Source organism: Nicotiana tabacum, chromosome 20 (assembly GCF_000715075.1).
Source record: "Nicotiana tabacum cultivar K326 chromosome 20, ASM71507v2, whole genome shotgun sequence".
Lineage (NCBI taxonomy): Eukaryota > Viridiplantae > Streptophyta > Magnoliopsida > Solanales > Solanaceae > Nicotiana > Nicotiana tabacum.
In genome coordinates, this window is record NC_134099.1 from 7,588,167 (window position 1) to 7,660,255 (window position 72,089).

Sequence of the window (72,089 nt, forward strand, 5' to 3'; positions counted from 1 at the left end):
TTTTAAGGTGAGTTTGCTCTCTTTCCTTTACTTGTTTTGGTCCGTGTGATTTGTTTTAAAAGTCTGTTCATATTTGTTTTAATTTTATCAACTTTTGTTTGTCCACTTTACCTGAACCTCTGTGTTTGTCTGAATCCCCCCTCCTATTCTGATAAGGCATATGTATTTGTTGTGTAATTAGTTTGAATTTCAAATTTGTACTGATTAACTGATTCCTCGAAGTACAGTTCTGTTTAATCAGTATAAGTCGAGTCATGTGTCCTATACTTTTGAATGTCTGATTTTTGGCTACGATTGTATGTGTTATGATTAATATAGTCGAGTCGACATGTGTCGTCAAATAGTTTCAACTGTTTGAACAAAATGAATCGATTTGCTTCTGTTGAACATTGCCTGAATCAATTAAGAACTAAGTTCATTTACTTATAGTTGTTAATGTGATTTCAGAAACCTAATGTTTAGGCTGTAATGGTAATCTGAACTGGAGGGCATGTGCACAACATGGGCATAAAGGCCCTTTTGAATTAAATAGTTTGACAGCATGTGCTGTCAGACTACATCCTGCTGCCCATGCTTGCTTTTAGTTAATAAAATGGGAAAGATAAGTCTGCCAGGGAATGTTGATGGGGTTTAATACTTAATTAGCTAAAGTGGAACTGAAAATGGAAGGCACATGGGAGGGGTATGGTGACATTCTAAACAGGCTGTTAAAAGGGGTAGTGTTAAGGTTTATAAAAGACAGAGAAGATTTGAGAAGAAAAAGACACACTGTGAGGAATTTTTGAAGGAGAGAGTTGAAATACATACAAATATATATACACACAGACAGAGCATACAGAGAGGGAGATAGACATTGAGAGGGAACATCTGAGAGTTCAAATTCTGAAAACAGGAACTGGAAAAGATTTCTTTTAATAACTTCAGTATAATTTCAAAACTGAAGATTGGTTTTAGATTTTGGAAAGAAAGGAGATAGAGGGTGGATATACAGAAAGCAGAAACTGTCTTTTCTCCCTGCTAATTGTTCAATTCCCAGTTTGTTTGACTGTTTCAAACAAGTGTTGGTTTCCTCTCAAATATCAGTCAGGTTTCTGCTGTTTGGTTCTTACTGGTCTATTTTCTTTTGGAGTTAGACCGTTTGAGTTCTGAGCCACTCCCCTGCTTGTTGCTGTCATTTTGTTACCTTTTCCCATTGGCTATAACTGCACCTTGCATTGGGATTTTGTTACCTGTTATTACTGCTGCTGCACTTTTTGTCATTGTTACTCTGCTGATTGCCCTCTTCTTCAATTGTCAAATATTTCCAGGTACACAACCTCTGAACCATGTATTGTTGAAAGTTTGAAGTTGAAGCAAAAATAAAGAAATGAACATCTGTTTATGTTATAACATTGGTGTTAAAAATAGGTTGAATGTTAGTTGGGCCTGTATTTGTTTAACTGCAAACTGCAAACATTCTGTATAGACTAACATACATTCTATTTGAGATGAACTATTAGATAGCATTGTTCAATAGTAATGACAGCATGATATAGACAGTATGTTTGATTTAGTATACATTCAGTTCAGTATAACATTCTGTTTGACTTAGTTATGACTGTATAACATAGAGTCATGGCAAGCACTTGTATGTATTTTGCCTAGACCACTGAATTGACAAATCTGTGGTACTAAGTCTGGGATAAATGTATCCCAAACAAACTCTCATGCAGTCACATTAAGAGTCTGGCTATGAATGCCAGCTCTCCTGTCAGATTATTTGTTTCGATATAGGTTCGATATCGGGTCTCGGTATAGATTCCTTGTTTCGAAATAATGCGATGACTGTTGAGGAAAACTAATAGTCGTTTTGAGTTCAATTAGTAGTAATTTTCCTAATAAACAACCAATTTCGTTTATCAATTTCAAATAGGTTAGAGTTTAAAAATAAAACTTGGAGGTCGTTAAATATAACTCAGTGTATGTTGTTAGTTTGCTTGCAATCTCACTTAGCAAATCGATAAGCGTATTCACTCGATGAAGACAAAGCATGAGGTAACTCTCACCTCATAAACAATCAATCAGGTAATCAAACAAATTTAGGTTCGGCAAACATAATAAAGATTCAGTCTGTATTTGTTCAAACAAGTAAAGTTCGGTATCATTTTTTTTTTAAAGGCAAACGTAGTAGGAATGTAGTCACTGTAGGATACCCTTCTAAAATAATGAGACGAGCCTCGCCAAATAAAAATGCAAATTGCGGGGCCCTCAATAATTGATCATGATAAATACCTAGAATTTGGGATGGACTGTTTAGTGAATTCCACTGCCTTCCCCAAAGATAATAACTCGTTAGATTCTTTAGGCGCGACTTAATTAAATTACATTCTTAAATTCGGGTGCGCATTTATGTGACCCAAATTCAAATCTCAACGGAGTCGAAATGTGTTAACTACTACGGGTGCATTGATTGTGACGTGGTTCGAGATGCATTTTCACGACGTTGCAATTCTATAAAAATAAATGATAATAATAAAAGCGGTTTAAACTTAATAAAAGCACATAAGTCACAACATGTATTTAGATCAGATATTTAGCCATTATAACAATTTAAGCGACCGTGCTAGAACCACGGGATTCGAGGGTGCCTAACACCTTCCCTCGGGTCAACAGAATTCCTTACTTAGAATTTCTGGTTCGCAGACTTCATTTGGAAAAGTCGAAAATTTCCTCGATTTGGGATTCAAGATAAACCGGTGACTTGGGACACCAAAAGCCAAACCTTTCCCAAGTGGCGACTCTGAATTAAATAAATAATCCCATTTCGAATATTGTCACTTAAATTGGAAAAACTCCACCCGCGCATTTAACCCTTCGGGGCTGGGCACGCAAAAAGGAGGTGTGACAGCTCTGGCGACTCTGCTGGGGAGTTAAAACCCAGAACCACTGGTTCAGGGTTCAAGAATTCGAGCTTAGAATAATTGTTATATTTGGCTTTATTATCTGATCTTTATTACATGTTTTTGCATAATGTGCTAAATGTTGTTTTTACCGCTTTGATATTATCTGAACTGTATATAAACTGTGCCGAAACCCTTCTCTTCTTACCTCCGGGGAGAAGCTCGCTGGTCGAGACTCCCTATTCTGTTAGTGTCAATACCTGAAATAAGAAAGAGGTCGGACAAGTTACAAAGCCGGACGATCTCGCGGGTCCCCGGTACGTAGCCCCCTCCTCGACTCGAGTTGTCCGCTCGGGTACACAGTCTAGAACAAATGCCCAGGTTATAAACCTAGTATAACGAAACTTCATGCCGGATCCCTAGTAGGAACGTTTATCTGCATCATGTTGCATCTGACTTAGGGGGCTCAACACAGGGGTTGGGCCCGTCTAGGACAGGCAACCTGAAATGAAAAAGACCACCCTGCTGCATCCTATTTGTTTTGTGCATTTATTTGCTTCGGTTCCGCGTGCTGACCGGTTTCTAAAAAAGGAAAATAGCAGCGTAGGGAGATGATTACTTATTTTGGAAAAATAAAACCAATGTTCAAGTATTGTCAAAACCTCGCCGGAATTTTTCTAAAAAAAAGAATAAAAACAAAATTTGTCTTCTTAGTTTGAATTATTAAAAAAAATATACAATTTTTTTTTTCTTTCATGTCCAAAATAAAAAGAGAAAAGGGTATTTATTTAAAAGTAAAAAAAAATGGAAAATTCATAATTCAAAAAAATGTGTTGTTTCTTTTGTAGTACCCCTTTTATAAATTCAGACTAATAGTCCAAATATTGCCTAAAAAAAATATTTTTCTTTAGTCTTTATCTTTTTTTCAAAAATAATAAAAATACTTATTCTTGATTTCTAGGTTTATTTGATTTTCTCTATTCATGATATGCCCGAACTACGCCGGTTTGATTCTCACCGGATGTGAGATACGTAGGCAACCCTCGTCGGGTTCAACCCCATTTTTCTAAATAGCCAAAAATCAATAAATAAATAAAAAAAATGTGTGTCAAATTTTTAAAAGAGTCGTAAATAAATCGGGTGACGCTGTTTTGTCATAAATAGCCGAATGTTCCCGAAAGGGACGCCGGAAGGCTGACTTTGCATAAATAGCCACCTTTGGGTCTTGTTTAGCATTTTTATCCAGTAGACCCACACAGCCTTAAAATCTTCGCCCCCGAAATGTTTAAAGGCCGTGTTTAAAACTCGATCCCCTCTGTAAAAAAAAAAATTTTGAGTCAGTTCGTTTTGTTAAAATCACCTTAATAAATGTGCAGGATGAGCACGATGCGAAATGAACATTTTTCAATAATGACCAAAATCCCTGTCAAGTTACGGCTATGGTGGAATGATCTAGGTGTTGAAGGACAAAATGAGGTTAAGAAATATCTGAAAGGTCTTGTGGGTTTATTGGAAATCCAGCCTCGGGGAGATATCATAAGAGCTTTGGTTACCTATTGGGACCCGGCGCACAATGTTTTCCATTTCTCTGATTTTGAACTCACTCCGACTTTGGAAGAAATGGCCGGATACATCGGGAATACTGAACTTCCGTTGAAGGAAAAATACTTGGTCGCCCCGAGAGTCGTCACGGTACATCGGTTCCTGGATTCATTGAAAATACCTAGAACAGTCCACAACCCGGATCTAGCAGCCGGATTCTATACTCCATGCTTCATATATGATAGGTACGGTCACGAGGGGGGATTCAATAATCCAATCAACAAACTGTGCAGCAAAGGAGTTCGTCAGAAGTGGGACGAGCACAGACGGGTAGCGTTCATGATAATATTCCTGGGCCTTCTGGTATTTCCAAGGAAAGATGGAAACATTGATTTGAAGATATTCCTGGACGAGTGACAGTACTCTCGCGCCTATGGTGGTATCCGACATCTTTCGAGCTCTCACAGCTTGTAAAGCTGGGGAAAATTTCTTCGAAGGTTGTAACTTGCTCCTACAGATATGGATGACCGAGCACCTCTGCCATCATTCCGAGATTTTGAGCCATGGTTCCCCGGAAAAGACCCGCATAGAAGAATCTTACACGAGAACCAAAGAGATCATTTTGCCCAAAGGAGTCCTGGCATGGACCTCGTTCTTTCAAGCTCTTACTGCCAGCCAAATACAATGGACGTTGGGATGGTTGCCTGTTGATGAGATCTTATATATGTCGGCGGCTAAAACTCATTTCTTGCTGATGGGGCTTAAGAGCATTCAACCTTACGCACCCGGCCGAGTTTTGAGACAGTTCGGAAGATGCCAGACAGTACCTCATGAGGAAGATCTTAGCGCTCAAACAGTTGAGATAAGTCCTAACGGACAGTTCCCAGAAGCGAAGATTCGCCAAATCTGGAATGAGGGTCAATATTTGAAATCAGATACTTGCGTGCGGGATCGAGCCAAAGGAGAGACGGCGCCAGGATACCTTGCATGGTATAGAAGGGAACTTGAGCATGAAAGGCCAGCTAAGAGACCCCACATCCGGAATTTCAACGAGTCATCGCAAAGACAGTGGGATTGGTTAGCAAAGGAAAAAGGCTATTGTGCCGAAATCAGCAGGTTAAAGCAACAAGTAGAAGGCATGAAATATGAACACAACGTGCAAGTTGCTGCCGATCTGGGAGAGCGGAACAGGTTAATTCAAGAAAATGAAATGCTCAGAGCCCAGATCAAACAGATAAGGGTGGATGCGAATAAACAGCCAAGGCGTCGATCAGACGAACACCTGATAAAAAGGCTAAAAAATGAAATCAGGGAATGGCGAGATGGTTTGGAGAAATCTGAAAACATCATAGCAGAACTCAGGGCACAGTGGGATACAAGAGCAGATAAGCATCGTCAATACCTGAATCAATTGGAAGGCGACCACGAGAAGACTGTTGTTGAAATGAAGAGAGAGCTGGCTACACTCAAGATCAAAGCAGCTAATCAGGCTAAGGATTTCCAAATTGAGAGCAGATACTGGTACGACTCAATAGCCCAGATAAAGTTGGAAGTACAGCGACTGAAGCATCAGCATATACAGGATGCTCAAGTATTCAAGATATGTAGCGATCAGATAAAACGCCTACTCATAGAGAAAAAGCAAACCAGAGATAGGATCAAGGCCATTGCCCATGCCATCACCAGACGATGTCTACGATGTGAGAACATGTCCAGCGTTACCGTCCTCTCGGCAGTAATGGGTTATGTCAAGCAGACTATGCATGAGCTGGAGCAACTTGAGAGGGATCTCACGCCTAGGACCGCGGTGAGGCCGAACGATGCCCCGCGGACACCAATTTTCAAAACCATAATGCGTTCATAGGTCAAATCTGTATCTTAGCATCTTCTGCTCGTTTTTCCCATCAGGGTGATTTTTAGTCTATTTTGAATCTAGGTTTATTTTCAAAGTTCGCTTTTTCTTTTGCAAAATGTAGTTTGTAATAGAACATTTCAACAATAAAGAGTTTGTTTCTTTTACGATCATCTGTGTTTTTCGAACTACGTAATGATCTGATTCACGTAGGCATCGTGATACGTAGGCAATCCTCATCGGATCCGGTCGCATTTCTTTTACTGCAAAATAAAAAAAACATAAAAGAAAAAAAAAAGAAAAGAAAAGAAAAAAAGGGGAAAAACTAATAAGAGGAAAAATGCCGGAATGACGCATGCTCTCGTAGCAAACATATAGTAATCCACTTAACTGTATAGGTGCATCATGCCCAACGTGAGATTAACTATCTGTTATTTGCTACAAATTAACCGTGCGTTTGTCATTGAGTATTTCCAGGGTTTTTGAAAGGACGGTTGGTTTGGTGAAAGTCTGGCCTCGCACTCATATTTCACGAGGTCAAGGAGAAGTGTTCAACTACCTGTTGTTAGGGCCAGAAGCAGTACTCACACTTACTTCACCAGGTCAAAAGGAAGTGTGGAAATGTCTTCAGAAATTCCATTGCAAACGATCCCTGTTTCTGAGGAGAGCTCAATCTCAGCCGTCCTCACACCTGAATCCGCAACTGCGGAGGAAAATAGAATCCTACGGCTCCGCATGTTGGAAATGCTGGACGACTGGAATAATGGGAAAGAGCCGCCAAGTGTCGTCCCCGGATTCCCTGAATTATTCTCCAGGTCAAGTGGGACTTCTAATGTCCCCATAAATTATCCTGCTACCCCATTCGGGTACCCAGCCACCTCAGCCTTCTCCGCTGGATCGCCTTCTGAACCTCATCCCCGAATGTCGGCCACTGATGCAAGCATGAACATCTTTACTGCATCGCCTTGCCCGGTTACGGCACAGCCCACCACGTACAAGCCAAGCTTTGACTCATCCTCTTTTACATTCCAAGCACCATCGTTCTCAATGGAACCAACCAGGTTCGCTACCAACACTAATCCTCTACCGCCTCAGTGCGAGCTTGCACCCGGGCAGGATCAGAACCCCAGAATTGCAGAACAAAATGAGATTGCCAAGAGAATGAGAAGCCTTGAACAAAGTTTGAAGAACATGCAAGGATTGAGCGGACAAAAGAGCGTCTCTTATGCCGACCTGTGCATGTTCCCTCACGTGCACCTGCCAACAGGTTTCAAGACCCCCAAGTTCGAGAAATACGATGGGCACGGTGACCCCATTGCACATCTTAAGAAATACTGCAACCAATTGCGGGGAGCCGGTGGAAAAGAAGAACTGCTAATAGCATATTTTGGGGAAAGTCTAGTAGGGATAGCTTCGGAATGGTATATGGATCAGGAAATGTCCCGATGGCATATATGGGATGATCTCGCCAGAGATTTTGTAAAACAATTCCAGTATAACATCGACATTGCGCCAGACCGAAACTCTCTGTCGAATTTAAAGAAGAAACCTTCTGAAAGCTTTAGAGAGTATGCTATTAAGTGGCGTGAGCAGGCGTCGAGAGTGAAGCCTCCCATGGATGAAGTGGAAATGGTCACTACCTTTCTCCAGGCTCAAGAGTCTGACTATTTCCAAAACATGATGTCAGCCATGGGTAAGCCATTCGCGGAAGCGATCAAGATTGGAGAGATGGTGGAAAATGGCTTGAAAACAGGTAGGATTCTGAGTCAAGCGGCCATAAGGGCAACCTCCCAGGCCGTCCAAAGCAGGTCTGGAGGAACGACAAGGGGGAAGAAGAAGGAAGAAACGACTATGGCAGCCTCGGAAGCAAGGGAGTATCGTCATCCCAGGCCCCATTTTCCGGAAAGAGCCCCACAACACTACTACCCCCACTCAAATTTGGCATATGCTCATCAACCTTATATGGTCATGAATGCCCAACCTTATAACCATCCACCACAACAAGCCAACCGAGGCCCAGCTCCAGCTCCCAGAAATCAGCCTCCTTACCGCAACCACTATAACCCACAACCCCCGCAGAATAACTACCGCCCCCAGGAGCCACCTCGACGGCGGATGTTCACACCCATCGGTGAACAATACTCTACTTTGTTCCCTAAGCTAGTCCAGTTGGGTTTCTTGCAACCAATTACCCAAACGAGGCAAAACCCAACATCGCCTTCTTACAAAGCCGGAGTCAGATGCGCCTATCATTCAGGGGCCGAGGGACATGATACAAATGACTGCTGGTCATTGAAAAGAGTGGTCGAAAATCTGATAGAGCAAGGGAAGATAGTGCTAAGGGACGAGGAGATCCCGAATGTAACTAACAATCCACTACCTGCTCACAATAATGGGCCGCTGATCGGAATGATTTGTGAAGACAAAGAGTTCGACCCTGCTCTGAAAGCCATAATTGCCATTGTCGACACGGGGAAGAGGCCCGAAATGGACCAGAAACCAGAAAAGGGGGAAGAGGTCAAAGCTATAAAGAAAGTGCCTGAAAAGAAGGTGGAGAAGAAAGTGGTACCTGTAAAAAATGAAGTTCTTTACATACCACGAGGTCGAGCTGAGAAGACGCAGAACTTCGGGATCAAAAAGACAAAACCTATGTACGTGCCGAAAGGGGCCTATGTGGTCCGGGGGACGATTCAACCACCTCGGCTGAATGAGCCAGTGGTTATCGGACGCGTGCCACAAAAGCCAATGACCAACCCGTCCACAGTGCCGTGGAATTATCAAAAGACGTTGGTGATGTACAAAGGTAAAGAGGTCGTGGGAGAACTTCCAGAAAATACTTTCATTGGAAGGTATTCAAATACCCAAGAACTGAACAACGCCACACAAAGGCGCTTCCCTCCAAAGAAGCCCGTGAGTGTTGAAGAAGCGGAAGTGTTCTTCCAACAAATGAAAATGCCGGATTACGAAGTGATAGATCAGCTGCGCAAGTACCCTGAGCAAGTATCCATGCTGTCATTATTGATGAGGTCAACCGAGCATCAAAAGATCCTGCTGAAAACCCTGAATGAAGCATATGTACCAGTTGAAACCTCGGTGGAGCAACTAGAGCGGATGACAGAAAGATTCTTCGCCGTCAACCAAATCTCTTTCAGCAAGAATGATTTACTCCCGGAAGGAGCAGCACACAACAAGGCTTTGCATCTAACAGTTAAATGCGAAGACTATTATGTCAAGCGGGTAATGTTGGATGGAGGCTCAGACATTGACATTTGCCCGCTCTCCACGCTACAAAGAATGGAAATTGGGACAGGAAGAATCCGACCCAACAATGTCTGCGTAAGAGCTTTCGACGGCATCAAGAGAGATACCATGGGAGAAATAGACCTGTTGTTGGTCATAGGACCAGTCGAATTTCGAGTAACCTTCCAGGTAATCGACATGGACACATCCTACAATTTTCTCCTTGGCAGACCTTGGATCCATGCGGCAGGAGCCGTTCCTTCCACTCTTCACCAGATGGTGAAGTTCGAGTACGAAGACCGAGAGATCGTGGTCCATGGGGAAGATGAACATGCCATTTATCGGGACCCATCCATCCCGTACCTTGAACTGAGAGAAGGAAGCGAACATACGGTCTATCAAGCTTTCGATATTGTACTGGCAGAGCAGCACGAAGAGGGAATACCCTGCCCCCAGCCTTTCTTGTCTAACGCCTCGTTTATGGTGGCCAAAGAGATGATCCGGCATGGATTTAGGCCAGGGAAGGGGCTTGGGCGAACCCTTCAGGGAATAACAGAACCCATTACTTTGCCAATCATCAAGAAACCTTTTGGACTAGGTTTCAAACCTACTCCAGCAGACGAAGAGTGGGCAAAGAAAAGGAAAAATGAGGGTTGGAAGTTACCACAACCACTGCCGGATTTATATGCAACTTTCATCAGGCCGAGGTACATTGAAGAAGAAGATGATGAGGTCTTCACGGCTGAGGAAATCGAGGAGATATGTGGGGCAATGAGAGAGATGCTCTACGAGGTCCACATGGTTCAACCGGGTGAAGGCACAAGCACTGCTGAGATGTTGTACATGGGGCCGAGCGCCCAACTTCAAAACTGGGAGGCTACGCCATTCCCAACTAGACGGAAGTCCGGGTAGACCTGTCCTGCCACCTTTCCTGTGTCACAAGTTATCTCTAGGACATAACTTGAACGTTTTCTTCTTTTCAATTGTTGCTTTGAATTCCTAGTTGTAAACATTGTTGTCTTTCAACTTTCCAAAGAAAATAAAAAAAAAATCATCATTGCTTTCCTATTCTTTCTTTTGTTCTGATTTTTATCATTTTTCTTTTATCTTCCTTTTCAGTCCTAATAATGCGGCTTTAAATATGACATGCTTGCGGACTTCACGCCCAGATCACAATGAGTTATTTAACTGCGAATTAATGAACCCAGAACCAGAATATGATGCGGAAGAGGCTTTTAGGGAGATAAACCGAGAGTTGGAATATTTCGAGAATAAACCTAAGCCAAATCTGAATGACACTGAACCGGTAAATTTAGGAACCCCGGAAGAAATCCGGGAGACCAAGATAAGCATTCACACGGACAAGAAAACGCGAGAGGCGATAATTCAACTTCTTTTTGAATTCAAAGATGTGTTTGCTTGGTCATATGATGACATGCCGGGACTAGGTGTTGATCTAGTGGTTCATAAATTGCCGATTCATCCTGATTGTCCTCCAGTTCAACAAAAGCAACGAAAGTTCAAAACTGAGGTCAGTGACAAGATTAAGGAGGAGATCACCAAGCAACTGAAAACAGGAGTGATCCGGGTAGTCCAATATACAACATGGTTGGCGAATGTGGTTCCAGTACCAAAAAAGGACGGGAAAACTCGGGTATGTGTAGATTACCGAGATCTGAACAGAGCGAGTCCTAAAGATAACTTCCCGCTGCCCAACATCCACATCCTCGTTGACAATTGTGCCAAACACGAGATACAGTCTTTTGTAGATTGTTATGCTGGGTATCACCAGGTATTGATGGATGAAGAAGACGCCGAGAAAACTGCCTTCACCACGCCTTGGGGCACCTACTGCTACCGGTTCATGCCATTTGGTCTGAAGAATGCGGGGGCTACTTACATGAGGGCCATGACTGCCATTTTCCATGACATGATGCATCAGGAAATAGAGGTGTACGTGGACGATGTGATAGTCAAGTCCAGGACGCAGGATAATCACATCCAAGACTTGAGGAAATTCTTCGAGAGGCTAAGAAAGTATGACTTGAAGCTAAACCCAGCCAAATGCGTTTTCGGAGTTCCGTCGGGCAAACTTTTGGGCTTCATCGTAAGCAGGAGAGGAATCGAGCTAGATCCAACTAAGATAAAATCCATCAGAGATCTACCTCTCCCGAGAACAAAGAAAGACGTGATGAGTCTGTTGGGCAGGTTGAATTACATCAGTCGGTTCATTGCCCAGCTGACAAGCACATGCGAGCCCATATTCAAGCTGTTAAGGAAAGACGCAGCGATCAAATGGACAGTTGAGTGTCAAGAAGCCTTTGATAAAGTCAAAGAATACCTTTCGAATCCCCCGGTCTTGGTCCCTCCAGAACCGGGAAGGCCACTTTTCTTGTATCTAACAGTCTTGGAGAACTCTTTCGGTTGCGTCCTCGGGCAACACGACATAACCGGAAAGAAGTAGCAAGCAATTTACTACTTGAGCAAGAAATTCACCGGCTACGAGGCCAAATACACTCTGCTGGAAAGGACATGATGCGCTCTCACATGGGTTGCTCAAAAGCTGAGACATTATCTCCAAGCCCACACTACATTCCTCATAAGCAGGTTGGATCCTTTGAAGTATATATTCCAGAAACCAATGCCTACTGGGAGACTGGCTAAATGGCAAATCTTGCTTACGGAATTCGACATAGTTTATGTCACTCTCACGGCAATGAAAGCCCAGGCGTTAGCAGATCATTTGGCCGAAAATCCGGTCGATGAGGAATACCAGCCATTGGATACCTACTTTCCAGATGAAGAGGTAAACACCGTAGAAGTGATCTCGGAGGAAGCTCATGTTTGGAAGATGTTCTTTGACGGAGCCGTGAACGCCAAGGGTGTAGGGATTGGGGCAATTTTGATCTCGCCTTCCGGCCAGCATTATCCCGCCACAGCTAGACTGCGTTTCTTTTGCACAAAAAATACAGCTGAGTATGAAGCCTGCATTATGGGCATGCATATGGCAATCGATCAGGATGTCGAAAACTTACTGATTATGGGAGATTCTGACCTGATCATCCGGCAAGCTCAAGGCGAGTGGGAAACTCGGGATGTCAAACTTATCCCATACCGACAACATGTGGAGGACCTCAGCAAGCGCTTTACCTCAATAGAGTTCAGGTATATTCCGAGGTGTCACAATGAACTGGCAGATGCACTTGCTACTTTGGCTTCAATGCTACCCTACCCGGGCAACGCCCATGTCGATCCTTTGGAAATCCAAATCAAGGAAAGACACGGTTACTGCAGTGTAATCGAGGCGGGATCAAATACGCAGCCTTGGTACCATGACATCAAGAAATTCCTGAATACACAAGAATACCCCGAGCACGCTACTGGAGATCAAAAAAGGACCATTAGGCGACATGCAAGTGGTTTCTTTCTGAGCGGCGAATTGTTGTATAAGAGGACCCCGGACCTCAATCTCCTAAGATGTGTCGATATCGAGGAAGCGAGAAAGATCATGCACGAAGTACACGCAGGTGTGTGCGGACCTCACATGAACGGGTATGTCTTAGCGAAGAAAATCCTTAGAGCAGGTTATTACTGGATGACCATGGAAAAGGATTGCTTCACCTTCGTTCGGAAATGTCATCAGTGTCAGGTGCACGGTGATTTGATTCATGCACCTCCCACGGAACTGCATCCCATGTCCGCACCTTGGCCATTTGTCGCCTGGGGCATGGACGTCATTGGACCAATTGAACCAAAGGCCTCGAATGGACACAAGTTTATACTGGTTGCCATAGACTACTTCACAAAATGGGTAGAGGCTGTCACTCTCAAGTCAGTCACTAAGAAAGCTATGGTGGATTTTGTACACTCAAATCTTATTTGTCGCTTCGGTATTCCTGCGACTATCATTACAGATAACGCAGCAAACTTGAACAGTCACTTGATGGGAGATGTATGCGAGCAATTCAAGATAACGCATAGGAATTCCATGCCTTATCGGCCAAAGGCCAATGGTGCTGTGGAAGCGGCAAACAAAAACATCAAGAAGATTTTGAGGAAGACCATCCAAAGTTCCCAACAGTGGCATGAGCAGTTACCATTTGCATTATTGGGGTACCGCACTACGGTACGCACATCAGTAGGAGCGACTCCTTATCTTTTGGTTTATGGGACCGAGGCTGTAATACCGACATAGGTAGAAATTCCTTCGCTTCGAATCATTGTCGAAGCAGAAATCGAGGACAGCGAGTGGGTCAAGACTCGGTTAGAGCAATTGACGTTGATTGATGAAAAGCGGATGGCTGCAGTTTGTCACGGACAGTTATACCAACGAAGGATGGCCCGTGCTTACAACAAGAAAGTTCGACCCCGGAATTTCGAAGTAGGACAATTGGTACTGAGGCGTATTCTGCCGCATCATGAGGAAGCAAAAGGGAAGTTTGCTCCGAATTGGAAAGGCCCATACATCGTAAGGAAGATATTGCCAAGAGGAGCACTGTATCTAGGTGATATCGAAGGAAATGACCCCGACACAGCAGTAAATGCAGATGCAGTCAAGAGATACTACGTCTAAATCATACTCCAGTGGTCCTGACACGTTTGAAAATGGCGAAGGTTTTATTCCCCACTACTCCCCAAACACTACCCAATTCTCTCTACCAACTTTTGAGCCGCTTACAAAACAAAAAAAAACAAAAAAAAAGAGAAGAAAACAAAACAAAACATTGATTGAGGCCTGAACTACGTTTGACTTGATTCCGAAAGGATACGTAGGCAGCCTCTCCCTGAGGTTCAGTCACACCAACAATAAAATCCCATTCACCCTGAAATTGAAACCGGGGCACGTCGAGCAGTTTAGAAGTTAGTATCATCTACCTCTCTTTACCTAGCAGAAGCCTTCAAATCAATTACCGAATATGGTGGGGAACCAATAAGCATCACAAATGGAAACCGGCACACTTTGAATTGAGAGAAATAAAATGAGAGAGTCTCGGCGGTGAAAACCTTCGGGCATCACGAGGCGACGGGAGAAGAGAAACCAAAATGAGAGAGCTTGTTTAGTAAAAACTCACAAAGAGTGCTATCAAGCGATGACAGGAAGAGAAATGAGAGAGGTCAGCCAGCGAAAACCCGCAAAGGGCGCTGTTGGCCGAAAAGGAATGACTCCACCCCAAGGAGGTTTCGGCAAAGTACCACCGGTTTGGAATCACAGATCTGTTCTGGTTCAGGAAAATGCAAGTTCATGGAAGGTCAGACGTCCAGTCCAAAGAGCATGTCATGTCATTTAAAGCCAGCGTTATCTTCCTCAGATAAGTCTTTCTCGTCCCAAAAGGGACACTCCCTTCCTGAATTTGTGTTCTCCTTTCTTTGCTTCTCTTCGAATCCCTTTTGTGTTTTAACCCTAAGTTCAGGACACACCGGAAAGGAAAAGTGGCAGGTTTGTTTGCACGGAATCCCGTCTCATGAAGGAAAGCGCCTCATTTCGTTGGTACGATTGCCCAAGCCCGATGAATCATGACGTTTGATAGTGTTTTAAAGTAAAGAGGAAAGAGAGAAATCTTCCCCAGCAAGTCCACTTTCAGACAAATCCCCACAGAGTCTCCCTCTGTACAAATCCCCACAGAGTCTCTCCTCTTGAACAATCTCCCGCAGAGTCTCCCCAATATAAAAAAAAAAAAAAAAACCGTTGGAATTTCCTCAGCACACCCCCAGCGAGTCCTTTTGTAAATATTCCCCAACAAGCTTACCCCAACAAACCCTGGGAAACTCGTTTTGAAACAAAAAACCCAGCATACCCCATTGTACAGAATCCGCACAAAGAATCCACTTTGTAAATATTCCCCCCACAGAGCTTCCTTTTGTACAAATTCCCACAGAACACCTCCAATAAAATCCCCGTTGAGAACCTCCAATCAAAACGGGACACAAAAAAAGAGGCCTTACGAGGCAAAGCATCACAGAATCTGGAAATACAAGCCTGGACAGTCTAGAAGGGTTTCGCCATTTGAATCAAATCAATGGCGGAACTTCACAACAGAAATAAAGACGCAAGAAAGCAACTGGGAATGGTCAAGGTCACCAAACCGACCGTCATTTCCGAACTAACAAATGATTCTTTGTCTGAAAGGTTGAAACAGGTCTGATCCAAGACAACCGTGCAAGAAGCAGGTGTCGCCCAAAGAAGAAGGTACACAGGTACAGGAAGTACTTCGGCAATGATGAATTCACTCGAAAGGTAAGCTTCCACGAAACTCCCTTTTATCTTCTATTAAAACAAGAAAACTCAAAAATAGATCGTGTAGTATTCTCGAGCTTTATCCCCAGCCAATCAGCATTAGGGTTTTAAACCCTAAACTGAATTTTCCTTTTAGTCAGCATTAGGGTTTTAAACCCTAAACTGAACTTTTTCCTTTCAGCCAGCATTAGGGTTTTAAACCCTAAACTGAGCTTTTTCATGCAATCAGCATTAAGGTTTTAAACCCTAAACTGAATTTTCCTTTTTAGTCAGCATTAGGGTTTTAAACCCTAAACTGAACTTTTTCCTTTCAGCCAGCATTAGGGTTTTAAACCCTAAACTGAGCTTTTTCATGCAATCAGCATTAGGGTTTTAAACCCTAAACTGAATTTTCCTTTTTAGTCAGCATTAGGGTTTTAAACCCTAAACTGAACTTTTTCCTTTCAGCCAGCATTAGGGTTTTAAACCCTAAACTGAGCTTTTTCATGCAATCAGCATTAGGGTTTTAAACCCTAAACTGAATTTTCCTTTTTAGTCAGCATTAGGGTTTTAAACCCTAAACTGAACTTTTTCCTTTCAGCCAGCATTAGGGTTTTAAACCCTAAACTGAGCTTTTTCATGCAATCAACATTAGGGTTTTAAACCCTAAACTGAATTTTCCTTTTAGTCAGCATTAGGGTTTTAAACCCTAAACTGAATTTTTCCTTTCAGCCAGCATTAGGGTTTTAAACCCTAAACTGAGCTTTTCCATGCAATCAGCATTAGGGTTTTAAACCCTAAACTGAATTTTCCTTTTAGTCAGCATTAGGGTTTTAAACCCTAAACTGAAATTTTTCCTTTCAACCAGCATTAGGGTTTTAAACCCTAAACTGAGCTTTTCCATGCAATCAGCATTAGGGTTTTAAGCCCTAAACTGAATTTTTCCTCCAGTCAGCATTAGAGTTTTAAACCTTAAACTGAACTTTTTAATTTCAGCCAGCATTAGGGTTTTAAACCCTAAACTGAGCTTTTCCATGTAATCAGCATTAGGGTTTTAAACCCTAAACTGAATTTTCCTTTTAGTCAGCATTAGGGTTTTAAACCCTAAACTGAACTTTTTCCTTTCAGCCAGCATTAGGGTTTTAAACTCTAAACTGAGCTTTTCCATGCAATCAGCATTAGGGTTTTAAACCCTAAACTGAATTTTCCTTTTAGTCAGCATTAGGGTTTTAAACCCTAAACTGAACTTTTTTCTTTCAGCCAGCATTAGGGTTTTAAACCCTAAACTGAGTTTTTCCATGCAATCAGCATCAGGGTTTTAAACCCTAAACTGACCTTTTCCTTTAATCAGCATTAGGGTTTTAAACCCTAAACTGAATTTTTCCTTTAGTCAGCATTAGGGTTTTAAACCCTAAACTGAATTTTTCCTTTGGTCAGCATTAGGGTTTTAAAACCCTAAACTGAACTTTTCCCTTTTAGTCAGCATTAGGGTTTTAAACCCTAAACTGAATTTTCCTTTTAGTCAGCATTAGGGTTTTAAACCCTAAACTGAGCTTTTTCATGCAATCAGCATTAGGGTTTTAAACCCTAAACTGATTTTTCCTTTTAGTCAGCATTAGGGTTTTAAACCCTAAACTGAACTTTTTCCTTTCAGCCAGCATTAGGGTTTTAAACCCTAAACTGAGCTTTTTCATGCAATCAGCATTAGGGTTTTAAACCCTAAACTGAATCTTCCTTTTAGTCAGCATTATAAACTGAATTTTTCCTTTAGTCAGCAGTAGGGTTTTAAACCCTAAACTGAACCTTTCTTTTAATCAGCATTAGAGTTTTAAACCCTAAACTAAATTTTTCCTTCGTTCGGCGTTAGGGTTTTAAACCCTAAACTGAACCTTTCCCCAGCTAGTCGGTATTAGGGCTCAAACCCTGAACTGAGCATGCATATCCTCTTCCATCAATTTTATGAACTTCCCTGCGAATAATTAACGAAATTTTCCTAGTGAAATTGGGGCAGAAAATTTCGTTCATTTGTTTTCTCCCGCAGGTCTAACCTCGAGCCACATGGATCGAAATGACCCACGAGATGAGACCCAGTTCGGAATTAAAGAAGAAGAAAAAAAGAGAGGATGTCTCGAGATATCGGAGTAAACGGAAGGCAGATTGACTCCAAAATTTGTTTAAGGTCCTGAACCCTGCCGATCGCGTCTCACTCAGTATCCCAGAGATTAAACAGGTCGCCGCAACTCGCAAGCATCAAGATTCAGATCGGAGTCTACAAGCAGAATCAGCTAAGACCCAAGATCAAGTCGTAAAAGAATCATAGATAGGAATCTTGTAACTAGCAGTTGACATGCATATAAGTAGTTAGTTCAGTTTCCAATTTTCATTTGGTTGTAATAAGGCGGTCAGTGACGCAGCAGTGACAACAGCAACAGCAGTAGCAGCAAGCATTGCAATCCCATGGTAGTCCCAGCTACCAAAACTTCTCGAACTACATTGACCTGATTCCTGTTTAGCCCAGGATATGTAGGAAATCTTTGAAGCAAGATTCGGTCAGATCTTTCAAAAACATGCTTCATACGGAGCGGTCCATAGGCAAAAAATCGCTCATACACGCTCACTTTATCTTTGCACAAAAACTCTTCGTGTTTTCGAACAAAGAGGGGCAGCTGTGAGCACGTGATTTTTGTTTCGCACGACAATCGCTCCAAAAGAAATAAAAATAATAATAATTGGCCCTGCTGTACAATTTTCGGATTTCTGTGCGGCACTTTGTTGATTTATTTGCGACTTTTGCCCATTTTTATTTTTTTTCTTTCTTATTTATTTAAAACAAAAATACAAAATGTGTGTGGCATGCATAATTCGAACCGTAATCCGGTCGTTAAATAGAAAATCATAAATAGGCATTTTCGTCCGTGATTTTGATTTGTTCGATTTTACCTGTTTTGAAATATTTTAGTGTGTGTGCAAATAATTGTATTGAGTGTGTGTTTAATTTTAATTTGATTTTTGCTTAGTTTTGTTTTTAAAATAAATAAGGAAAAGAAATAAAAATAAGAAAAGGTCCCTTCTTCTTCCGGATTGGGCCAATTTATTAAAATTGGCCCAAACAAACAATACCCAAACCAAGCCTGCCCGGTCCAGTCCAGCTGATGCCCAGAGAGTCCAAACGACGTCGTATTGATACAGGTTGATCTGGGCCGTTGATCTCGGATTGATCAACGGCCAAGATCACATTTCTCATACCCACGAACAGAACCCGACCCGTTTCCACCCGGACCAACCCAAACCCTTTACCCTCGAAACGACACCGTTCCACTTAAGCCATCAGATCCAGACCGTAGATCTTGATTGATCTAACGGTTGAGATCCGCCTACCCACTAACTATATAAGCTCATAATCTTACCCTGCCCCCCCATCCGAACCCCAGCCTCGTCGTCTTCACCAGAACCCCCAAACCCTAGAGCCGCCCCTGTACTCTTCACCATGAAAACCGGCGGCACGGACGCCGGTGACCTTGCCCTTAACACCATAGAACCCCCGTGTCGTCCTGAACCCAAATCTACCAACCACACACCTCGAATCCTATCCCACCTTCTCGAATCTTCATTTGAAGATTCGAGTCGGAACCTAATCTACACCGATCTGCCTTAAATTCATACCAGACACTCCCCAGACCCCCCTCGTGACCAAACCATACTTGGTTTGGTCCGAATCTGACCAGGGAAGCATGAATCCCGGATCTGGTTTTCGAACCTTAGGGTTCCTCGTCACTGGTCCGTTGTTTTGTTCAAACCGAAGGATTAAGGTCTAATGGACCTTAATCGAAGTGTTTCTCATCTGAGAAACACTTTGATTAAAGTCCGTTCAGCCTTAAGAAAGGTCTGTCCAAATCCGAGCTCAAACTTTTGATTTTTCGAGTTTTAAGGTGAGTTTGCTCTCTTTCCTTTACTTGTTTTGGTCCGTGTTATTTGTTTTAAAAGTCTGTTCATATTTGTTTTAATTTTATCAACTTTTGTTTGTCCACTTTACCTGAACCTCTGTGTTTGTCTGAATCCCCCTCCTATTCTGATAAGGCATATGTATTTGTTGTGTAATTAGTTTGAATTTCAAATTTGTACTGATTAACTGATTCCTCGAAGTACAGTTCTGTTTAATCAGTATAAGTCGAGTCATGTGTCCTATACTTTTGAATGTCTGATTTTTGGCTACGATTGTATGTGTTATGATTAATATAGTCGAGTCGACATGTGTCGTCAAATAGTTTCAACTGTCTGAACAAAATGAATCGATTTGCTTCTGTTGAACATTGCCTGAATCAATTAAGAACTAAGTTCATTTACTTATAGTTGTTAATGTGATTTCAGAAACCTAATGTTTAGGCTGTAATGGTAATCTGAACTGGAGGGCATGTGCACAACATGGGCATAAAGGCCCTTTTGAATTAAATAGTTTGACAGCATGTGCTGTCAGACTACATCCTGCTGCCCATGCTTGCTTTTAGTTAATAAAATGGGAAAGATAAGTCTGCCAGGGAATGTTGATGGGGTTTAATACTTAATTAGCTAAAGTGGAACTGAAAATGGAAGGCACATGGGAGGGGTATGGTGACATTCTAAACAGGCTGTTAAAAGGGGTAGTGTTAAGGTTTATAAAAGACAGAGAAGATTTGAGAAGAAAAAGACACACTGTGAGGAATTTTTGAAGGAGAGAGTTGAAATACATACAGATATATATACACACAGACAGAGCATACAGAGAGGGAGATAGACACTGAGAGGGAACATCTGAGAGTTCAAATTCTGAAAACAGGAACTGGAAAAGATTTCTTTTAATAACTTCAGTATAATTTCAAAACTGAAGATTGGTTTTAGATTTTGGAAAGAAAGGAGATAGAGGGTGGATATACAGAAAGCAGAAACTGTCTTTTCTCCCTGCTAATTGTTCAATTCCCAGTTTGTTTGACTATTTCAAACAAGTGTTGGTTTCCTCTCAAATATCAGTCAGGTTTCTGCTGTTTGGTTCTTACTGGTCTGTTTTCTTTTGGAGTTAGACCGTTTGAGTTCTGAGCCACTCCCCTGCTTGTTGCTGTCATTTTGTTACCTTTTCCCATTGGCTATAACTGCACCTTGCATTGGGATTTTGTTACCTGCTGTTACTGCTGCTGCACCTTTTGTCATTGTTACTCTGCTGATTGTCCTCTTCTTCAATTGTCAAATATTTCCAGGTACACAACCTCTGAACCATGTATTGTTGAAAGTTTGAAGTTGAAGCAGAAATAAAGAAATGAACATCTGTTTATGTTATAACATTGGTGTTAAAAATAGGTTGAATGTTAGTTGGGCCTGTATTTGTTTAACTGCAAACTGCAAACATTCTGTATAGACTAACATACATTCTGTTTGAGATGAACTATTAGATAGCATTGTTCAATAGTAATGACAGTATGATATAGACAGTATGTTTGATTAGTATACATTCAATTCAGTATAACATTCTGTTTGACTTAGTTATGACTGTATAACATAGAGTCATGGCAAGCACTTGTATGTATTTTGCCTAGACCACTGAATTGACAAATCTGTGGTACTAAGTCTGGGATAAATGTATCCCAAACAAACTCTCATGCAGTCACATTAAGAGTCTGGCTATGAATGCCAGCTCTCCTGTCAGATTATTTGTTTCGATATAGGTTCGATATCGGGTCTCGGTATAGATTCCTTGTTTCGAAATAATGCGATGACTGTTGAGGAAAACTAATAGTCGTTTTGAGTTCAATTAGTAGTAATTTTCCTAATAAACAACCAATTTCGTTTATCAATTTCAAATAGGTTAGAGTTTAAAAATAAAACTTGGAGGTCGTTAAATATAACTCAGTGTATGTTGTTAGTTTGCTTGCAATCTCACTTAGCAAATCGATAAGCGTATTCACTCGATGAAGACAAAGCATGAGATAACTCTCACCTCATAAACAATCAATCAGGTAATCAAACAAATTTAGGTTCGGCAAACATAATAAAGATTCAGTCTGTATTTGTTCAAACAAGTAAAGTTCGGTATCATTTTTTTTTAAAGGCAAACGTAGTAGGAATGTAGTCACTGTAGGATACCCTTCTAAAATAATGAGACGAACCTCGCCAAATAAAAATGCAAATTGCGGGGCCCTCAATAATTGATCATGATAAATACCTAGAATTTGGGATGGACTATTTAGTGAATTCCACTGCCTTCCCCAAAGATAATAACTCGTTAGATTCTTTAGGCGCGACTTAATTAAATTACATTCTTAAATTCGGGTGCGCATTTATGTGACCCAAATTCAAATCTCAACGGAGTCGAAATGTGTTAACTACTACGGGTGCATTGATTGTGACGTGGTTCGAGATGCATTTTCACGACGTTGCAATTCTATAAAAATAAATGATAATAATAAAAGCGGTTTAAACTTAATAAAAGCACATAAGTCACAACATGTATTTAGATCAGATATTTAGCCATTATAACAATTTAAGAGACCGTGCTAGAACCACGGGATTCGAGGGTGCCTAACACCTTCCCTCGGGTCAACAGAATTCCTTACTTAGAATTTCTGGTTCGCAGACTTCATTTGGAAAAGTCGAAAATTTCCTCGATTTGGGATTCAAGATAAACCGGTGACTTGGGACACCAAAAGCCAAACCTTTCCCAAGTGGCGACTCTGAATTAAATAAATAATCTCATTTCGAATATTGTCACTTAAATTGGAAAAACTCCACCCGCGCATTTAACCCTTCGGGGCTGGGCGCGCAAAAAGGAGGTGTGACACCAACTTCTCACTACCAGGAGTTCCCACCATCAAGGCCGTGATAACGCTTAACATCAGACTTGCTAGGCAAGCCAACGTTAGAGTATTATTAACAAATTTCCTTTACGTTTCAATGATTAAAAGTAAACAAGCTAAAACAAGTAGAAATAATTACGGAAGTAAGTAAACATCCTCTTTGTTTATATACTATTATCAATACTATTGCTATTACTACTCAGAATCCCGTGTCACAATCCATGAACACACTATGATTTTCTACAAACATCAGCTTCAAAGAAATTACAACTATTTTGGAAATAAAGAAAACAGTACTATAGAGATGTAGAAGGGGACTCTAAGGCCTGCGGTCACCAACATGATTACCTTGGGTCTCAAAACTGTGTAACATGAAGTCAACTCCTCAATTAGCCACTACCTGATCCGAAATCTGCATAGAAAGTGCAGAGTACAGTATCAGTACAACCGAACCCATGTACTGGTAAGTGCCGAGCCTAATCTCGGCGAGGTAGTGACAAGGGTACGGCGGGGCAATTACAATATCACCTGCATACAGTGTATCATAAAAGCAGAAAGAAGAATATGACAAAATAAGCAGTAACTTGCAAGGAATGAATACAAAACTCAAGTGTCTTACTAGTATCCAACTATAACCAATCCTTAAGCGAAACGCAAAGCTACCAAATAACTTACACAGTAGAAGAAAAATATATAAACACACAATCTGATGCGGTGCATCTCACCATATAACCAATATCAATATGAATATTCACCCTTATTACTCCATATCAATCCACCCTTATTCCTCATGTTGCGTCGTGCAACCTGATCCCACCATATAATAGCATTCCACCCTTATTCCTCCTCAATATATCACCCTTATTCCTCATGTTGCTGCGTGCAACCCGATCCCACTGTACAATAGCATTTCACCCTTATTCTTCATGGTGCGACTTGCAATCTGATCTCACCATAGCGGTATCAATTACTCAATAAGTACAAAAATTTCACAATTTAACTCAAAAGTCTTCATAATTTTTAAACCTCAAACTAAAACAAACAGAAAGCTTGCACATATTGAACTTCACACAAATAGTACTACTCAGCGAAACCAATCTAAACTATACCATAAAACACTGATAAACCAACTTAAGCCAATAATATGAGACAATGAAACTACGGGGTAGCTAATATCTTCAACAATTAAAACAATGTCTGGCAAGTAGCAATTAAGCATGGAAATACCAGAAAAGCATGTAGCAGTTAAGGCATGGTAGACAATATAATAAGAATTGGAAAAAACAGACAAAACAGATAAATTGACAGCACATAGGTACTCGTCTCTTCACCTATATGCCACTCACATGGATTTTCACATAGCAATAAAGTCAAGAATTCTTAATCCCTCGAGTCAAAGTTAGACACAATACTAACCTCAATCCACATACTACTCACTACTCAATTACTGTTTTTCCTCTAGATTCCACCTCCAAACCACTCGTATCTAGCCATAATTAACTTAATAACATCAAATATTGCTAAAGGAATCAATTTCAATACATAAATTTAGGTTTTCCAACATTTTTCTTAAAAGGTCAAAAATCGATTCCGAGCACGCTTGGTCAGAACTCGAGGTTCGGACTAAAACTCATTCACCCATTCACCCCCGAGCTCGAATATGTAATTAGTTCCGGATTTTGACTCCAAATTGAGGTCTAAATTCCCAATTTACAAAAATCTCCAATTCTACCCAAACCTCCAAAATTCTACTATGGAAATCCTAGATTTTTGGTTGTAAATTCATGAAATGTGATGGAAAATTGAAAGAAAGTGGATTAGGATCACTTACCAAAGTTTTGGGGAGGAATGGTTTTGGGGGAATCGCCTCTAGAGTTCTAGGATTTGAAAAATGTGGAGAATGGGAGAAAATCCCGTCTAACTTATGTTTTGAATAGCTGCAGATGTCACATTTGCGACTTGAGATTCGCAATTGCGAAGCTCACAAATGCGAGAGAAGTTTCGCAAATGCGAACTCCTTGGATTTATGCTGCCTTCGCAAATGCGAACTATTGTTCGCAAATGCGACCTTAGGTGATCGCAATTGCGATCCTAATCTTTGCTAATGCGAAGTCCACTCCTGGCCTAATTGCTCGCAATTGCAATGAACTCTTCGCAAATGCGAGGCTCGCATATGCGAGCCAGACCTCGCAATTGTGAAGTATGCAGACCTGAAGCATACCAGCAAAATTTTCTATGTTCAAAACACTCGTAGCCTATCTGGAACTTACCCAATCCCTTGGGGCTCCAAACCAAACATGCACACTAGTATTAAAGCATCATATGAACTTGCTCGCGTGATCAAATCGCCAAAATAACACCTAGAACTACGAATTTAGTACCAAATCACATGAAATTCTTAAGAACACTTTGAAATTTCTATTTTCATAACTGGACGTCCAAATCACGTCAAATCAGTTCCGTTTCTCACCAAATTACACAGATAAGGTATAAATAATATTTTGGACTTGTAGTAGGCTCCGAAACCAAAATGCGGGACCAATACCAACAAGATCAAACATTAACCAAATTCTTAAAACCATTTAATTTTCAGTCTTTTAATTTTCATCAAAAAATTATTTCTCGAGCTAGGGACCTCAGAATTCGATTCTTGGCATACGCCCAGGACCCATATTTCGATACGGACCCACCGGGACTATCAAAACACGAGTTCGGATCCGTTTACTCAAAACGTTGATCGAAGTCAACTAAATTAACTTTTAAAGGCAAAAATTATTATTTTTATCAACTTTCAAAACAAAAGCTTTCCAGAAATACGTCCGGACTGCGCACGCAAATCGAGGAGGAATAAAATGAGGTTTTGAAGGCCTCGGAACATGAATTCGAGTTCTAAAATATAAGATGACCTTTTGGATCATCACAACACCTTTTGTACATAGGTGTATAAAAGGTAAAAGACTTTGTTTATGCAAGATGAGCATAATTTTAAAAATATGGGTCAAGTTGGGCGGGTTGGGCTATAACCCTTTGTTTAGCCTATCTAGACCTAGTCCATCTTAGCTCAAGTACACTTTGGGTTGGGTTGAGCAATGATCCATTTATTGACCTAGTTAACCCATCTTAACCCGCCTAAATTCAGCCCAACCCACACATTTGCCACCCCTAGATGTGGATTGCAATTTGCACTATATGGTATGCCTTGTTCAGTATAACACTTTTTGATGCATATTTGTTAACACATTGGTAGCAAAATTAATTAAAATGCACTATTTGAATTAATCTGAAAATATAATTGATGTGCATGGTATGATTAGGTAATGAGATTATGAGAAATATAGCTTACGTGACAAAGAATTGACAAAATAGCCTTTTTTTTGTTTAACATAAATCTTTTATGAATGAAAACTTTGACAAACAAAGGTGTTGATTAGTGAATAAAAAATAGTTAAAATTCCAACTTTTTCCTAATTGAAGTATTTAGTGGAGTACTTTAATTAAGTAATTGACTTATCATATGCAGATTAATGGTCCTAAATCGGCAGACATTGGAAGCAAAGATATGGTTGGTCTTAAGGGACCAATTTCTCTCTTTGAATTCTTCAAGTCTTTATATTTTCAATTTTTCCTTTTTTTCTAAAGTCTAAAGTCTTAAGTTTTTGCATGGATTTTTCTTTTTCTATTATTCATGGATGATAAATATTCTTTTCAACAGTCATTCTCTTGGAGGTAGAAGTCCAGATAAGAATTCGGACGAATCGAACAGTTTTTGCTCTTGCAGTATAGTAATGTCAAAACATTTCAAGATATATTAAATTTAGAACCCAATATTAATATTTAAAGTGGCCGTTCTAAAATACAAAACTCATAAAATTGAAATTCTGATTGACTACGCTTTCACTCTCTCCTTTTATTTTCTTAAATTAAAAGAAAAGGGAAAGTCAAAGCTATTCTTATGAATTATACTAGAATCTTGTGTGCTACAATTTCTTGGAAGCTACTTGATAAACCCTGGGAAACTTAACTTTAGAAATTAAGATTCATAAAACTACTTGAAAAAGGAAAAACAAACATGATTTCATTGCAAAAGTTGAGAGGAAATATTTTTTTTTTAAAAAATCCTTATCAACACTTTATATGATCAGTTAAAGAAGACAAAAAACAAAAAGCAATCCATCTTTTTTGAGGTTAGGTTAGTGTATATACAATTACAATGCTATTGCATCATATATAGATGAAATAATTGACTTAGTTTTTTTGTTTTTCTTGGGTTGGTAGAGCTTAATGAATTTTCTTATGAGCACAAGGTCATAATAAGCTTCTGAGTTGAATTGTCAAGCATTCACTATACTAAAATAGAAAAAGAAGAATTTCGGGATTTTACCCAAATAACCGGTCAAATTACTATTTAATTTTTTTAGCCAGTGTACATGAATTATACAATAATTATGCTCAAATATATACATATTATATATAAAATAAACATATATTATATACCCGCCGGTTTATTCAGATATACAATAGGAGGGACTGGACATGACGTAGGCCCCAATTAAGGGAAATAAAACTTTTCTTATACAACAACAACAACAATGATCCAGTAAAATTCCACTAGTGGTACTATGGGGAGGGTAGTGTATACGCAAACCTTACCCCCTACCCTGAGGGAATAGAGAGTTTGTTTCTAGAAGACCCTTGGCTCAAGAAAACGAGAAGAGACAATATATCTAAGTACCATCAACAGAAACCTAAAGAATAAGAACACAACATTAATCACTACCAGTTTAAGATAAATTTTTTATCAGACTAGCCTCACATAGTTACGATCCTACCCTACAACTCTAATACTCGACCTCCACAGTTTCACATAGTTATATTTTCTGAAGCTTGAACTCAAAATATTTTTTATGAGATGTAAAATTACTCCTAATCAAGAAAGACCAATTCCAACTTCCATATCTCAACAACCCTAATTCCTTGAATAGGATTTCTTATAGTCCTACGTTTACCATCTTAACCATCATTTTCGAGTGTCGGTTTAATTCCGTTTATCTCCGAGTTTTCTCGTCAAACCACGTTGTCTTAATCAACACCCAAAATTCATTATATATAGTTGACTCTTGACTTTTAAGACCTATGGCCCACAAGCCTTCTGTCAAATTTCTGACGTGGATGATTTTAGTTTTTCCAAATAGCTGTTCTGGTCAAGGGTTCTATACAGTTTACTACCTAAACCTAAAGTTTAAGATTATACTATATAATTTTAGTAAAACCGGTTTGATTAAAGTATTATTAATAGAACGGGTAAACCTAATTAATTAGTATTAATTTTGAGAAAATCTTGTTGTATACACTAAGGTTATGTTGTAAATCCAGATGTCAATCATTGTCGATAGGGTTTGAAAAAGTAATTAAAGATTAGTGGACCAATAATCGGTTTCTTGTAGTAGGTTCCCATGCAAAAGATACACTGATTGTAGTACGAAAAACTTAATTAGAAAAGAATGCCCACTTTTTTCAGCGGCCGAATTTTTGTTGTGATATGAGGAATCCATTAATTATCATGATTAGATCATTAATTATTGATTTTAAGGCTATAAAATTTTAAATGTTGATTTAAATTATTGCCAAAAGTAATATGCTAATGTTCGTCTCCCATTTCATGACTTCTCAAGTCTTGATTTCAGATATAGTAGAGTCCCTAATTAAACCGGTACTCCCTCCTGTCTACTTTAATTGATTTTTTGATTATTTTTTATGAATATTAAAAGAACCACCTTTTAACATTAATTAATAATGAAATTGACTATATTAACCTTAATTTGTTCATTGAAAATACAACAGATACTCCTAGGCTCTTTATTTGAAGAGCAACTTTGGAAAAAAGAAGTTAATTTCTTCTTGATATCTAAAATCAAATATTGTGGACCACAAAACAAAAATGCCAAAAAATCAATTAAAATGGATAGGAGGGAGTAAAAATCAGAGGCAAAGCTAGGATTTATAGTTTATAGGTTCTGAATTGTCACCGAATTCGTAGCTCGTCCTAGTAACTGAGTTTGCAATTAAATATTTATACATATTTTACAAAATTCTTAATATATACATGGTTTAAACAAAAGTTACTGAGTTTGTCCGAACTCATAACTAATACTCTCCCTTCGCCCCTAGTAATAGTTCAAGAAAATACACAAATATTACTCTGCTAATCTAAATTACAGAGTAAATATTTTTTTATTTTCTATTACTATAATACTCTTACTGGGAATTTTTCCAAAAGAATTAATATCCAAATAGGGATATTAAAATTTGCAGACTCCATCTCAGGATTTCAACATCAAGTACACCTAACACGATTAAATATAGCATTCTTCATGTTGGTTTAAAATTATTTCCTAATTCTTATTACTTATTGGACAAGTATTCAAAGTAGTTTTCTAATATTTGACAAATTCTAAGTACACCAGTGCACCATGTGGCAGAATATAAAAATTAATTACTATTAAATGCTTGCAAATTCTGAACTCCTATTTTTTCCAAACCAAACCACACATAGCGACACATTTCTAACGTAAGGGAAACTCATAAGAAAATCCCTTCAGTTGACTTGAAAAAGAAAAAGAAAAACATTATTTCAACAGGAAATAACCTTAGCCACCTCAGATATTTACACCAGATTATATTAATTTATATTAATTAATATTAAACAATATTGACAGATGTACTGACTAGCTATAATTCAGTGACAAAAGTTTATGCATAAAAATACATAAAGCAAGTATTTATTGGTTGGTACAAGCATCGTGTATGTGTGTAAATTTTTTCTCTTAAAACATATAAGAAGAAAACGCCGGCGTTTATTCCAAATCATTTAATATATTTTTTTCTTATCAGTTGACATTTATTAAAGAATTGTTTAATTTAGTCGTTTGACGTGTGAATCACTTAACCTTTTTTGCCGAACTCTTTGCTTCCCCATGCACATACATTTGCACATATATATAACCCTACTTCATTTACTTAAAAATTAAACCCAAGTTCAAAAAACCCTATTAGAAATTCAAGAAAATCCTCTCAATTAATGGCCTCCTCCTCCTCCTCTTCCTCTTCCTCTTCCTCTTCTTCTTCTAAAAATAAAACCCTTTATTACTTAATTTGTTTGATTCTTGCCATTTCTTTTCTTGTTGGTTATGGAGTTGAAGCAAGACCAGGGAGAATGATAATGGAGGAAGAAGAAGCAAATTCAAGAATATTTTCAACACAACATTTGAAGGTATACAGAAAAGAGAATGCATACAAAACAGAAAATTTGCTATTTACTATGCTACCAAAAGGGGTTCCAATTCCTCCTTCTGCTCCATCTAAGAGACACAATGCTTTTGTGGACTCTTCACCTCAAAATTGAAAGTATTTATTGGCAATACTGTATTATTTATTGATTTCATATACATAGAAGATCCCCCCCCCCCCCATACTATATTGATTAAAGGGTTTTGCTAAAGATAGATTCATAAATTTTAGATTAGTCTAGTTTGTTTGGTTTGTGAAATATTTTTTGTCGTTTAAATTGTATATAAACATTGATTTATTGATATCTATGTTACTATAAAGAATCGTACGTCTTCCATGGAGCATGATTTTATTTTCTTTTTATCTTAACCAGTTTGCAATTAGTATTATCTTTTGAATTTGCACAAAAATAAGAAGTTAGTGTAGAATATTGTTCCCCTTCCCTTTTTCCTCCCTGAGTCGAGGGTCTACCGGAAACAGCCTCTATGGCTTTTAAAGGTGAGGGTCTACTGAAAATAGCATCTCTGACTTTTAAAGGCAGGGGTAAGGTCTGCGTACATTCTACCCTCCCAAGACCCCAATTGTGAAACTACACTGAGTTATTTGTTACTGTTGTTGTAGTGTAAAATATTGTTAATGATATTCAAACTTCTATACAGTAGAGTCTTCCATTACTGATCGACCGGAAAAATATAATCGGACTTATCGAAAGTCATGGCTCAGAAAGAAAGCTAAGTTTGGTCTTCTTCCCTGAAAGAGACTTATTTTCTTGGTTTAGAGTGTTGTGTGCATGTTGACTTTAGCATGTCATGGTTGAGTATAAAAGGCCCCATAATTGGTTCATCATTTGACGCAAAAGGCAAAAATGAGTAAATGAATAACAAATCATAAAACCTGCCTTTTGGTTAGGTAATTGAGGGCATTGACCCTGACTCACTCGTTTTGTTATCTGGTCGAACATTCATTTCTTGTCAAAACAAAGTTAAGAGTTTTCTTTGCTTGCAAGTATTTTCTACTTCCAAAAGTCCTTACTTTAGAACTAGGGCCGGTCGGGCGGAGTTACGATATTAGCTACGACATATATAGTTTTTTGCTTAGACTATATACTTATATTAGAAATTAGTTGCTAATGTTAGAGTTCGGTTGTTTATATGTCACAATTGGTTTATTGGGGTTTTTTTGTGTGTGTGGGGTAGAGGCGGCTCAACAAAATTGGTGGCCTAAAGTCGAACGTTAAGAAGAGGCCCAAATATTGTTTAATAAAATTATATATATTTATGATTTGTTTTCTTTTTTGTTATTAATAATACGTATTTTGGCCCTTCACTCGGTTACCTGCTAGCTTTCGCCATCGAAAATATTTACTAACTCTACTCACTAAGGTTTCAAAGTTTTATAAGAAATATCCACGGTTAAGAAAATATTTTATAAGTTCTCAGCATCTAATGATCGTAATTTGTACTACTAAAGTAAATTTTAAAATTATTTTATACATTTGAAATAGTTCAATTTTATTTGAATTTTAAAAAATGACTTGATCGACTACTTATAAGAAATAATTTACTTTAAAAGATATTACAAGAGATTTTGTTTTTACTTTTATTATTCTTAATATCATCATCATACTGTTATTTTGCCATATTGTATGTTTATTATGAAATTCAAATATTTATCTAAATAACCTCTATTTTTTCTAAATAACTTCTATATCCAAAAAGAAAAAACATAAATCTAATATCTTTTTTATAATAATAATTTTTAATAATATAATTTAACTAAGAAAGAAAATTTGGGGCCTTCAAATCGGGGGGGGGGGGGGTGGTGGTGGTGTTTTAGCTGTCTCCCTCTTTGACCGGCACTGAAATGAGCTATGAGCTCAATATGAAGTTCAGAACTTACAAACTTCAGCTCTGCCAGATAACATCACACAACATTAACACCTCTATCTATATTTTATTAATTAGTGGGAATTTTGCTGGTCTAAATTAAAGGCTGTATTGTCAAATAATGGATTTTAGTACATTTTTTTCCTAAGAGCCCGTGGATTAAAATCTCACAAAATTTTACTGTCTAAGCTATGGTTTCTATCTTCAAATTTAATTTCATTTTTTCTCATATTTCCATAGCTTCAGCTAACATAACCGAAATGCCTTCTAGTGCTTTCAAACAAATTAAAGGATAGATTTCATGCCGTCAAATATCCAAAAGTACCATTATTAATAACATTGGCTAAAAATCAATATTTGTGCATGTAATAGGGTGTCAATATATATATATATATATATATATATATATATATATATATATATATATATATATATATATATATATATATATATATATAAGTGGACGGCGCGTACAAATCAAGGGGAGTCAAACATATAATATATATGCATATAAATGTTTTTGGCTTATAAATAATTAAATTGTATTTTTTCACGAACACCCCTTGCTATAAGGTGGCTCCGCCACTGCCTTTTGGCCTTATGAGAGAAATCGCGCAGTGAAAATGCACTTTTTCCACGCTACTGGTCAGACTCGAAAATTTGGTGTTAATTTTTTGTGATCAAAATTTAAAGGTGACAATATGGACATGTCCATATGTTCTGAATTGAGTAATTGAGGGAAGCTCAATGATTGTTGAAGCTTTGAATATAAAAAAAAAACAGTACATACACTCCATCCTATTTTGGAAGCCAATTGATATGCTCGGATGCAAAGAACTTAATCCAGATCACTAAGGGTTGTGGTCCGGTAGATAGAATCCTCCATCCTGAACTAAAGGTTTCAGGTTCGAGCCCCAAAAATACAAAAAAAATTATAGAAACAAGTGATTCTCCTTTATTAGGCCTTCTGTAATGCAAATCCGAATTAGTCGGGATCTTAAAACGAGTATTGCAATAGAGAAAAGAAAAAACCCAAACAATAATCAGTTTCCTCATACCGTGTGTACGTTATCAAGAGAGAAAAATGAGAGGACAATCCTAGGGGGATGGATCCTTATCCACACGCTGCATGGACAACTCACGTGCCAAAATATATCAACCGCACGGACCTTATGCAACAAGAACCCGAATTAATCGGAAACTTAAAACGGGTATGGGATACCGGATAGGGAAAAAAATTTAATCCAAATGTCTTATTTTCCTGAGAAATATGCACGGTCTGTGATAAAGATATATAAAATGTTGTCAAAAATTAACGTGTTGTTTTTCTTTTTGGTGTCTCGTCAATGAAGTTTGTAGTCATAAGTTAGATCCTTTTTCTAATTCTCTCTTCTAACGGAGATTTTAAGGGACTGTATAAACCTAACTCTCTTAACGTGTCTCATTTGATGACTCTGTACATAAATGTCACGAATCTATTAGGGTAGAACATGAAATATTTTCTACGTATGTTGGTTGTACAAAATTTATTTGTTCATACAAGTTGTGTAATTTTGAAATCTTTTATTTGTTCCGCAAGGTATTCCCTTTTAATTAGCCTTATTTAGTAGGCTAGGCTTTACTTCTAATCAGAGGCGGATCCACCCTTATGGGTGGGGTGATATGGCACCCGCTCGGTTGATAAAATTATCATATTTTTATGTATAAAAAAAATTTAAACTAGGTTAAATATATGATTCTGTCACCCCATCCGCAAACTAGACAAAGGTGCCATGATTGGTAAATCCTTTTGAAAGCTTTTCTCGTGTGTAAAATGCAAGTTCGAATTTATCTTGAACCTTATTTGACTTTCCCTTTTCGTTATGTTTTTTTTTCTCCCAGTCATTTTTCTTTTTGGCTACCTCCCAATTTCCTATTTGTCGTTTATTATTTTTATTTTTTTTCCTCTATTTACTTTATCTGTGATATTTAGCAAGAACACTCAAAAAGAACCTCCAAAATTTAAAATTTTATAATATAAGCATTTCTCTTAATCTCAAATCTTTTAGTTTTATTCTTTCAAAATCAAAAAACTTGGGTCTTGATATTTAGATTGAGATCAAAATTAATTTATAATTTCTTTTTTTTATTATAACATAAAAATTTATGTTATTCTACAATTGTTAAATACAATTTAAATCTCTTTAGTAATAAATTATGATGAATATTTTGCAAGCATTAGATTTATGATTTTAAGTTTTGAGATATTGTAGTTTATCTAATTTTGCATTTACTTATGGGGTATAATTTATCTATTGAAGATGTTTTTATTTTTATTTTTCTTATTCTGATCGGTGGAGTCCTTATTAAAGATTTTATTTTACTTGTGCAAATTTATTTTTAGCATACAAAAAAATGTAGTTCCCTAGTGAAATATTGATTTTACTTGTATTATTAATAATAAAAGTGTGATTCCTTCTTTAAAATGTTAATTATATTTGCTTCTTAATGTCTGAGATGTAATTTTCATACGACAATAATAACATATATACCCAATAAAATTCCATAAGTTGGGTCTGGAAATTGATGTAATTTTTATATTTACAAATAAAGTGCTTATTAAATTACCCAAATAAGCTTAAAAAATGAACCGGACTAACGTTCCGAACAGACTATATATTAGTAATTATTATAAGGTGCACATTAAAGAAAATTTTGGCACCCGCCACCTTTAAATCCTAGATCCGCCTCTGCTTCTAATAACTTGTGCTATATATACGTGGTTGATTGTAACTATTGATCTATAAATGCGACTTTTCTTGAGTAAGCTAGTATATAGATTTACCCGATTGATTAACACTCAAATCGAACTCGCACATCCTTTTGAGCATGGTGCGGGAAGCCATCCGATACTCAATCGTTTTTTTTAATCAAATCGAAGTCGCACATACTAAAATGAACAGGCAAGATTTAATAAGTTTATCTTATTGGTAAATAGTATTGACATCTTTAATGGATCTTACGTAATCTGAGTCCGAGTTAGTCAGCGTTTTAAAATGAATACCTAATACGAATGAAAAAACAAAAAACAAAAAAAAAACTAATAATTCAGATCCCCCATGTGAAAATCGACCACATGCTTTTGGAGGGGGTGAGTTTTTATCATGTTTTCCATAGAATTGGTGATTCCTTGAATTTGCAGGTCTTTGCTTGAAATATATTACGAGCAATTCTTTTTTCTTGATATGAACAATAATATATTGAATTCTGAATCACGAGTGTCGGCAAAGGAGCATGTTGATTGGAAATTGTCAACCTGAAATCTAGGACTTTGCCAGAAGTTAAGTACTAACTTCAACCTGAAAATAAACATATTTAGAGTCAAACATTATCATGAAAAAAGAGCTTTGTGTGTTTTGCTGGCAATTTAACATAGCGAGTAACTGTGAAATTAAGCAAATTAACTTGTAACAAAAATGTTATATGGAATTAAAAATCTCACCACCCGCCTTCACCTCCAACCACCACCAATAACCATCAACAGTAACAACCTTCCAGCGAAGAAAGCAGAATTTTTACTAAGGGGATTCGAAAAAAAAATAATACTCGAATAAGTCAAGGGGATTCAGTATGTAACATATATCCATGAAAATATATTTGACCTTATATATTGTTGCGACCAAAAACACTTACGCAAGTGCACGTGATCGTCAAGTAATAAAGTAGTGAGTAGAGTATCGTTCTCACGAATTCTTGTGATTAACTATTGACTGATTCAAACTCAGTTAACTTATCGATTCAAGAGATTTTTCACAAAATATAGAAGTAACTAATTTACTACCTAAAACTATCAAGCAATGAATTAACTAGAGATCAACCAAACAAATAACAATTTCGAATAACAATCAGTAGGAGAGAATATTCCAGGGTCACGGGTTAGCTAATAATCATGTTGCGTTCTTGGCTTAAGATAACTAATTGATTTATTTGGATTGTTGATTGACAGGGTTGATATTACTCATAAGAATCTGTCGAGTCCTTACTCGCCTATTCAAGTTAACTTAATGCATATATGTCTATGGAATCTATATTATATTAAAAAGAGAGTAGTTTGCAATGTGGTTAAGCCAAGTGGCAAGCTAAAATGAAGCCACTTGGCAATTTTAAGACAACATAAAAAAATTGGATTATAAATGGAAAAATATTTAATGAAAGTAGTAGTCCAAGATTTTATGTAAATTGAATTTCATTCTTTAATTAATCAAAGCTAATTATTTTAACATTTAAACTAAAAATGTTCTCTTTTTGAGAATTTGTTGGACGTACACAAAGAGGGATGCAACTTTCATTAAGCAAACAAATAAATTTGTGTAATAATTCAGTTATGGTATGTATTCTTTTTTGAGAACGAATCAATTAAAATTTCATTTTGTATCTTACACATTAATTTTAAGTTGAAATAATAATTTTATATTTAGTACAAGCTTTGTATCTGACCTTATTTGCGAACAATATACATTAATATAGATATCATATATATTACTATAAGTATTTTTAATTAAATTTTGCATCTAATTTATTCTTTTTTAAACTAAAAATGTTCTCCTTTTGAGAATATGTTGGACGTACACAAAGAGGGATGCAATTTTCATTAAGCAAACAAATATATTATAGCTATAGGTAGCTTTACTTAAATTTGTGTATCATTCAGTTATGGTAGGTATCCTTTTTTGAGAAAGAATCAATTAAAATTTCTTTTTTGTATCTTACACATTAATTATAAGTTGAAATAATAATTCTATATTTAGTACAAGATTTGTATCTGACCTTATTTGCGAATAATATACATTAATATAGGTATCGGATACATTATTATAGGTATCTTTAATTAAATTTTGTATATAATTCAATTATGGTAGGTATCCTTTTTTGAGAAAGAATCAATTAAAATTTCATTTTATATCTTACACATTAATTATAAGTTGAAATAATAATTCTATATTTAGTACAAGATTTGTATCTGACCTTATTTGCGAATAATATACATTAATATAGGTATCGGATACATTATTATAGGTATCTTTAATTAAATTTTGTATATAATTCAATTATGGTAGGTATCCTTTTTTGAGAAAGAATCAATTAAAATTTCATTTTGTATCTTACACATTAATTAATTTTAAGTTGAAATAATAATTCTATATTTAGTACAAGCTTTAATTTGTATCTGACCTTATTTGCGAACAATATACATTATTATAGGTATCTTTAATTAAATTTTGTGTATAATTCAGTTATGCTAAATATTCTTTTTTAAGAAAGAAATAATTGAATAAACATTTTGTATCTTAATTTATATTATATTAAAGGAAATAGTATTAAAAACGAACAAGATGACAAAGGAAAAAGACACGAAAAATTAAGGTTTGGTGCTTAACAAATTTTAATTAACCACAAAAAAAAACGTTGAAAATTATACACATGCCAAAAGCTAAAAAATGAAAGATTCGTATCATTTCTTCAGAACTCACACATACAAATTGATTTACACATGCCTTTTTTAAATATTAGGATTTCATATACATAAAAATTGATTTACTATGATAGTCTTTCCTTAAAAAATTTTTATTTAAGCAACTTTTCTTTAGGATTGGTTTCTCTACATTACTTAGGGTTTAACTTCCAGACAAACTTCTGCAAAGTATGGCTCCAAACTATAACTATATCAGCAAAATATCAATGTCCAAAATGAGTTGGAATTTGAAGGTTCGTGTTGTTAGATTATGGCACATTCCAGACCGCGATAAATCAGAAAATTCTAATTCAATTGAATTAATTATTCAAGATGAAAAGGTGCATACTCTTTTACATGTTATTTTTTTCGAGTTGTGATGTATTTTCTTCAACTTATGCACCTTACTAACTTAAATTCTTTCCACATTTTTTATTTTAGGGAGATCGAATTCATGTAACTATTGGAAGAGTTGTTATGTGTATTTTCAAAACAAAAATACATGAAATGGGATTGTACGTTATGAAAAAATTTGTGGTTGGACCAAACAATCTGAAAATTAAGACCATCAAGCATAAATTGAAACTGACATTTTCTCATAGGACGAGTGTGGATGAAATTAGTGATTCACAGTTTAGTTTGAATATCTTCAACTTTAAACCTTATGAGCATCTCACAAATCAACTTGAGATTGATGAGAATGAACTATTTGGTAATTGTTTTACCTTTCGCTATTTTTTGTTGAATGTTTTATCACCTTATTTATAACTATTTATTTAAATGTGGCATATGTCATAGGAGAAGTTATTGATCATGGTAACGTAGAATCGTACAATCAAGGAGGTAAAACAAGTACCTTTATGAACTTGAAGCTTGAGGATCTTGAATACGCTTGCAACCATGAATTGAATTAGTTATAGATTCAATTACTATTATTTTCTAATTATTAATTTGTGTATTTTACATATAGGAGGAACAATATTTCAGCAACATTTTGGGGAGAATTTGTAGATGAAATCTTGCCCCACTTGGATGGATCACCCAATCAACGTGTCATAGTAGTTGTATAGCATCAATTGCTTCATATCAAGCAAATTGTATAGTATCATTATTTTTCGTGGAACATTTATATCAAGCAAATTGTATAGCATCATTATTTTTTATGGAACATTTATTAGGAGATGGAATGAAAGTTTTACGGAGTCTAAATGTGTTTTTAATGTTTGGTTGTAAAGATGGTATTAACACTAACATATTAAACTTTACAGTGTAGATCGTTCTTTTTAATTATCCGCGCATCGCGCGGGTACTAATACTAGTTAAGATTAACAAGAATGCATTTATAATTCCTGTATTTCAACCAAGCAAGACAATTAGGTATATATCTATCCTAATTGCGAATCCGTTCCCCGATGCCCAGGTTCAAGAACTTGCTCTATTTAATTCTATATGCAATCTAGAGTTCCCACTTTCGAGTTCAACTCTAAATTCGTAGACAGTATCTCACTGTTAGCTACTTAGCAAAATAATTAAAAACAGAATTAAATAAACAACCCAATATGATAAAATCAATTTCGTTAAATTAAACCTCAAACGACAACATTCATGTTTCACCCATGACCCTAGAACAATAGGTCTTTAGCCACTCATAATACTAGCAAACAATTGCATAAATTTTGAATAATTGAAAATACTAGAAAAAAATGAAGAAATCTGAGATGTTCTTGCTCCCGGATGTTTCTTGTGTGTATTTTTCCTCCAAAGTGGCGTCTCCCACTTCAAAAATAGGCTTAGTCTTTCTTTTATACGTGTTGGATAGGTCTAGGGACGAATAAACAGTGTCCCAGGCAAAATAGGACAAAAATCACGTCAACAACGCCCATCCTGGCGCCAGGCACCCACCATGGCGCTGCCCAATTTTTAGCTCTGTTTCCAGCGCCACAGGTGGCGCCAGGCGCTGCCTGTGGGGCCCGAATGCACAATTGTTTTTGGTTTTGTTTGTTTCGGCTCTAATTTTGCTCGTTTTGCCCCCAATTGCTCCCGACTCATTCCTACACATGAAAACACTTCAAATTAATATAAATCATAGCATTTAACATCCCAAATTCACGAAACAAAATTAAAATATGAGGCGATATACATAGAAATATATATATGTTTTAAGCTAAACATCAACACCCCACACTTAGACTCTCGCTCGTCCTCGAGCAATGGGACTATCTAAATAACCCCCAACTACGTACAAGTCTCAATTATAGAGGAGCATCTTAACTTTTAACCACACACTATACCCTTGACTACGATCAATACCGGCACACAAACATAAACACACAAAATTTCACATTCTTCCCGTTTAAGCATGCGCAAGTATAACCCTTCAATTCAATCAATTTCAACAACCTATTTGTCACCACCCAACCTCAAAAGATGACTTGCAACCACTAAGCATCCTCAATTCATGCACTTACCCAACAAGAACGTTTACAACATTACCAATCACTCATGAGATCATGTGCCCTCACCAACAAACAAAAGAGTGAATATAGATAGTCCACACATTCAAATATACTTTTGAATATAGATTAAGGATATCGCACAATTTAACAAAATTCGCTCACTCTCACAAAGAGTTCATATGCATCCCGTGATCGTACCATAAGCTTGCCCGTAGTGTATATCTCTACTAATTTAAGCTAGCCAAATCTAGGATCAATTAGGACTTTAAGGTTGTAATGTAGGCTAAGGTACATGTATGATACATTTAGAAATAGTGACTAACCCTCGTAAGCACTTTAATACACTACATTCACAATTCAAGAACATATTCTTCTCAACCAATTCACTTACCATATACAATAGAGCCCTCTTTTTAATTAAGCACTTCTATACTTCCACTAGCACAAATCAATAAGAATTGGAGGTGTGTATTTTTCTACATATTTTCACTATCATTTTTTTCTTCTTTTCTTGCAATTTTTTCTTCCTTTCTCTTTTTTTTTCCCTTCTTTTCTTTACACACTCCATACATTAAAGTTCATCGGCTAGTGACTTTTGATTTCAACTTTAGTGCACGGCCTTTCCATGGTTCCACTCAAAAACTACTCCCAATATCTCACCTTACTTCTTTCAGCGACTAAGTGCCTTAGGAGGTAAAGATTCAATCAATATCAAATTAAGAACAAAATAAGGGTGTGGGTGCCAAAAGAAAGGTCTATAGGCTCAAAGGGCTAGCAACGAAATTTTTTATTTTTATATGACAATCACATCCATGATCAAGCAAGAAAATGCCTACGTCATCACCTAGATTAGCAAAACTTACAATTTTGGTTCAATTAACACACGTGACAAGTTCTAGACTACACAGGATAGCACAGAACATCACTAATCCTCACACACACGTTGCACATTAGTCAATCAGGACGACTCTGTTCAACTCTCAAGTCAAGCAAGCACACATAATTGAGAAATTTAAGCAATATTGTACTATGTAGCATACGAGTCAAACGATGAGAAAAGGCATCACAAAATAGGCTATTTACTTTACTTAGGCTTCACAATTCAAATTAAATACACGGGAAAAAAAAAGTATGCCCTAGCCTAAAGTGCCAGCATCAACCATGTCAATGAGTATTTCAAAGCGACTTAGTTTCTTCCTAAACTATTCCTAAAGAAAAATAAAGTACCCGGTTCGAGCTACATCCTTGGAAAAGAACTGGTGCCCAAAGAAAAACTAAGGAATACTACCTAGCTATTCTAAAAAAAAAACTTTTTGGTGTTTTTTTTAATCGGACTTTTATCCCTCAAGAAAATTGTCCAAAAGATCCATCATCGGGAAAAATCCGAGGTTTTTCAATTTTTTTCTCTTTTCTCTTTTTATACTTTTTTTTCTTTTTCTTTTGATTTAAAGAAACTAAACTACACTAGAACTACTAAAAAAACTAATTAAAGCAAGTTGATTCAAAATATACAACTATAGCACAAGTAGTATTCCTCCCACCCCACACTTAAACTATGCATAGCCCTCGATGCAAGTAAAAATAAAAAACAAAGTAGGGTAAAAAGAAAAACTCCCTATCAGTCAGAGTCCACCTCCCCCAGCAGCTCTGGGCTCATCATCATCCGGTCCTAGATGCACCAAAGTCATGGGCTCCGTAGCACCATTCCCATCCTCATCCTCAGTGTATGAGCCCTTGACAGATTTGACGTCCTTTGATGAGTGAACGGGGCTGCCAGGTGCAATCCCCAACATCTCCTTAGACATGCTGGACAAGTCATCGCATAAATGCATACGCTCCTCGTCGGAAATACCTGCCCTGCTCATTAGTAAGTTCAACGAGTTATAAATGTACCTGTTGAAGTTCTCCTCTCACTCCATCCGGGCTGCGGGGGTGAGTTTTGATGATGCCTCCAACATAGATGTAATGTGCATAAGCCCATGCGGAGCCTCCACCACCTCATCATGTCCGGGGTACTCCGGCACTCCTTGAAATAGCATATACCGAGTAAGTAAATTGCCAAAGAAGAACTGCCTAATCTGTCGCCCAAATCTCGTACGGGCCATCTCACTAAGCATAATCACAGCCATATTAATGGGTCGGCCGGTCATTAAGAAGAAGATAAGACACACTCTAGCTCGAGTACAGTCACTGCTATGCTCTACCGGTATTAGTCTCGCTTGCATAAAATTCTGCCACACATTGGCAACTTTGTTGAAGTCTGAGCGAACCATAGAGAGGTGAATGTTGCCTTGCTTCCTTATCCACTTAGCATTGGAATCCATGCCACAAAGAGTGTGACATATTAGCTCATATTTCGGGCTTCTGATAAAGCGTTGGAGTCTCCTTGGGTTAGCATTCTCAACCCCCAAATAGTCATACAAAGACTCTCTATCCATCGGCACATCCTTCCCTCTTACACATGAAGTGTCGTATTGGTAATCCCAGTTAGCATACAGTTCTCGAACCATGCTCAGGTTTGCAGGCCCCGGGCATTCCAAGAACTTTTGCATATTTAGAGCTTGTAGCCTGCCAAGTACCTTCGGGAAGTTTCTTTCTAAGGCCGTGGTATTAATCCCCATCTCAGAAATGTACCGACCAGATGGCATGAAGTCATTGTACCATGCAATAGCTTCAGCATCGACCAAATCCAAATGAGGCCTCGGCCTTAATAGTGCCTGCTGAGATCCCTCGGCGACCTATTTTCCTTTGGACTGCCGTGAAGAGCTTTCTCCTTGCCTGCGCTATTTCGGCGCAGGAGAAGTGGTGGAGGACTTTCCAATGATTTTGCCTTTGCTAGAACCATCACGAGCCATAGTATCCCGCAACACAAATAAGCACAATTGTGAGAACACTGCACGAAATATGCCTAAGGTTGTTGCAAGTCATTAAATGATCCCACACTTAAAACCGAAGGCACAATGTACATCATGTCACAATTTTGAATTTAACATGTACAAGTGTTGCACACTTAAGCTATGGTTACTCAAGACTTCACCATGCCATATAATAAGGATTGATCATGGCTACGCGAATTCACATTAAGATAAGCAAGAGGCATATGGTATGCATCTTTCACAGCTCGTAAACTATACTAAATTAGTCAAATTTACAAGATTCTACAACATACATTATATAGAATAAATGGTGTAGGAACATGTATTGCATCAAAGCCACACCCCTAGCATGTAAAAGTATCCCTACACACCCCACACTTAGCCCAAATTCATATACAAATATACCCGGTTACTCAGACTTTACCGGTGCACCAAAATCTTCATTCAAGCATTTTAACAAACACATTGCGGGCATAAAGTGTGTGCTTCTAATTCAACAATGGTGAAATATGGTGGCCCTCCCAATTTTCAACAAAGTAGAGGGAATTCTAGTTTACTACTCCATATACACAATAACCACACAATTTTCGACCAACACAAGCCACCCACAATAAAAATTTCGTAAGAATTACATAGGGAAAAATATTGGGGACTACGGCTCTTGGGGAATGGGATCATGTTTATCTACTAGTTAAAACACAAGAAGAAATAGAAGAGGAAAAGAAAGAAGAACTTACCGGTAGAGTGTAGAAGGCGAGCAAGAGAAGAAAAAAAACTTGGCAAAAATTTGGAGAGGAAGGAGAAGCGGATGCGGCAGAAACAGATTGAGAAATTGAGTTTGGTTTTGTGTTTGGGTGGGTTATGGTTAAGTTGGGCTGGGAATGGATATGGGTATTAGGATTGGGGTATAATATTAGTGTAAATGGATATTTGGGTTGGGTTAAATGGGTATGGGTTGGAAAATAAAAATAAAAACGAAAAAAAAATAACAAAAAAATTATACTTACCTGGACGCCCCCCAGCTCGTTGCCTCGTGCCCTGCCTGGTGCTGGGCGCTGTTTCGCAATTTTTTTTAATCCCCCGAGCCTTTATAAAATTTCTATACCTACAAAGGAAATGCAAAACTCTATCTACTCTAACTAAAAGAAAATTTAAGAAGTTAAACTAGGAAAGCAACAAAAATTGGGTTGCCTCCCAACGAGCGCCTGATTTAACGTCGCAGCACGACTCAGCACATTTTTAAGCATAGGCCAAGTCCACTGAGGTCTTGTGACGTGCAGTGTCACCACACCAATAATGTTTTATTCTCTGGACATTTACCAAGAAGGTACCACTTGAGCTCGTATCATGTAATTCCACAGCTCCATGAGGCCTCACACCTACCACAACAAAAGGACCTGCCCAACGAGACTTAAGCTTTCCGGGGAAAAGCTTCAACCTCGAATTGAACAAGAGAACTTCCTGACCCGGCTCAAACTCTCGATGTTGGATGTGCTTGTCATACCACCTCTTAGCCTTTTCTTTATATAATTTGGCATTTTCATATGCGTGCAATCGAAACTCATCAAACTCGTTAAGTTGCAACAACCTCTTCACACCAGCTAAGTCCATATCTATATTCAGCTTTTTAATTGCCTAGTAGGATTTATGTTCAAGCTCGACGGGCAAGTGACATGCCTTCCCATAAACGAATTTATACGGAGAAGTACCTATGGGAGTCTTGTATGAAGTTCGATATGCCCATAATGCATCGTCTAGCTTCCCCGCCCAGTCCTTTCTATTTCCACTCACTATTTTCTCCATAATTTGCTTTACCTATCTGTTTGAAACTTCCACTTGACCAATCGTTTTGGGGTGATAGGCAGTGGAAACCTTGTGCTTAACTCCATACTTTGCAAGAACGTTATTCAGCAATTTGTTGTAGAAGTGAGTTCCTCTGTCGCTTACCAACACTCTAGGAGTTCCAAAGCGTGTGAAGATGTGCTTCTTTATAAAGTTTACCACAATCTTTGCATCATTAGTGGGAAGAGAAATGGCCTCCACCCACTTAGAAACATAGTCGACCTCCACCAAGATGTACCTGTGACCATTAGAGTATGGGTACGGTCCCAAGAAACCAATCCCCCAAACATCAAAAAGCTTCACTACCTGAATATTCTGCATAGGCATCTCATGCTTCTTCGTGATTGTTCCAGTTCTTTGGCATCTGTCACACTTTTTAACAAAGGCATGTGCGTCCTTAAACAATTTTGGCCAATAGAAACCTAATTGTAGAACTTTTTGGGCGGTTCTATCCCCACCGTGATGTCCTCCGTATGGCGAAGTGTGACAGTCATGCAATATTGCATTCATATCTTCCTCAGGAACACATCTTCGCACCAACTGATCTGCGTATAGCCTGTATAAGAATGGCTTAGCCCACATGTAGAGCCTCACATCATGTAGGAACCTTCTTCTACTATCGGGTGTCAATTCTTGTGTCACCCCACTTGCAATAAAATTCACATAATCTGCATAGCATGGAGCTTCGCTTGAGGTAATTGCCAATAACTGCTCATCAGGAAATGTTTCTTTGATTGACCCTCCTTCAGCTACATGGCTACGATTTTCTAATCTGGACAAGTGATTAGTCACTTGATTCTCTATCCCTTTTCGATCTCAAATTTCTAAGTCAAACTCTTGCAAGAGGAGGACCCAACGAATCAGCCTCGGCTTGGCGTCTTTCTTCTCAAACAAGTATCTGATAGCTGAATGATCTATGTAGATGATGACTTTGGTTCCCACTAAATAGGATTTGAACTTGTCAAATGCCCACACCACTGCAAGCAACTTTTTTTCAGTAATTGTGTAGTTCATTTGGGCTGGATTCAGAGTTTTGCTCGCATAGTAGATGGAGTGAAAGATTTTATTTCTCCTTTTCCCCAAAATAGCTCCAATGGCTATGTCGCTCGCATCGCACATCAACTCAAATGGCTGATCCCAATCTGGAGCAATGATAATTGGTGCAGTCACTAACCTTCCCTTCAGCTCCTCAAATGCTTTTAGACAGGCATTATCAAATTTGAAGGAGACATCTTTCTTAAGCAGCCTGCATAAGGGAGAAGAAATTTTCGAAAAATCTTTAATAAAACGACGATAAAAACCTGCATGGCCCAAGAAACTGTGGATCCCCTTAACTGATGTTGGTGGGGGCAATTTTTCAATCGCCTCCACCTTCGCTTTTTCCACCTGTAAACTGCCTTTGGACACTTTGTGCCCGAGGACTATACCTTCACGTACCATGAAATGGCACTTTTCCCAGTTTAGTACCAAGTTCGTCTCTTCACACTTAGCAAGCACTTTATCAAGATTCATCAAGCAATTATCAAAAGAACATCCAAACACAGAAAAATCATCCATGAATACTTCCACAAATCTTTCAACCATGTTAATAAAAATAGCCATCATGCACTTTTGAAAAGTCGCAGGTGCATTACAGAAACTAAAGGGCATCCTTTTGAACGCATACGTGCCATAGGGACACGTAAATGTGGTTTTATCTTGGTCCTCTAGGTCTATAGAAATATGATTATACCCCGAATACCCATCTAAGAAACAATAGTATTCCTGGCCAGCTAATCGATCAAGCATTTGGTCAATAAAAGGGAGTGGGAAGTGGTCTTTGCCTGTGGCATTGTTCAATTTTCTATAATCTATGCAAATTCTCCACCCAGTGACAGTTCTTGTGGGAATCAAGTCATTATTTTCATTAACCACTACAGTCATCCCTCCTTTCTTAGGTACACATTGGACGGGGCTTACCCATTTGCTATCAGAGATTGGAAATACAATACCTGCGTCAAGCCACTTAATCACTTCTTTTCTTACCACTTCTTTTCTTACCACTTCTTTCATGATTGGATTTAGTCGGCGTTGTTGCTCTACACTTGGGTCAGTCCTCCATGAGGATTTTATGCATGCAGAAAGCCGGACTTCTGGATACCCAATTTTTTCCTAGGTATTTTTGTATCCAAAATACTTCCAAAATAGCATACATGTGCATATATCAGCAAACCCAAGAGTTTTGGTATTTCGTAATGATTTTTAAACCAATTTATTGCATATTTTAATACCATAAAATCCAATAATTATTCCCAAAATTATTATTTTTTGGTGAATAACTTATTTTATCCTCATATTTATACCAAAATATAATTAAGGTAATTTTTGCATATTTTTACAAATTCATTTGGCATTTTTAAAGTTAAATTGCATATAATTGCAATTACAGCCTATTTTGTAATTGATAGCATTTTATAATTACAAAATTAACCCCAACATTTTAAATTATTATTTATATAATATTTGCTTACCCAATACTTTTAATTTGTTTTTAAAATCGTTATTGCTATTTTTATAAAACAAAATTAGAAAAGTGGCTATTTACAATCTAGCCTCAATTGTATTCCAATTTCAGCCAATTTGGCACCCCAATTCAACCCAACTCAGCCCCAAAATTGAGCCTAAATTACCCATCCCAATTACCACTCTAACCCGACCCAGCACCTATTCAACCGACCCAGCCCATAACCCCTTTTAAATCCCGGCCGTTGGTCATTTAGATCAACGACCACCGTTGCTTCTTACCTTTTTTAGTCCAAACGACCCTAAACCCTACCTCATTCTTTCAGAGACGCCGCCTTTGAATCCCTTCTTTCTCTCAACTCTCTCTTAACTCACCTCAAACCCTAGCCGTCGCCTCTCACTGAAACCCTAATCCATGGCTTCCCAGGCTCATGGGAGGCCTATACCAGCCTTTCATGGCTTCTACGTGCTCGTTTCTGAGGTCCTATGACCAGATCTTGAAAGGTTTTCGACCAAGCCTTTGCTTGATGACTGTTCTCCGGTCGTCTTCAACCTTTGTCCGGCCAGCCATGGCTATCCAAGTTCGACCTTCGACTCTCCTGCTTAGATCGATGGTTTTTAAAGCCTTCCTCATCACCTGCGTTTCTTACGAAACCCTAATCTCTAAGGTTCCTCCGATTTTATTTCAGATCTGCTCCGGATGCATGTGTGTTTTGAACTTGCTAAGCATCTTTCTCAAAGTTTCTTTAATTTTTTGCTTTCAAAACTCTTTATTCTTTAATTAGGGTTTTATGTTAAGGTATTTCGAATCTCTTCTCTGATTCTCGATATGTTTTACTATGTTTTGCTTGTGTTGTTTTCTATCTGAGTTAGCATGTTTACAACCCTAACTCTTGAGATTTTATTTGAGTTTTGTAGTCTGTTTGTTAACATTCGTTTACCTTGTTTTTCTATCTGAGTTAGCATGTTGAAAATCCTAATTTTTGGGGTTTATTTGAGATTCTGAATTTGTTTGCTTGTTTCACTTGTTTATCGCCTCTAAACCTAACTGATTTTGAAAACCCTAGTTCTTTGGGGGTCTATTTGAGTTCCTGAAGTTCTTCATCTGTTGAAATTGCTTAATGTGATTCCTTTACTTCAACTCTCTTTTTCTTTATGTGACTCTTTTGGTTCTGAGTTCTTGCTACCTGTCAAACTCGACTATGATTTTCACTCGATTCTTTGCATGCCTTTGATCCTTTTGTCTAGTACTAAACCACTGAAACCTGACTATCATGCTTCGAATGCTTGCTATATGCTACTACTGTATGTTGTTTCTTTTGCCATAGCTTGGCCTCACATGTCTATTACTTGTGCATTCCTTTATATACTGAGTCCCTTCTGTGATTGATTTTTAAACTCATAACTGATTCAAAACTTTTCCCTCTTACTCGCTCGTTAAGGGTTAATTGATTCTCTTTCTTGGCTTGGCCTTACTAAACCCTTTCCAAAAATAAGTAAAATCCTGTACTTGAACTTAAATACCTATTGTATGATTTTACTGCACCTTTTATGGCAACAACCATTCTGCTTACAAACTGATTTTCTTTCCTTATTTTTGATCCTGTTAGTATCCGTTTGAACAATAATCCCTTGATTAAAGGGAAGTCTTGTGTTAATTGATTCTGATTGTGATCATGCCCATATTTGTGTTAAAGCTATACTAGTTACCTTATTCTTTACTCGTTTTCAAAACTATAAATACCTATACTCTTCTCTTTCAAAGACACGAACACACACAACATAAGTCACTACTTCTTCTCTCAAATACTCTTAGTTTTTTCTTAAAAGCATTCGAGTTTTTCTCTGAACTCATAAGCTAGAGTCCTCTTCTCTGATTATGCTTCGGCTGCAAGTATTTTGCTTTTCTTCCTGCTTACTTTTTTGCAACTGGTATGTCTCTTATTGTTTAAATTCTGCCTTTCTCTTGTGTGTTTATGCTTCAGTCTTCTCTTTGTTTATTTTACTGCTTTTTGCAAGTTTGTTTAATACTGCTCCTATATGAATCCTCATCCCTAAACCCTTTGTATGTTGAGTTATGGTTCATAAAACATGACAACACTTGATATTGTTGTTCATGTATATGGACTGGACTCCCTGAGTCCTAAACTCTTTTAATTCCCATTCCCTTTTCCTTTTATGTGTATTCTGAGCCTGAGACTTTGGTCTGGCAATGTCCTAATCACTGTCCAGACCATAGTCTGACCTTCAATAGGTCTGTGCTCTTTTTTGTTGGCTGAACAGGCCTGGTCAGGGGTGTGGTAGCCTATCCTATGGCTAGGCATGACCACCAGCCTGCCATGGCACTCCCTAACCCCCTCTTGCACTTACACTCATTCTTAGAAACTAAGTTCTGCCTCTCTCTTGTGAGCCTTGCCTTGGGACCCCCTGAGCTCCCTCTGAACTTGGACACCTGAGGGCTGGCCCTTCCACACTGCACTATAACTCTTTCTAATTAATATCTTGGATGTAAGCACTGCCTGGAGTTCTTGAAACTCCTTGGATCTCTGAAACGCCCGAGAAGGCTTTGGAAATCTGGATCTCGGAAGTGGTTCAATCTCATATTGTTAGATACTAAGTCTGAATTATGCTGCTCGGATGTAGCTATAATTTCTTATGTATTTTTATTTCTGTCTTATTTTTCTGGTCTGTAATAATTTGTATAAACTCGGGGATCTAGTGAAAAGGGGAGGGATTTACTTTTATGCACAAAAAGGGTAGAAACCATGCCTATAGGACTTTTACTGTTAATCTATGCAATCTCACAAATAGAAACCATGCCTATAGGATCTAACTTTCTGATTTCTGCAACTATGCATATAGATACCATGCCTATAGGGATTTGCATTTCTGCATTTGTAATGACATTAGGCAAACTGTTAGGTTTAATAATAAATTAGCATATAGATATCATGTTTATAAGGTTGTTAACGATAGAAAGGTATTAAAATCAGTAACTCGTAGAGATCATGCCTATAGGAACTTCAAATAAGAATTGTTTCACTCGTCTAAAACAGTACTGACCCTTTTTGCTAAAACAAGCGACTTTCTACACGTTTTCTGAACCCTTAAAACTTTTCTTGCAACCAAATCAGTGCATCTTTTTCCTTCTTGATAAATATTCTCAAATCAGTGCATATTTTCTGAAAACTTACTGCTTTCCTGATAATTTGACAAATATTTTTTCAAATCAATCTGAATTCACTTCTTTATACTTATCTGATAAACCTTTTTAATTAGTCTGCAATTCAGTTCTTTTGTTAAAACTAGGCAACTCTTTTCTTAAACAAGTATGTTTTTTGAAACTCGTTTTAAATCATTTTCTTTATATTAAGTCTGCAATATTTTCTGAAACTTATCTTATTCTGCAACTCCTTTACAATCAGTAGTTCTGTCCCACACTTAAGGTAAAGTTGACTAATTAAAGTGGCTCAGTCTTTGACAACTGCATTCGAGTGAGCCTAATGCGGACTACCTGTCTAAAGTATGTGTTGAATCAGTCCGCTTATCGCTTTAATTTTAAAGACCAAACAAGTACATGCAAGACATGCTAAACTCTATGGCTTATCAAATTTAAGGAGGTTTACTTGAGCCTTACTTGCTTATCTGCCTCCACTTTTACTTGTATTATGTGTTTTGATTGACGCCTTAGTATTTTGTCTTTTGAAACTCTCAAAAGGCCCTAAATCCCTTTCCCTTTAGAATTAGTAGTCCTAAATGCCTCCGAGACTGATAGGATTGGGACAGGTACTAGCATGCAATAAGTAATGAAACCATCCGCGCTTTAATACCTTAACGGGGTGGGAAGGGTAGAATATGGATATGATGATCGGTGCGCTAATATCACGTGCCACCCCTCTTCTGAGGAGTGATTGCTGGATATTGCATTGATGTGATCCATATTATCGGTAAACCTAGGACCCCTTTCCCCTTTACTTGTTAATTTTTAAGTTTTCTTTTAAAACTAATTTTCTAAAATCTCTACTTCTTCAACTCTTAAACTTGTTTGCAAAACTATGTGAAGCCCTTTGCTTTATTTTTCTACTTGTCTTCTTAAAGTCACAATTGTAGCATGGCAGGGAACCACACTTGTGGATCCTGAGGGGTGCCTAACACCTTCCCCTCAGGATAATTTCTAGCCCTTACCCTAATCTCTGGTCTCTTCATCTCAAACTCTTCTAAAAATTGTCCTAATGCACTATAATCATTAGGTGGCGAATCTTCAACTTCTAAACCCAATCCTCGAAAGGGAGTCCTCCCAATGTCGTATACCCGATTTTGATCCATAGAAAAAGGGGGCGTCGACAGCATGACGACTCTGTTGGGGACTTCTTTAGGCTTTTACCATTGCATGTTGCTTGTGACTTTACTATCTCATTAATTGCTTTATTTACTGTCTTTTATTCTTTCACTACGAAACTGACTTGGCTCTTCATGTCTTTTCTTTCCTTTAACTACTTTCCTTTACTGCTTTATTTCAATACTGTTGTAATTACTACAATTATTGTAATCATTTATCTTATGAATATGGAAACACATGTCAATTTGTTTCATTTTTGTAAACTGCATCTTCAACATCATATTCCACTCGTGCCAAATAGATACCATAGCAACGCTTATAATGAGTAGTTACGCTTTTCCAATATTATCACCCTTTAAATTTGGCAAAGGCGTATTTGCGGTAAAACTTGTCGATCAGCGGTGCAATCGATGGTTCCATGCCTTTCCCTCTTGAGTTGTCCGCTCAAGGGTACCTGTCTAATACCCCAATAGAAACCTTACTCCGTTTAATTGTACATGCAACATAGTCAAACCTAGCCGAGTCAGTTATGTTGTCCGCATAATGACTCATTAGGATAACCTTGTCCAAAGTCGATCGGGTTTTCCTGAAGCCCAAACGAACACCTACATGTTCTGTGCATTTATTTGGAGAACTAAATGCTTGCTATGCTAATTATTGGTTTAAATAGTCGAGTCTGGTGGGGTAAGGGTCTAAAACTCTGTTTTGCAGAAAATGAGGCATGAAGTCCCCAGATTTGGCATAGTAACCAACATTCATCCAAGTCTGCTAAATTGGTGGAAAGACCTCCACTCCAATGATTAGACGCTCGTCCGCAAAAACTTAGGGAATTTGCTTTCTCTTCTAGAAATCCAGCTTAACAACAAAATCATAGAGGCTGCAACTCTGTTCTGGGATAGTGACAGGTCCGTGTTCCGCTTCGGGGACCTTGAAATGACTCCTTTGCTCGAAGAAATAAGAGGCTTAGCTGGTATTCCTTGGGAGACTCCGGGTTTGTTTATGCCAGAGAATCGCAAGGGTAGGGGTTTCCTTAAGATGATGGGACTGAAGAAGAATCCAGACTTGACCTGTTTGAAAGACTCCTACATCCCATTCGACTATCTGTACGAGAGATACGGCCATAGAAAGTCATACCGCACCTACTCAGACGAATTTTCCCTCACCTCACTAGGGCATATTCACAAAAGGGTCTTCGTATTCATGTTTTGTTTCCTGGGGATGATAGTGTTCCCTATGAAGAAGGCTAGGATCCACACCAAACTGGCCATGGTAACCAAGACTTTGATGGAAGAAATTGGCGGACAGCCTTTCAGTATAGTTCCCATGATCGTTGCTGAGATATACCGAGCCCTGGACAACTGTCAGCAAAAGGCCAATCATTTTGAAGGATGCAATTTATTACTTCAGCTCTGGCTCATGGAGCACCTCCAGAAAGGAGAATACCGGCAAGAGATCTTACGCAGAGACTGGGATGATCACATCGCCTTCCACCATCCAAGGCGCATGAATTATATGCCTAACATGTTCGCTCATCCAGAGGACGCTGGAGGATGGGTAGAGTTATTTGAGAATCTAAAAGAAGACCAGGTACAATAGATGGTCGAGTGGTTCCATATGGAGTAATTCATTGTTCGATCTCGAGACACACCATTTCTCATACTCATTGGTCTAAGAGGAACTTATCCCTGCATTCCCCTCCGGGCCATGAGGCAGGCTGGAAGAAAGCAAATCATACCAAGGGTCGACAAAATGAGTCACTTCAAGGCTGATTTCCATAACGATGATAGCCCTCACAAATGCCAAGCTCGGCACATGTGGCATTGCAAGATCGTTTTGGGGAAAGAATCTATTGAGCCAGACAGGTATCAACCCAGTTGTGTGCCACACTATTCGGGTTGGTTGGAAGATAATCACAATGGTATGAGTCAGCCCGAGTTCATTCAAGGACACAGAATTATCGACGAGAAAGCTGAAGCACGGGTTAAGTACAATCAACTACGCAAGAGGATTCGAGAGTGTGAAAGTGAGCATCGGGAAATACAAGAAGCCCATCAGAAGTTGATCGAGGAATGGAAGGATATGGCTGTCAGCGCCAACAAGCGACTAGGGTATTTGGAGCGGGGTCTAGTGGAGCTAGAAGGAAAGTCCATCAAGAGGATTGAAGAATGTCAAAACGCTGAAGGGAATGAAGACGGACATTTGGCCTGAGCTTATCTGCTGCTAGAACTGCGCGAGCTGGTGAAAATGTTCGAGGGAGACAAAGATGCCGAATTTGGGGAAGATCCTTCTGGGACCAAGTAGTTAGGAGTCTTTTATTTTGCTTTAACTATTTAATAAGGTCGATGGCCACTAGTGACATTTTACTTTCTATTATTTAGCGTCGCTTTGGATTCGTCTTATTTTTATCAATAAAATGAGGCATTTAGCATTATAAGTTCTCCAAATTAATTTGTCGCTAGGCCTACCTCGGGCACAACAAGGCACCCAAATTAGGACACGATTTATATCCTTGCACAATGTGTTTAACTGCGACATTTTTCTTCAGAATCCGCACTAACTTGTTACCTTTTTACTTTTCTTTTATTATTCCCCTCCCCAAAGGTTAGTCCGTGCATTCTGGCACCATCATCATACAGTACGAGATCCAAGGGCCCTCCATCTCCTCCTCCTCTGAGTCCTATTCGGAACAAGAACAAAGGTAGAATGGGAGATTCAAGCGCCAGAAAGGAAAAGGAAAGAACTGAGATTCCTCAGGGTGCCCCGATTGCTAAGGAAATTGCTGCCAACTTGAGCAGAAATTATTGAAGTTCAGAGAAGAACTGGATCATGTTCGGAACTTGGCAAATTTATCATCCTCTCTCACCGCTCCTGATGTTAACTTTCCAAATGCTCAAAACCTCGCACCTTCACAGAACACCCCAAACCCACAGATGCAACCTACTCATGCTCAACACTGCAACACATGCCACACTCCAAACAACACTCCACTACTCATTCCTGAACCACTGAACACCACAAACGACCACCTCCACAACACTCCCATCTACGTAGATACCGTACCCCACTATACTCAACCAATCTCAAGTGCACCTGAGTCTGATGACAAAGACTCTCTTATCAGAAACTTGGCAGCAGAACTCAAGAAGTTGACTAGCCGAGTCCAGGGCGTGGAAGGAAACAAAGGTATAGAGGAGGACCTCTGCATTCAGCCAGATGTTGAACTTCCGGAGGGGTAAAAACCTCCCAAGTTCGAAATGTTCGATGGCACGGGAGACCCCAGAGTCCATTTGAGGACATATTGTGATAAGCTGGTTGGAGTCGGAAGGGATGAGAAAATCCATATGAAACTCTTCATGAGAAGTCTGAAGGGGGATTCTTTATCCTAGTACATCAACCAAGACCCCAAGAAATGAACAAGCTGTGTAGGTATGGCATCAGATTTCATGGATAGGTTCTGATGCAATACAGAGAACGCACTGGATGTATTCTACATCAAGAATTTGAAGAAAAATCCTACCGAGACATTCCGCGAGTATGCTACTCGTTGGAGATCAGAGGCTGCTAAGGTCAGGAAGGCCTTAGAAGAGTAACAGATGAACAGATTCTTTGTTCGGGCTTAGGATCCATAATATTATGAGAGGTTGATGCTGATCGAGGGCCAGAAATTCTCCGATATCATCAAGTTGGGAGAAAGAATTGAGGAAGGCATTAAGAATGGTATGGTTACTAATCTTGAAGCATTGCGGGCCACCAACAAGGCTTTACAGTCTGGTGGCACGTCCAAGAAGAAGGATGTGAGTGCCGTGATGGTCGAACATGGAGCCAAATCACCACTAAAATACCACACTTACCCGTTACCTCCACTTACATATCAGCCTATCCCAAATTACCAAGCACCCGAACCCCCTTACCAAAATCCACCACCCGTTTACCAATCATCTCCACCTCCCACATATCAACCCACTTAACCCAAATACTCTCAACCTGCACATGTTTACCAAGCTTATAATGCCCAACCCTCTCACTACCAATCACCTCCCACTCGCCAAAATTTCCCTAGACCCAGACCAAATTTTGACCGCAGACCTCCCAGACAATATACAGCCATCACTGAGCCAATTGACCAGCTGTATGAGAAACTTAAAGCTGCTGGTTACGTCTCCCCTATCCCTGCCATAACTCCAGAAAATCCTTCCCGGTGGGTCAACCCTAATAAGACCTGTGCGTACCACTCCGACATGAAGGGACATACCATTGACGAGTGCCGCTAGTTAAAGGACAAGATTCAAACTCTAATCGACAATAAGGTTATCATAGCAAAGGATCCTGCTCCTAATGTCTGCAACAACCCTCTGCCTGATCACAAAGGTGGAGACATTCACATGATCGAGATCGAAGATGATTAGGACCCCAAGGGGTCGATAGGATTGATTGTTGAGGGTGATGAGCCAAAAAAACCGACGGTCACGCTTAACCCAATTGTTGTGCAGAATCAACCCTCCAAGGGCGATGAAGTAAATATGTCTATACCTCTCAAATTTGAAGCACCTTCTTCTGCAAAGGTGCCCGGACCAATTGAGGTTGAGTTTGGAGTCCCGAAGGCACCTGTACCTTTCAAAGTTTATGTGTTACCACCAAGGGTACCTATTCCTGTAGAAATGTCAGACATAACACCGTTCCACTCAAATGCCATACCATAGGATTACACAGCTGAAGCAAGGAGGAAAGGGAAGACCAAGATGGGAGAAGCAATTGTTGCGCAGGGTATGACCAGAACAGGCAGGGTTTACACTCTAGAGCACCTAGCTGAGTCCAGTAAGCAAGCCTCTGGACGGACTATTGAAACTGGGCCCGATGATCTTTGGAGGAAAATACAAGCTAAGGAGTATTCGGTCATTGAGCAGTTGAACAAAACACCAGCACATATCTCCATCCTAGCTCTTCTGTAGAGCTCTGACGCATAAAAAAATACCTTGATAAAGATATTTAGCGAAGCTTATGTGCCCAGCAACATAACTGGAGGCGAAAAGGCAAACATCGTAGGGCAGGTATTGGAAATCCACAAGATCACCCTCCACAAAGACGAGCTACCACCGGAAGGAATGAGTCACAACATGGCCCTGCACATCACCGTGCAATGCAAGCATTACTTCATCACTAGAGTCCTGATCGACGGAGGATCCAGCCTCAACATCTATTCGCTGATCACTCTCAGAACATTCGGAAAGAGCCTGCACAAGATCAAAAATGGAGCCATCAATGTCAAAGCCTTCGATGGGTCCCAAAGGTCTAATATTGGAGAGATTAGCCTATGCCTGCAAATGGGACCAACTTGGTTCGACGTTGACTTTCAAGTGATAGATGTCCCAGAATCCTACAACTTGCTATTGGGACGACCATGGATCCACGCCGCTGGAGCTGTAGTATCGATCCTGCATCAGGCAGTAAAGTTCGAATGGAATCACCAAGAGGTGATTATTCATGACGATGGTAGCAACCCCATATATAGTCGCCAGACCATCCCGATGATTGGAGGCAGAAGGAGAATAGGCGGAGAAACATACCACCACATTGAAAGGGTCAACGCTATAGACAAGGATAAATGGTGGGATAACAAGATTGAAAGTATCTTGAATTGGTGTGGGTATGAACCTGGAAAGGGACTCGGCAAAAACCTTTAGGGAATCACCAAACCCATCAAGCTGAAGAAACATGGTACTACATTTGGTTTAGGATATGAATACACTTGGAAGGAGTTCGATGACTGGTCGCCACCATAACGCGGTCCCTATTATCCACTGGAGCATCTGATACCTCGTTTGGAGCAGACTTTCCAACCAGCAGATACTATATATGGGTCAAAGGAAGATAAAGCATTGGCAGCCATGAAGAATCTGTTTCTGGAAGACGATGATATGGACTGCTGTGTTATTTTCGAGGAGGAAGGGGAGGAAGGCCCTTCTATACAAGCTGTGAACCAAAGAGAACGCCTCAGCAATTGGTCAATCAGAACCACTAGGGCCCGAAAATCTTTGGGGTAGCAAGGCTAAACAAAAGCACCATGCATCATATTTTACGTTTTACTAGCTGATTTTTTTCTGCACTGTCTTCCAAAACAATTATGAATTCAATCAAAGCATTTTAGTTTATTATATATCTCGCTCTTATTATTTTTTCTCTCATTCACTTTATTTTACACAGCATTACTATTACTTTCCTTGACGATGAACCAACGATTGTGACTTGCAACGAGACAATGCAACAAACGGATATGGATTCAAAAGAGGATGATATACCAGAAGAGGTCGTCAGAGAGGTTAAGAATTTTGAGAATAGGCCTAAGTCTAACTTGGACGAAACTGAGGTCGTTAATCTGGGAGATACAGAGAATGTCAAAGAAACGTGCATCAGTGTTCACCTGTCACCATCAGAAAAGAAAAAGTACACGGAATTCCTAAAGGAATATGAAGACATATTCGCCTGGTTGTATGATGATATGACTGGTCTCAGTACATCCATTGTAGCTCACAAACTGCCAACAAATCTAACGTGTCCGCCGGTAAAGCAGAAGCTCGGGAAATTCAAACCCGACATGAGTTAGAAAATCAAAGAAGAGGTTACCAAGCAAGTCAAAGCCAAGGTTCTCAGGGTAGTAGAGTATCCGACATAGTAAGCCAACATCGTGCCAGTGCCAAAAAAGGCTGGGAAAGTTAGAGTTTGTGTTGACTACCGGGATCTTAACCGGTCCAGTCCTAAAGACGACTTCCCCTTACCTAACATACACATTCTAATTGACAACTGCGCCAAGCATGAGTTGCAGCGTTTTGTTGATTGTTTCACTGGGTATCACTCAGATATGGATGGATGAGGAAGATGCAGAGAAAACGGCTTTCATCACGCCATGGGGAATGCACTGTTACAAAATGATGCCATTCGGTTTGAAGAATGCTGGTGCCACCTATATGAGAGTCGTGACTACTATCTTTCATGACATGATACACAAGGAGATCGAGGTATATGTAGACGACATCATCATCAAATCCAAGAAAGCCACGGATCATATGGAAGACCTGAGAAAGTTCTTCAACAGACTGAGGAGGTACAATCTGAAACTGAATCCCACCAAGTATGCATTCGGGGTTCCTGCTGGAAAATTATTGGGTTTCATCGTGAGTCATTGAGGAATAGAATTGGATCCGTCAAAGGTTAGGGCCATCCAAGAATTGCCGCCGCCAAAGAACAAGAAGGACGTGATGAGTTTTCTGGGAAGACTCAACTATATCAGCCGGTTCATAGCTCAGTTCACTTTCATTTGTGAACCCATCTTGAAAATGTTGAAGAAGGACGCTGCCACCAAATGGACTGATGATTGTCAGAAAGCTTTTGATAGAATTAAGGAATGCTTGTCAACGCCGTCGGTCTTGGTTCCGCCTGAGCCAGGAAGACCCCTATTGCTTTACCTTGCGGTATTGGATGGAGCATTCGGTTGTGTTATGGGACAACATGATGAAACAGGGAGAAAGGAGCAATCCATCTACTATCTCAGTAAGAAGTTCACACCGTACGAGGCCTGATATTCTCTTTTAGAACGCACTTGTTGTGCTATGACTTGGGTCGCGCAGAAGTTGAGGCATTACTTCTATGCTTACACTACTTATCTCATATCCAGAATGGACCCTTTGAAGTATATCTTCCAGAAACCCATGCCTACTGGCAAGCTCGCCAAGTGGCAAATCCTGCTAAGTGAATTTGACATTGTTTATGTGATCCAGAAAGCAATCAAAGGGCAAGCCTTGGCGGATCATCTCACCGAGAATCCCATGGACGGAGAATACGAGCCCCTAAAAATGTATTTTCCCGATGAAGAGGTGTCTTTCATAGGAGAAAGATATTACAGAATCCTATGATGGTTGGAGGTTGTTTTTCGACGGAGCTGCAAATTTCAAAGGAGATGGCATAGGAGCAGTCCTAGTATCAGAAACCGGTTAGCATTACCCGATATCCGCCAAGCTCAGGTTCCCTAGCACCAATAATATGGCTGAATATGAAGCCTGCATTTTGGGGCTCAAAATGGCCATTGACATGAACGTTCAGGAGTTGCTAGTGATCGGGGATTCAGACTTACTCATACATCAGGTTCGAGAAGAGTGGGAAACCAAGAACTCTAAGATACTTCCCTACTTGCATCACATACAGGAGTTGAGGAAAAGGTTCACAAAGACAGAATTTCAGCACGTCCCCAGAGTCCAGAATGAGTTTGCTGATGCATTAGCTACTTTATCGTCCATGATCCAGCATCCAGATACAAATTTTATTGATCCCATCCCAGTAAAGATTCATGATCAGCTAGCTTATTACGCCCACGTTGAGGAAGAAGCGGATGGAAAACCATGGTTCCATGACATCAAGGAGTACTTGACAACAGGGGAATATCCAGAACTTGTCAATGCTACTCAGAAGCGCAAACTTCGTAGGTTATCTAGCAACTTCTGTCACAATGGAGGAATCCTGTACAGGAGGACTCCCGATTTAGGTGTGTCGAAGCAAAAGAAGCATCCAGGCTATTGGACGAAGTGCATGCAGGGACCTGCGGGCCGCACATGAATGGTTTTGTCTTAGCAAAGAAGATACTTCGAGCAGGGTATTTTTGGATGACTATGGAAACAGACTGTATCCAGTATATGTTCACAAATGCCATCGCTGTCAGATACATGCAGATATGATAAAGATGCCTCCAAATGAGCTTACTGCAACAAGCTCACCATGGTCATTCGCCGCTTGGGGAAAGGATTTTATCGGACCTATCGAGCCTGCCGCATCAAATTGGCACAGGTTCATCTTAGTGGCAATAGATTATTTTACCAAATAGGTCGAAGCAGCATCATACAAGGCGGTCACTAAGAAGGTTGTGGCAGATTTTGTCCGCGACCATATTGTTTGTCGGTTCGGAATTCCAGAATCAATCATCACCGATAATGGTTCCATTCTCAATAACGACTTGATGAAAGCAATGTGTGAAACATTCAAGATCAAACACAAGAACTCTACAGCCTACAAGCCTCAAATGAATGGAGCTGGTTTATGGTACAGAGGCAGTCATCCCCGTCGAGGTAGAAATTCCCTCCTTAAGGATCATACAAGAAGTAGAGTTGGATGATGCAGAATGGGTAAAAGGTCGCTACGAGCAGTTAGCCCTTATAGATGGGAAAAGGATGAATGCAGTTTGCCACGGTCAGTTGTATCGGAACAGAATGTCTAGAGCCTTCAACAAAAGAGTTAAGCCAAGGAAGTTTACACCGGGGCAGCTGATGTTGAAGAAAATATTCTCACATCAAGATGAAGCCAAGGGGAAGTTCTCTCCCAATTGGCAGGGTCCGTACATGGTTCACCGGGTTCTAACTGGAGGAGCCCTTATTCTTGTAGAGATGGATGGAGAAGTCTGGCCGAAGCCAATCAATTCAGATGCAGTGAAACGATATTATGTGTAACCACTTATGATTCCCTTTATGATGTAATTTGAACTACGCCTGACCCGATTCCCATTTAAGAGGGGATACGTAGACAGCCCTATGGGTTCGGTCAAAATTTAATAAAAAATTCCATTTTCCCCCGCTATTGGAATTGGGGCCCTCAAAATTCTGAAGTTGATTTTAGTCCATGCATCGCCAGAAGTGCCAGCCCAGTAAACTGGGGTAGAATTTTGAGGAGGACCCTCAAAATTCCGAAGATGATTTTTTTAGTCATTCAGTACAGCCGTCAAAAATGTCCGCTCAGCGAACTGGGGCAGAATTTTGAGGAGGACCCTCAAAATTCCGGAGCGAAAGAGGGTGCAATGTCTTGAACCACGTTGCAGTCATTGGTTCATCTAAAGAAAACTATTTTGATTATATACTTACGTTATATTTACTAAATCATGCATAACTATTATCCGAATTGTTGTTGTTTAGGTGACGCTACCCCAATGACACACGACGTCAAGAGCCCAGGGAAGACGAACTAACCTTTTCCCCTTATAGAACTCACGATTTTTCTTTGGATGCAGGCACTCGACTTGCAGTATCGTTAAGTATATTTATGTACGCATTCTTTCCCAAGAATGCAACTTCTCAGAATCATCACTTGCCGCAATTGCTATCCGTACACAATCTCCTCAGCAGTCATATTGTCGTAATCGGCTATCAGCTAAGAGATCTTACTACTAATCGTCCTTTTACATTCTTGCACTGCATAAGGCTACCCTTCTTCCTTTCAAGACTAAGCCCTGTCTCCATCTGCATTTTGCATAAGGCTACTTTTCTGCCTTCCGAGGTTAAGCTCTACCTCCATCATCATCTGCATAAGGCTACCTTTCTGCCTTTCGAGACTAAGCCCTGTCTCCATCATCATCTGCATAAGGCTACTTATCTGCCTTTCGAGACTACGCTCTGTCTCCATCTGCATTTTTGCATAAGGCTACTTTTCTGCCTTTCGAGACTAAGCCCTGTCTCCATCATCATCTGCATAAGGCTACTTATCTGCCTTTCGAGACTAAGCTTTTTCTTCATCTGCATTTTGCATAAGGCTACTTTTCTGCCTTTCGAGACTAAGCCCTGTCTCCATCATCATCTGCATAAGGCTACTTTTCTGCCTTTCGAGACTAAGCCATGTCTCCATCTGCATTTTGCATAAGGCTACTTTTCTGCCTTCCGAGGTTAAGCTCTACCTCTATCATCATCTGCATAAGGCTACTTTTCTGCCTTTCGAGACTAAGCCCTGTCTCCATCATCATCTGCATAAGGCTACTTATCTGCCTTTCGAGACTAAGCTCTGTCTCCATCATCATTTGCATAAGGCTACTATCTGCCTTTCGAGACTAAGCCCTGTCTCCATCTGCATAAGGCTACTCTATCTGTCTTTCGAAACTAAGCATTATCTCTATCCTGCATGGCTGAAATATCGCCTCTTTACTTTTCTCGCACGGCTGCAACATCGCCACCTTCATTTAAATTCTATACCGGCTGAAAGATCGCCACCTTTTGCATTTCATGGGCTGAAAGATCGCCAACCTATTCAAAGGCATCATAGTTCGGAGGCACCATCTACATGGCCCGAGAACATCATTTCATGGCCTGCGACTTTTTATTTACACTCTTCATAGCCCGGGACGTTATGGTCTAAGGACGTCATCCTAACCGTCCAAAGACAGCATTCATGGTCCGATGGGAACTTGCATCACGTTTAAATTTACGCACTATATACGCTCATATTGCTTACTTGCAGGTACACCGGCTGGAAACGGTTGTCTCAGGAGGAGCGATCCCACTCCGGTTCCCGCAGCCTATCGATTTTCAGAAACCTCTCTCAATCTAAACATCGCATTCGTCCGTTTCAAATCTCCATTGGCATATTCCGTCAATGGTTCCGGAACTACATATGGCCTGATTCCTGTAATACCAGGGATATGTAGGCGGCTCAGAAACCAGAGTTCGGTCAAAACTCCTTTCAAATCACCACTTCCGATCAAAATTGGCCATCTTATCTTTACACTCTTTCATCCTCCTCGGGTAAAGAGGGGCAACTGGTGATACCCAATTTTTCCCTAGGTATTTTTGTACCCAAAATACTTCCAAAATAGCATACATGTGCATATATCAGTGTCGACGCCCCATTTTGCCTCCGCCCCCGTTGGGGGTCAGAAATCGGGTATACGACATTGGGAAGGACAACTCTATTCCCTTTCGAGAATTGGGTTTTGGAGTTTTTCTTGAAGAGTCGCCACCTAATGATTATAGTGCATTAGGACACTTTTAGAAGTGTTTGAGAGAGGAGAGTGTTTAGAGGCGGCGACTTGAGTGAAATGAGTTAGGGTTAGGGGTGTGGGCGGATTAAAAAAGGAAAGGGGAAATCGTGGTCGTTGATCAAAATGATCAACGACCTGGATAAAAAAGAGGGTCGAGCGGGTTGGATAACGGGTCAGGGGTTGGGTATAAATAATAATTGGGTCGTCCGAATTTGAGTTGAAATTGGGTCAATTTTTAGGCTAAAATCGAAATGTAATGGGGCTATAATTGAAATGAACTGGGGCTACATGTTAAATAGCCAGTTTTACCCTTTGTATTTATAAAAAAGTAGTAAAAATGATTTTAAAAATAGATTAAAAGCACTGAGCTAATTAATGATATGTAAAAATTAATCTAAAAATACTGGAAATGATTTTATGATTGCAAAACGCTATTAATCGTAATATAGGCCATAATTGCAATTTTATGCAATTTAGCTTAAAAAATATCAAATGAACTTGTAAAAATATGCAAAAATTACGTTAATTATATTTTTGTGTAAATAAGAGAATAAAAAATAAGTTATTCACCAAAATGATAATTTTGGAAATAATTATTGAATTTTGTACTACTAAAAATAGACAATAAATTGATTTTAAAAATCTTAAAAATTAGGGAAAAATACCAAAACTCTTGGACATGCTTATGTATGCATGTATATGTTATTTTAAAAGTATTTTGAGTATATAAAAAATACATAGGGAAAAATTGGGTATCAACAGTTGCCCCTCTTTACCCGGGGAGGATGAAAGAGTTGTCGGGTAAAGATAAGATGCCCAATTTTGACTGAAAGAAATGATTGTGAGCACGTGATTTTTGCCTTACGAAAAACTACTCCAAAATAAATCAAAAAGTAAAATAAATTTCTTTTACTGTGTAATTTTTGAATTTGCGTGGTGTTAAATATTTGTGTTATGTCCGTAAATGTTTACTTTGTCATAATGAAATGAAAATTAAAATAAAATACATGTTGCATGCATATAGGATTTAATTATGTATTTAAAAGATAATTTAAACAAAATCACAAAAAATATGCAATAGTTCTATTTTAAATATTCCACTGTGTGATTGATGTTTTGTCTATATGTTAAATAATTGTTATAGAATAATTAATATATTTTTGTGAAGTTAAAATTGTTTTATAATTAAAATTAGAAAAAATGAAAAAAAAAATGTATATATATATATACAAAATCGGACCTGGATTAAAATCCAGAATCGAATTAATTCCCCCTCACAGCCCAATCCAAACCAACCTGTCCGGTCCAACTCAGGAGTAAATCCAAACGACGACGTTTGGTCACACTCCATCAAGGACCGTTGGATTAAATCAATCCAACGGCTGATATCCCCTACCCTTACCCGTAACCCGTAACCCGACCCATTGACCCGATTCAGTCCGACCCCAACGTTAAACCAAACGACGTCGTTTGGTTAAGTGAGATGATCCTGACCGTGAATCTTACTTGATCGGACGGACAAGATCAATCCACCCCTCCCCTATATAAGTTCCAGACCCCTACCCCGGCCCCCTAACTAAACACCCCCCCTTCCTTACTATTCATCATCGTCCCCAAACCACCACTCCTAACCCTAATGGCCTTAGGATCCCACCGCCTGAAACCCGGCAGCATCAACGCTGCCGGTCACCAAAATAACACCCTAGAATCCCCTGAACATCCTCTACACAGATCTAACATTGGTTTCCTTCGAATCAGGCCCCAACTCTTCGAATCTTAAATCGAAGGTTGGCCTGAAAAGCTTATCTTCTCCGATGACCTCCAAAATAACACCACAGTTTCTCCTAAATTCCCTCACCAAGGATCTGTTAGTTGCATGGTTCGAATCATACTGGAACTACTCGAATCTTTATTTGAAGATTCGAGTACAACCTGACCTTATCCCAACCTACTTCAAACTCACACCAGTTACCCCCTGACCTCCCTCGTGCCTAGAACATCTTTGGTTTCCCTCGAATCTAACCAGAATGAGTAAATCTCAAATCAAACTTTCAAGAACCCTAAAAATACCAGACTTTTGGATTCTGTCCAGATTGAATAAAGATTGAGGTTTAATCGACCTTAGTCGAAGTATTTTCAGTGGAAAATACTTCGACTAAGGTCTGTTTGATTTCAAACAAAGTCCAAATCCAAGTCGAGTTGAGTTCAGTTGAATTTAAAGGTTCAGAGGTAATTTTTGTTTCTTATGTGCATTCTATGTGTATTCCATGTTCGTTTCATTAGTTTGTTTAATTTTTCATAATTTTCTAGTCAAATTTTGTTATATTGTCCCCTACCCGTCAACTTGATTCTAAATGTGAATTGTTTCTGTTGATTGTGATTATGTACAATGTGTGTAATCGACTCGATTAAGTTCGTCGATTAGTTGTATTATGAATCTTGCTTTTGGAAATGTTGACTGAGATAGCCTGTTTTGAATAGATTATTTTGCTATAACCAGTTAATTAGTTATTGTTAAGCAGTTAGTTCTTGTTTAATAAACCAGTGAATTCAAATGAATGGTGTATATGTGTTGATTTCTGAGCATTGAGTTTCAGGGCATTGTCAGTATATTGACAATGCTCCTGTATTTGTTTGTTTTTTGGTTCAGTTTTGAATCTCAGTCGAAATGATCATGCATATTCTGTGTAATGTTAGTGGGTATTATTCAGGTTCAGTATTCAATTGAGAATCATCTATCTTAATTCAACTCTTGTGCATAAATGTGATGTACTGTCTTTAATCCTAGGACTGGTTATAACTGTTAAAGCAGACTTTAAAATCTGTTTTGCAACATATTCTGATTTTAGTTTAAGGGCTGTAATTACAGAAGGATTTCAGGTTTATTTTAGAATGAAACAGTAGGGTAATGTGATAGTGTGCTTTCAATAATATGATAGTGGCTATAATTTAAGTAATAATGGGGAACAAGGGATAATGGGGCTGCTGAAAAACAGGATAAATAGCACTTAGTTTTAAATTATTCAAAAGTAGTTTTAATGGAAAAACTTTCTGATTTTTAAAGGAGAAAAGAGTCCTTAATCACAATAAGTAAAAGCGGTAGAAAAATCATGTAACAAATGTATTTAATAAAATCAAGATAATTAAGCCAATAATAAAAACAATTAAGCGACCGTGCTAGAACCACGGAATTCGGAAATGCCTAACACCTTCTTCCGGATTAACAGAATTCCTTACTCAGGATTTCTGGTTCGCAGAATAATAAACAGAGTCATATTCTCCTCGATTCAGGGATTAAAATTGGTGACTTGGGACGCCTTAAAATTCCCAGGTGGCGACTCTGAAATAATTAAATAAATCCCGTTTCGATTGTCCTTCAATTGGAGAAAACTCCCCACGCACCCACGCGGGCGCGGTAAAAAGGAGGTGCGACAGCTCTAGCGACTCTGCTGGGGAGGACTTCCTATTGTAACCCAGAACCATTGGTTCAGGGTTTAAAGAATTCGAGCTTAAAATATCTGTGTTAATTGGCTTTATTTACTATATGATTTTCAACTGTTTATATGCTAATATGCTAAATGTTGTTTTTTTTACCGCTTTAATATTATTTGAATTGTGAATATATACAACTGCTACGAAACCCCCTTCTTTCTGAGTCTTCTGAATTTATGGTGTACACGTGCGCGTGACCCACCTTTCTGTTAAAGTCATACCAAATAAGACGGAGTTGGGACAAGTAACTAGGCCGGGCAGACTTTCGTGCTCCCGGTACGTTGCCCCCGCTTCGGCTCAAACTGTCCGTTTGGGTAAGCCAGGTTTAGAACAATCAACCTAAGGTTTTACACTTAGAATAACTCAGCCATGTACCGGATCCCTAGTAGGAACGTCTATTTGCATCATACACATTTGGCCTTGGAGACTCAACACAGGGGTTGGGTCTGTCTAGGACAGGTGAACCCGAAATAAAAAGACTATCATGATGCATCATACTTGCTATTTGTGCATTCATTTACCTCGAACATGCTTGTTGACCAGCTTAAATGAAATCATGGTGAAAAGAGAGGAATAAAATGGGTTGTTTTTTTTTTTAAAAAAAAAATTCAAAAAAAAAAGAAAAATAGTTTTAAATCTTGAAATAAAGGTATTTAATAAATAAAAGAAAAATTTCGAAAATGATTTTTTTTAGTATAAATTTTCAAAATGAATTTTGACTTTATTAAAATTAAATTTCAGATACAAAATGAGCACCACACAAAGCCCCTCGTCCACGAGTACAGAAGAATTTCTATTTCAACTTCAAATGTGGTGGTATGATTTAGGCGAAGACGGTCAAAAATGGGTCGTCAAGCATTTGGGAAATCTCACTGACATTATGAAAATCAAACCCCGTGATGATCTGATTGCGGCACTAGTAACTTTTTGGAACCCTGCTCACAATGTCTTTCGTTTCTCTGACTTCGAGCTTACTACTACATTAGAAGAGATAACTGGATATGCTGATTTTGACGGAAGTCTAAGAAATCAAAGCTTGATATTCACAAAGGCTCCTTCGATACATCGATTCTTCGGTTTTTTGAACATCAGCAGTCAAATCAGGAAAAGCAATGTCATCAATGGATGTTGTTCCTTCAACTTTTTGTATTCAAGGTTCGGAAAGTCAGATGGGCTCGAAATTCATGAGAAAGGCCTTACCAATAAGCAAAACAAAGACATTTGGCAGATTCACCGTCGCTTTGCTTTCATGGTGGCTTTTCTAGGAGTCATGGTCTTTCCAAACAAAGAGCGAACAATTGATATTCGCACCACAAAAATTGTGCAAATCCTCACCACCAAAGAAAATCACACCTTTGTTCCCATCATTCTATCAGATATTAGCAAAGGTCTTCGAAGGATGTAACATTTTGTTGCAAATGTGGGTGATGGAGCATCTCCAACAACAGCCCAAAATCATACAGTATGGGTCAAACAATAATAATTGCATCGAGAGCTATGAGGAAAGAACAAAAAATTATCAAGCTCCAGAAGGGATAGAAGCATGGGTATCTCATCTAAAGGCTTTAACGGCAAATCAAATTGAATGGACTCTGGGATGGCTCCCGATGAGGGAAGTAATACACATGTCAGCCTCAAATAGTTATCTACTACTATTGGGGTTGAGAAGCATTCAGCCATATGCACCACTAAGAGTCCTAAGGCAATTAGGGAGATATCAAATAGTTCCTGATGATGAAGATTTGAGTGTGCAAGTAATCGAATTACACCCAGAAGCCACTATTCTCGAGGCTCTACTTCAGCAGATGTGGAATGGGTGCCGATACTTGAAAAGTGATACTCAAGTCCCAGATGCTACAAAGGGTGAGATAAATCCTGGATATGCAAGGTGGTTCGAAAAACGGTCTCGCGTGGATGATGTACCAGAGCCTGAGTTAAGAAGACCAACAAAAAGACCCCATATTCAAAACTTCAATGATAAAATCCAAGAACGGTTGATCTAGGGAGAAAAGGAAAAAGGGTACAAAGCAACTATCCATGCCCTAAAAGAAAATCTAAGAAGCCTCAGTTTGGAGAAAGATTTGCAAGCACAAGAAGCCGAAGGCGAGAAAAAGAGTCTAGCTTGTGAGAATGAAAATCTTCATGCTCGATTCCAAAAAATGAAAAGAGTTTCTGAAACGCCAAAGAGGAGCTGGAAGGATCAAAAAACCATCGCCAATCTCTTTGAAAAAATGCAAGATTATGATTCCATTCTTGCGGAAAACGAAAGGGCATTGAGCAAAGCAAAAGAAAGGATCCAACAATTAAACGAAGAAGCCAGATCTAACAAGGAACGCCAAGATAGGCAATCCGAAAAAGACAAGGCACAATTCAAGAAGGAAAAAGACTATTGGACGCGATCAGAAGACCAGCTTCGTGCACAACTAGAAGAGGCAAGAAGATGCAACAGAGAACATCAACACGCAGACCTCGACAGGGAAAGATCGCAAGCAAGATTAGAGCAGGCCAGACTCCGAGCTCTGTTAGAATCAGCTCTAAATCGTGAAAACCGCGTCAGAGATATAGCCACCATTCGTCAGCAGCAATTGCAAGACCAAAACCAACGTCTCCAAGGTTTCAGGGCACAAATCCACGACCTGGCAGTCTTCACATCTCAAAGTTATGTAAACTGCCAAGGAATGGATTATGAAAGGTTTACAGAGCATGCGCCCACTTTTGCTCGTCATCTAGCAATGGAGTTGGAAAGGATGTATCGTACGCTGGGAGGCCATCCAGGTCAAGCCCCACATTGAGCAGATAATCCAATATTTGACAACAAAAGTGGAAAGTGGGGCATGTTGTGAGATGTTAAGAATTGTATCTTTTATTTTGATTTAAGTGTGTGTGTTTCAAGCCATTTTCTTAAAGTTTTCAAATGTAATTCCATCTTTGTGTAATGAATAAAAGTGATTGCCTTTAGTCCGAACTACGCAAGGTCTGATTCATGTAAGGCATGATACGTAGGCAATCTCTAAGATTCGACCACCACGATAAAAGATATATATAATAAATAAAAGTGAATAACAATAAAAATTTCAAGAAAGCTGGGACGACACAAGCAGCCGAGCAAATGCATAATAGAAAGGGATTATTTGTCTAGGAGCATTGCATCTCAACGTGTGATTATATATGTGTTAAACTCTCAAAACTAACAAGTTTGTTCATTGCCAGAATTCAAGCAGTTAGTTTCCCTAAAGAGTATACTGGCATATTATCACTATCACACAAGATCAAAAGGACCAATACCCGAAAGTATGTCTATCCCAGATGTTGACACAGGTATGGAGCTAGAGGAGATGGATGTCGGGAAAATGAAAGAAGAGATGTTTAAGCTCAAGCAGCAAATGGCTGAGATGTACCAAGCATGGTCTACAGGACAGCTACCCCCATCTTACCCAAATAACACTGCTCCATCAATGACCCAAACTCAGGATAATATCACCACTGAATTATCCCCAAACTTCCCCATTTACCAACACTACCGAGGCACCACCTCTCAGACACCGCAGTCTCCACCTCCGAAACCCGTTCCATATTTTCCTCCACCTATGACTCCTGTTTTTGTAGCACCTCCCCTTGCTACATTCCACAAATCTCCTAGTGAGACTACATTCCAGGCCCAGTACAACCAATATTGCCCCCCGGAGCCCACCCTCAAAGCTTCCGAAATTCATTCAACTACTCCTCGTTTTGATCTCCCAACCGAAATTGACAAGCCAACTAAAAATGTTGAACAAGAAGAGATGTTCAGGAAGGTCAAGAGTCTAGAACAATCGTTCAGAGACATGCGAGGATTAGGCGGTCAAGTCAGTGTAGCATACAAAGATTTATGCTTATTCCCCAATGTACAATTGCCAGTTGGTTTCAAGATGCCCAAATTTGACCTATACAGCGGGCACGGCGACCCAGTAGCCCACTTAAGGGGTTTCTGTAGCAAGATGCGAGGAGCTAGGGGAAAAGATGAATTATTAATGGCTTACTTCAGTCAAAGTTTAAGCGGATCAGCTTTGGAGTGGTATACACGCCAGGACCATGGGAGATGGTACACCTGGGATGACCTGGCACAGGCATTCGCATACCATTTCCAATACAATCTGGAAATCATCCCAGATCGATTATCTTTGACAAAATTTGAGAAGAAACATAATGAAAGTTTCATAGAGTATGGTTTTCGGTGGAGAGAACAGGCAACAAGAGTGGATCCTCCTATGAAGGAGAGCGAAATAGTAGACTACTTCCTCCAAGCCTTGGAACCGACTTACTATGCCCATTTGGTTTCAGCAGTTGGGAAATCATTCAACGAAGTAGTGAAGATGGGAGGTATGGTGGAAGAAGGCCTCAAGACAAATAAAATCATGAGCTATTCAGCAATTAAGGCAACTACTCAAGCTATTCAAGGCGGGGTAGGAGGAATCGGAAGAAAGAAGAGGGAGGAAGCAGCAGTAGTTGATTCAGGAATTTGGCCGGGACCCAGAGGTTCACCGCTTTACTATAATCAACAACGACCTCGCCAATCAACTTACCACCATGATTCATCCCAACACTACTATCACCCTTCAGAGCCTCATTTTTCCATTAACCATGCTCAAGCATACAATCAGCCACCTGTTCACACCAATTGGCGTGCTCCTGTCACACCAAATACTTACCCACGAGCCTATCCCGGACCAGGTTTCAGGACTAGGCCAGCATTCGGGGTAGAAAGGGAACAGAAAAAGAAAACTTACACTCCATTAGGAGAGTCTTACACTAGTCTGTTCCAATGGCTGAGACAGCTAGACATGCTGAGACCAATACAATCCAAACTACCTAATCCTCCTCCAAAGAATCTGGATTACACCATTAGCTGTGAATATTGCTCCGGTGCACCAGGCCATGATACGGAGAAATGCTGGCATTTGAAAAATGCAATACAAGAGCTGATTGATACTAATAAGATCGAGGTTCAAACCCCCGAAGCCCCAAATATCAATAGAAATCCAATGCCAGCCCATCAAAAGGCTAATATGATAGAAATCATACAAACTGATGGGGATACAAAGAAGCCATCACAAACTGTCATGATGATCAAGTCTCATGAGGCCAAGCCAGATAAGCAGTTAATAGAGGAGAAGCCGGTGTCTAAGCAGAACAAAAATGGTGATGAACCATCTATGATAGTCGATGAGGGATCATCGAGCAAAGTTGCTGCAAAACAAGAAAGGCCGAAAGTGATAGTACCAGGGGTTGCTAACAAACCCATTGTATTCGTGGAAGGAGCCCGTACAGATCGGGTTATTATCGCACCTGTAATCCAGCTGCCGGTCATCAACAACAAAGCCATCCCATGGAACTATGAACGGGTGACTGTAATGTACAAGGGAAAAGAAATCAAGGAAGAAGTGTGTGAGGTGCAAGGCTTGACACGTTCGGGAAGATGTTTTACTCCCGAAGAGTTGAGAAAAACTAAAAACAATCCAACGCCAACAAAGAGAGCTGTGACGGAAGAAGAGGCGGAGGAGTTTTTAAGAAAAATGAAACTCCATGATTATTCTGTGGTGGATCAATTAAAA